Source organism: Eleutherodactylus coqui, chromosome 1 (assembly GCF_035609145.1).
Source record: "Eleutherodactylus coqui strain aEleCoq1 chromosome 1, aEleCoq1.hap1, whole genome shotgun sequence".
In the NCBI taxonomy this organism is placed as follows: domain Eukaryota; kingdom Metazoa; phylum Chordata; class Amphibia; order Anura; family Eleutherodactylidae; genus Eleutherodactylus; species Eleutherodactylus coqui.
In genome coordinates, this window is record NC_089837.1 from 33,944,467 (window position 1) to 34,016,555 (window position 72,089).

The following is a 72,089-nucleotide window of genomic DNA, read 5'->3' on the forward strand; positions in this document are numbered from 1 at the left end:
GAGAGAGAGAGAGAATCGAGGGGGGAGGAGAGAGAGAGAGAGAGAGAATCGAGGGGGGAGGAGAGAGAGAGAGAGAATCGAGGGGGGAGGAGAGAGAGAGAGAGAGAGAGAGAGAATCGAGGGGGGAGGAGAGAGAGAGAGAGAGAATCGAGGGGGGAGGAGAGAGAGAGAGAGAATCGAGGGGGGAGGAGAGAGAGAGAGAGAATCGAGGGGGGAGGAGAGAGAGAGAGAGAATCGAGGGGGGAGGAGAGAGAGAGAGAGAATCGAGGGGGGAGGAGAGAGAGAGAGAGAATCGAGGGGGGAGGAGAGAGAGAGAGAGAATCGAGGGGGGAGGAGAGAGAGAGAGAGAGAATCGAGGGGGGAGGAGAGAGAGAGAGAGAATCGAGGGGGGAGGAGAGAGAGAGAGAGAATCGAGGGGGGAGGAGAGAGAGAGAGAGAATCGAGGGGGGAGGAGAGAGAGAGAGAGAGAGAATCGAGGGGGGAGGAGAGAGAGAGAGAGAGAGAATCGAGGGGGGAGGAGAGAGAGAGAGAGAGAGAATCGAGGGGGGAGGAGAGAGAGAGAGAGAGAGAATCGAGGGGGGAGGAGAGAGAGAGAGAGAGAGAATCGAGGGGGGAGGAGAGAGAGAGAGAGAGAGAATCGAGGGGGGAGGAGAGAGAGAGAGAGAATCGAGGGGGGAGGAGAGAGAGAGAGAGAATCGAGGGGGGAGGAGAGAGAGAGAGAGAATCGAGGGGGGAGGAGAGAGAGAGAGAGAATCGAGGGGGGAGGAGAGAGAGAGAGAGAATCGAGGGGGGAGGAGAGAGAGAGAGAGAATCGAGGGGGGAGGAGAGAGAGAGAGAGAATCGAGGGGGGAGGAGAGAGAGAGAGAGAATCGAGGGGGGAGGAGAGAGAGAGAGAGAATCGAGGGGGGAGGAGAGAGAGAGAGAGAATCGAGGGGGGAGGAGAGAGAGAGAGAGAATCGAGGGGGGAGGAGAGAGAGAGAGAGAATCGAGGGGGGAGGAGAGAGAGAGAGAGAATCGAGGGGGGAGGAGAGAGAGAGAGAGAATCGAGGGGGGAGGAGAGAGAGAGAGAGAATCGAGGGGGGAGGAGAGAGAGAGAGAGAGAATCGAGGGGGGAGGAGAGAGAGAGAGAGAGAATCGAGGGGGGAGGAGAGAGAGAGAGAGAGAATCGAGGGGGGAGGAGAGAGAGAGAGAGAATCGAGGGGGGAGGAGAGAGAGAGAGAGAATCGAGGGGGGAGGAGAGAGAGAGAGAGAGAATCGAGGGGGGAGGAGAGAGAGAGAATGGAGGGGGGAGGAGAGAGAGAGAGAGAATCGAGGGGGGAGGAGAGAGAGAGAGAATCGAGGGGGGAGGAGAGAGAGAGAGAGAATCGAGGGGGGAGGAGAGAGAGAGAGAGAATCGAGGGGGGAGGAGAGAGAGAGAGAGAATCGAGGGGGGAGGAGAGAGAGAGAGAGAATCGAGGGGGGAGGAGAGAGAGAGAGAGAGAATCGAGGGGGGAGGAGAGAGAGAGAGAGAGAATCGAGGGGGGAGGAGAGAGAGAGAGAGAGAATCGAGGGGGGAGGAGAGAGAGAGAGAGAGAATCGAGGGGGGAGGAGAGAGAGAGAGAGAGAATCGAGGGGGGAGGAGAGAGAGAGAGAGAGAATCGAGGGGGGAGGAGAGAGAGAGAGAGAGAATCGAGGGGGGAGGAGAGAGAGAGAGAGAGAATCGAGGGGGGAGGAGAGAGAGAGAGAGAGAATCGAGGGGGGAGGAGAGAGAGAGAGAGAATCGAGGGGGGAGGAGAGAGAGAGAGAGAGAATCGAGGGGGGAGGAGAGAGAGAGAGAGAGAATCGAGGGGGGAGGAGAGAGAGAGAGAGAATCGAGGGGGGAGGAGAGAGAGAGAGAGAATCGAGGGGGGAGGAGAGAGAGAGAGAGAATCGAGGGGGGAGGAGAGAGAGAGAGAGAATCGAGGGGGGAGGAGAGAGAGAGAGAGAATCGAGGGGGGAGGAGAGAGAGAGAGAGAATCGAGGGGGGAGGAGAGAGAGAGAGAGAATCGAGGGGGGAGGAGAGAGAGAGAGAGAATCGAGGGGGGAGGAGAGAGAGAGAGAGAATCGAGGGGGGAGGAGAGAGAGAGAGAGAATCGAGGGGGGAGGAGAGAGAGAGAGAGAGAATCGAGGGGGGAGGAGAGAGAGAGAGAGAGAATCGAGGGGGGAGGAGAGAGAGAGAGAGAATCGAGGGGGGAGGGGAGAGAGAGAGAGAATCGAGGGGGGAGGAGAGAGAGAGAGAATCGAGGGGGGAGGAGAGAGAGAGAGAATCGAGGGGGGAGGAGAGAGAGAGAGAATCGAGGGGGGAGGAGAGAGAGAGAGAATCGAGGGGGGAGGAGAGAGAGAGAGAATCGAGGGGGGAGGAGAGAGAGAGAGAATCGAGGGGGGAGGAGAGAGAGAGAGAATCGAGGGGGGAGGAGAGAGAGAGAGAATCGAGGGGGGAGGAGAGAGAGAGAGAATCGAGGGGGGAGGAGAGAGAGAGAGAATCGAGGGGGGAGGAGAGAGAGAGAGAATCGAGGGGGGAGGAGAGAGAGAGAATCGAGGGGGGAGGAGAGAGAGAGAATCGAGGGGGAGGAGAGAGAGAGAATCGAGGGGGAGGAGAGAGAGAGAATCGAGGGGGGAGGAGAGAGAGAGAGAATCGAGGGGGGAGGAGAGAGAGAGAGAATCGAGGGGGGAGGAGAGAGAGAGAGAGAGAATCGAGGGGGGAGGAGCGAGAGAGAGAGAGAATCGAGGGGGGAGGAGCGAGAGAGAGAGAATCGAGGGGGGAGGAGAGAGAGAGAGAGAATCGAGGGGGGAGGAGAGAGAGAGAGAGAATCGAGGGGGGAGGAGAGAGAGAGAGAATCGAGGGGGGAGGAGAGAGAGAGAGAATCGAGGGGGGAGGAGAGAGAGAGAGAATCGAGGGGGGAGGAGAGAGAGAGAGAATCGAGGGGGGAGGAGAGAGAGAGAGAATCGAGGGGGAGGAGAGAGAGAGAGAATCGAGGGGGGAGGAGAGAGAGAGAGAATCGAGGGGGGAGGAGAGAGAGAGAGAATCGAGGGGGGAGGAGAGAGAGAGAGAATCGAGGGGGGAGGAGAGAGAGAGAGAATCGAGGGGGGAGGAGAGAGAGAGAGAATCGAGGGGGGAGGAGAGAGAGAGAGAATCGAGGGGGGAGGAGAGAGAGAGAGAATCGAGGGGGGAGGAGAGAGAGAGAGAATCGAGGGGGGAGGAGAGAGAGAGAGAATCGAGGGGGGAGGAGAGAGAGAGAGAATCGAGGGGGGAGGAGAGAGAGAGAGAATCGAGGGGGGAGGAGAGAGAGAATCGAGGGGGGAGGAGAGAGAGAGAGAATCGAGGGGGGAGGAGAGAGAGAGAGAATCGAGGGGGGAGGAGAGAGAGAGAGAATCGAGGGGGGAGGAGAGAGAGAGAGAATCGAGGGGGGAGGAGAGAGAGAGAGAATCGAGGGGGGAGGAGAGAGAGAGAGAATCGAGGGGGGAGGAGAGAGAGAGAGAATCGAGGGGGGAGGAGAGAGAGAGAGAATCGAGGGGGGAGGAGAGAGAGAGAGAATCGAGGGGGGAGGAGAGAGAGAGAATCGAGGGGGGAGGAGAGAGAGAGAATCGAGGGGGGAGGAGAGAGAGAGAATCGAGGGGGGAGGAGAGAGAGAGAATCGAGGGGGGAGGAGAGAGAGAGAATCGAGGGGGAGGAGAGAGAGAGAATCGAGGGGGGAGGAGAGAGAGAGAATCGAGGGGGAGGAGACGAAAGGGGGGTGAACGGGAGAAAGTGAGATGGTTAGGGGGTGAGAGAGAAGAGAGGGAGGGGGGAGAGAGGGGAAAAGTTGGGGGGGGAAGAGAGAAAGGGCTAACTCACACCACTGTATGTTTACAGCATATTATGAGAGCTCTGTATGTCTGTGTGATACGCGGTAACTTGCAGGCAATCAATTACATTGCGTTACGCAGTTTCGCTCACATTAGCGTGTCGGAATTGCGTAGTATGCATGTGCAAAAAAGAATGCAGCATGTTGTATTTTGCCACTACATTGTGTATGGGCAGCGGGCATACCTGTCATCACTAAGTGACAGTGCAGGAAATATAAACAAAATCTAAACTAAAAAATCTCCAACAGGTGTACGGCACGTGGCAGCGTGAAAAAACAGAGTAAAACAATACGGGATTCCAGCAGCGTTTTACTCTTACAGCCGTGTGAGCGCGGTCAAAGAGAGAGAGAGAGAAGGGGGAGCGAGAGTATGGGAGGTCGTTAGAGGGGGGGGAGTGAGAGAGAGAGAGAGGAGGTGGGGGGGGACAGGGAGAGAGAGGAGACTAGAAAGAGAGAGAAGGGGGTGTGAGCGAGAGAAAAAGAGAGGAGATTAACCCTTTCCAATCCACTGTCTGACGTCTTAAGACATTATGATTTAAGGCTGTACAACACCGATGTTGGAAGACGTCCATCGAGGTTTTCTTACTGTATATTGCCAGCCTCTCTGCTGTAGGAGCCTATCCAAGGTGTCACCTCATGCAGTACTGGCTTTAGCCAGCAGATAGCGCTGTTGTATAACAGCAGAAAAAGTGTAAGCCCCCTAGGAAAACCAGGATACTAATTGGATTGGAAAGGGTTAAGGGGACAGAGGGGGGTGAGGGATAGAGAGACAGTGAAAGGAGAGAGTTGGTGAAGGGGCCAGAGAGAAAGAGAAGAGAGATGGGGTAAGGGGGACAAAGAGAGAGGGGGTGATGGGAATTGAGAGAGAGCGAGGGAAAGGTGTGCGAGACAGTGAAAGAGGAGAGAAAATGGAGAGAGGAGAAGAGAGAAAAATGAGGGAGAAGGCGAAAGGGGGACAAAAGAGTGAACAGGGGCGAGCAAGCAGGGAGAGTGTGGGGGAGACAGGAAGGAGGGAAAGGAAAGGAAGAGCAACATGAGAGCAGGGAAGAGACATGGGCGAAAGAACAGATAATATTATACTAGACCATCCCCATAAATACAGTATATGGCCCCATATGGAACATACAGCAGCTACAGGGTGACAGAACTGCTGCCGCAACACTACCAGAGACTACTGGGTCCCCACTGACAACAAACACCAAGCGGGCCACATGCTGCAGCAGCAGGAGGGATTCTGTGGACAGTATATTATGGAAGCGCTATTTATGCAATTCCCTAGTAGTTTACATACAGACCACACACTGTAGCAGAGCGGAGTTTGTCATTGAACTCTTTCCATGCCCTGAAATCTATATAACCCCTTAGGATACAACAAAGATCATGTATTCTAATATTGTGATGAGCTGTGCGGCCTGACAAACTCCGCTCTACTTCATCCCTATACTTTGTATTGGGCCCGGGAGAACTGGGGGGATGACAGGGTTCTGCACACTGTAGGGCATCCGGGTGTTTAATAACATTGTCATTAGTCCTATGCTCAGGCGGGGATGTCTCTGCCATGATACACTGCGCCGTCTCCTGAGGGCGTCTATCCTTACGCCTGAATGACCGCGGCAGAACATGTGGATAAATCGCACAGAGGGGCGAGCGGACAGATGAAACACACAGCGGCTCCCCATCTACATCTGGTGCCATCTGTCAGAGGGATGGGGGCCACCGTCACTAGTATCACCGGGGGTCCGATGTGTATTACAGGCCCCCCAAGAGAACAGCGGCACCGGGTACGGAGGACGGTGATCCTTTTACGTTCAATGGAACACCGCGCCATAGCTCATACAGCGTGGATTTAAATCCGGGGGGCAAAAAAATTGCCAGGCGTTCGCACGCGAACCTTCCCCCTTGGAAGAATTTCACCTCTCAAAATGAGAATCCGCTGCAGAAATGTGAAGATCGGCCTCCTAGACTGCAATCCGCCGGGCCACAGGTGGCGACGTCATATGTTTGATTCACAAGGACTTCTATGGGTAACACAAAGCAAGCAGAGCTACTAGCCAGAAACGCGTTGGGCTCTGATGGCGCCGCTCGCGCTTACAACAACCTCACCATGAAATGTCATTTGTTCTCACATGAATATGTTAATCTGCTTTGTTAGTGTGAAATGATTTCCAGCCGCTTCCTCCGGCGACGCGTTTCACAATGCGCATTTCACTGCAGTCCTGGGATCAGAGCTGCAATTACACGCCTGCGTGCCTTTAATTAATATGCATTCATTTACAGGCGGCTCTATCAATTTGCCATTTGTGTGTGACTGTAGACCCTACAAGTGGGCGGTCTGTGGCGGGATAATAGTGAAGGTCTTCGATCTGTGCCGCCAAAACTACGATTGTGTTATTGCGTCTGCGGTGCTGAAGACGAGAGGAAACTGGACCAAGTGCAAGATGTGAGCGAGGCTTCCTATGGAGGTAAGTGGGTCGACACCTTCAAGAACAAGTAACAAGGCTGAAGAAGATCCCTGATGTGGAGGAAACATGTTTTACAAAAGCTCGCCACATACATAGTGCACCAGCCAGAGAGCTCTCCCGAACACATTGCACCAGAGTGCTCCCCTGCACATTGCACTAGTCAGAGTGCCCCCCTACACAGTGCACTAGTCAGAGTGCCCCCCTACACAGTGCACTAGTCAGAGTGCCCCCCTGCACATTGCACTAGTCAGAGTGCCCCCCTGCACATTGCACTAGTCAGAGTGCCCCCCTGCACAGTGCACTAGTCAGAGTGCCCCCTGCACAGTGCACTAGTCAGAGTGCCCCCCTGCACATTGCACTAGTCAGAGTGCCCCCCTGCACATTGCACTAGTCAGAGTGCCCCCCTGCACATTGCACTAGTCAGAGTGCCCCCCTGCACATTGCACTAGTCAGAGTGCCCCCCTGCACATTGCACTAGTCAGAGTGCCCCCCTGCACAGTGGACTAGTCAGAGTGCCCCCCTGCACAGTGGACTAGTCAGAGTGCCCCCCTGCACAGTGGACTAGTCAGAGTGCCTCCATACACGGCGCACAACTCAGAGTGCCTCTCTACACAATGCACTAGTCAGAGTGCTCCCATACACAGTGCAATAGTCAGTGCCCCCCTGCACAGTGCACTAGTCAAAGAGCCCCCCCTACACAGTGCAGTAGTCAGAGTGCTTCCCTACACAGTGCACTAGTCAGAGAGCTCCTCTATACGGTGCACTAGTCAGAGTGCTCCCCTACACAGTGCACTAATCAGAGTGTCCACCCTATACAGTACACTAGGCAGAATGCCCCCCCCCCATACACAGTGCACTAGTCAGAGTGCTCCCCCCCCCCACACAGTGCACTAGTCAGAGTGCTCCCCTACACAGTGCACTAATCAGTGTCCACCCTATACAGTACACTAGGCAGAATGCCCCCCCCCCCCCCCCATACACAGTGCACTAGTTGGAGTGCCTCCATACACTGCGCATTAGTTAGAGTGCCCCCATACACTGTGCACTACTCAGAGTGACTCCATACACAGTGCTAAGGTGACCAGACATCCCGATTTAGGTTGGACAGTCCTGCTTTGGGACCCTGTGTCCAACTTTCCACCAGGACCCCAGGGGGACAGCCATTTGTCCTGCTTTTGGGACGTCGGGTCACCATTGCAGCACTGTGGGCCAGATACACACACTGCCGGCTGTGTGTGCATCCGGGATCTTCAGCCCCTCCTTCCCCCTCTTGGTTCCACAAGAGGAATGGAGAAGAGAGGAGGCGCTGCTGTGGGCACACACACTTCCGCCCGCCGGCAGCACTGCTGAGAAGAGTGTCGGCACTGTGAAGACCAGAAAGAGGTAAGTATATGAGTCTTATGTGGAGCACTAATATTATGGGGCTTCTGTGGGGGGGGGTCACTATTATTACTGGGGCTTCTGTGGGAGTCACTATTACTGGGGCTACAGTTGGGGGGGGTCACTATTATTGCTGGGGCTACAGTTGGGGGGGGGGTCACTATTACTCCTGGGGCTACTGTGGGGGGGCACTATTACTGCTGGGGCCACTATTATTGCTTGGGCTGGTATAGGGGAGCGCTAATACTACTGGGTTACTGTGGGGGTCACTATTATTGCTTGGGCTGGTATAGGAGACACTATTACTACTGAGGCCACTCTGCACATGGCAGCATACATCCCGCTGACTTAGGGTATGTTTACACGTGTTGGAAATGCTGTGAAGTGTCCACAGTGGAAATTTCCGCAGCAAATTCCGCATCTAAAAGAAACTGTCAAAATCTATCATTGCTGCAGACTTTGACAAGAAATCAGCTGCAGATAAGCTGTGGCGCTCCCCCTCACCTCCTCTGAGGGCTCCCCGCTGTCAGCGCTCCCCATCGGCCTGGTCAAGTGCAGCGCCGCTGGTCAGGTGAGGCCTCTACAGGCCGCTGGGAACCAGAAGCTGGAAAAGCGCTGACAGCGGTAAGCCTACGGAGGAGGTGAGGGGGAGCGACGAATAGTATGAGATCAGCTGCAGGTACACAACTGACTTACGGTCAAAATCCACAGCAATGGAACGTATATTGACTATTTTTGCTCCCTGTCTTTTTTTGAAACGCCATGTACTTTTTATAACGACGGAGGTAAAATCATGTGGTGATAAGCCCCGCCCCTGGCCACACCCCTATGTCACGCTTTGATCCTTACAGTGCACTAGTCAGAGTGCCCACATATACAGTGTCCTAGCCACAAAGCAGCCCCATCATCCTCTTCTACCTAGGAACTTATCCCTGGGGAGGGGGGAACAGGTTACACTCTCTTTTCTAGTCTTGGGGGTAATGCATCACTTCACCGGGCACTAGTGACATCACTAAACGTTCACGAAGAACTGATGTCATCACGAGGGTGGTACAGGGGCGACAACTCCGGCTTCTCATGTGTTCATAGGCAACTTTTCTATAATATTGATTGAATAGGCTGTGATATAAGAACCATCAGTGATGGAGCCGCCACCCTTTATCCGGCCATGTAGGCTCCTTACGTTATTCAGGAGCTGCTCACCATTGTAAGGTCACATGACACAATAAGACCCACCCAGGTCCTTATAACAAGCGTCCATCACTGCACTGTCTTTTAGCAGATGGAGTGAAGCACTTATAGCAGTAAAGTACAAGTACAGTGCTGCGAGCGCGGACCGACGGAAATAATGATCCACGCAGAACGCCGGGAGAACAGGTGGCAAAAGAGTGTGGGCAAAGCAGAGCCGCCACTTCCATCTGCTCATCGCAGATCCCTGGCGCATGAGCCGTATACTCACTACTGCTGCAGGAATATCCACCAATTCATATACACTCATCGGCATATAAAATCGCGCCCCCAGAAGAAGCAGTTGATTAGCTGCAAAACTAATGGAACCCTGCAGCGCCATCTCAGGCAGATCTGTAATGATGGGAGTTGTGGTGATTAGATGGATGGTCTTGTCACCGGAGGCCCTAAAAGTGGTTACCCCCTTGGCCTATAAGAGGCTCTCGGAGGCTCCTTGTGTGTAGTGACCTCTTCCTCTGCTTGTAGAGATGAGACGCAGAGATGAGATTTCACCCCGTTACCAGAGGGGGCATATTATTAGGATGTGAGAAGCTGGATGGTCGTATCGATGAATTGTCCCCAACAGGGCCGTTCTGACCACTGTTGGGAGGTGTTGGGGCCAGTGGATGTGTGAGGGCACAAAAGGTGACCGGGCTCAGGACGCCCCCTACAGACCACCAGTAGAGAGGAGTGTCTGACCAGACTGTTAGAGGGTGTTGGGACCAGTGGATGCGTAAGGGCACACAAGGTGACCAGGCTCAGGACCCCCACAGACTGCCAGTAGAGAGAAGCGTCTGACCAGACTGTTAGGAGGTGTTGGAACCAGTGGATGTCTGAGGATACACAAGGTGACTGGGCTCAGGATGCCCCCTACAGACCACCAATACAGAGGAGCGTCTGACCAGACTGTTAGGGGGTGTTTAGATCAGTGGATGTGTGAGGGCACACAAGGTGACCGGGCTTAGAACGCCTCCTACAGACCACCAGTAGAGAGGAGCGTCTGACCAGACTGTTAGGGGGTGTTGGTACCAGTGGATGTCTGAGGATACACAAGGTGACCGGGCTCAAGGCGCCCCCTACAGACCACCAGTAGAGAGGGGTGTCTGACCAGACTGTTAGGAGGTGTTGGGACCAGTGGATGTGTGAGGGCACACAAGGTGACTGGGCTCAGGATGCCCCCTACAGACCACCAATACAGAGGAGCGTCTGACCAGACTGTTAGGGGGTGTTTAGATCAGTGGATGTGTGAGGGCACACAGGGTGACCAGGTGTGGGGCGCCATCGCCTACGACAGTCCGTCAGTCTCCATGTCTGGCCATATCACATCTTGTACCCAAGCTAAAGGTGGTACAACAGGGTACTAGAGCCTCCATGCCCACCCGTATCACATCTTGTTTCAAAGCTAGAAGCGGTTCAACAGGGAACTAGAGCCTGCATACCCTCCATATCACATCTTGTATCCAAGCTAGGCGCATACAACAGGGTACTAGAGCCTCCATGCCCGTCCGTATCACATCTTGTATCCAAGCTAGAGGCAGTACAACAGAGTACTAGAGCCTCCATGCCCGTCCGTATCACATCTTGTATCCAAGTTAGAGGCGGTACAACAGGGTATTACAGCCTCTATGCCCGCCGTATCACATCTTGTATCCAAGGTAGTGGCAGTACAACAGGGTACTAGAGCATCCATGCCCCCCGTATCACATCTTGTATCCAAGCTAGAGGCGTTACAACAGGGTACTAGAGCATCCATGCCCCCCGTATCACATCTTGTATCCAAGCTAGAGGCGGTACAACGGGGTACTAGAGCATCCATGCCTGCCCATATCACATCTTGTATGCAAAAAATCAGATGCCCTAATAAATTCGGGAACATTCTGCGGCTCCTCCATGATGACAGCGGTCTTGGACAGCAATGCCTTCCAAAGTGACCCATTTATTTCCAATTTTTATAGCTATAGATCACCCTGACATGGCTACACAGTGCACCCTTAGTACTTGTCCTAATATACAGGGACCCTGACATGGCTACACAGTGCACCCTTAGTACTTGTCCTAATATACAGGGACCCTGACATGGCTACACAGTGCACCCTTAGTACTTGTCCTAATATACAGGGACCCTGACATGGCTACACAGTGCACCCTTAGTACTTGTCCTAATATACAGGGACCCTGACATGGCTACACAGTGCACCCTTAGTACTTGTCCTAATATATAGGGGACCCAGACATGGCTACACAGTGCACCCTTAGTACTTGTCCTAATATATAGGGGACCCGGACATGGCTACACAGTGCACCCTTAGTACTTGTCCTAATATATGGGTGACCCAGGCAGGGCTACACAGTGCACCCTTAGTACTTGTCCTAATATACAGGGACCCTGACATGGCTACACAGTGCACCCTTAGTACTTGTCCTAATATATAGGGGACCCAGACATGGCTACACAGTGCACCCTTAGTACTTGTCCTAATATATAGGGGACCCAGACATGACTACACAGTGCACCCTTAGTACTTGTCCTAATATACAGGGACCCTGACATGGCTACACAGTGCACCCTTAGTACTTGTCCTAATATACAGGGACACAGACATGGCTACACAGTGCACCCTTAGTACTTGTCCTAATATACAGGGACACAGACATGGCTACACAGTGCACCCTTAGTACTTGTCCTAATATACAGGGACCCTGACATGGCTACACAGTGCACCCTTAGTACTTGTCCTAATATATAGGAGACCCAGACATGGTTACACAGTGCACCCTTAGTACTTGTCCTAATATATAGGGGACCCAGACATGGCTACACAGTGCACCCATAGTACTTGTCCTAATATATAGGGGACCCAGACATGGCTACACAGTGCACCCTTAGTACTTGTCCTAATATACAGGGACCCTGACATGGCTACACAGTGCACCCTTAGTACTTGTCCTAATATATAGGGGACCCAGACATGGCTACACAGTGCACCCTTAGTACTTGTCCTAATATATAGGGGACCCAGACATGGCTACACAGTGCACCCTTAGTACTTGTCCTAATATATAGGGGACCCAGACATGGCTACACAGTGCACCCTTAGTACTTGTCCTAATATATAGGGGACCCAGACATGGCTACACAGTGCACCCTTAGTACTTGTCCTAATATACAGGGACCCTGACATGGCTACACAGTGCACCCTTAGTACTTGTCCTAATATACAGGGACCCAGACATGACTACACAGGGCACCCTTAGTACTTGTCCTAACATATAGGAGACTGACTCGGTATGAAGGAACTTTGATGACATCACCATCATGTGATCAGATATGGAGCATGTAACTTACTCACTCATGGATGGACAAGTGGGCGTTAGTATTTTGATAGCACCTGAGGCCGCAGGGGTTTGTAGGAGATGGAATACTAATGAACACCTACAGCAGCTGTGTGCTTATAGGATCTGTGATGATGTCACCGTCATGTGACCAGTACCTGTGTGGGAGCAGTCTGGGGTCACATGACCAGTGGGTGATCAGTGTGTGCTGTTTTTCATCCCTGTTGTATGAAGAATGCATGTAACAGAGCTGTATGTGATGTACCTGTAGCAGTGCTGTGTGACACGTGCATGTAGAAGAGCTGTGTGGCGCATTGCACCACCAAAAACACTGGTATTGTATAATTTCCTAATAATTACTAGTCCTGACATATAGGGGATCACCCGTCCCCCGGTGACATCATCACAGGTCCTACAACATATATGAAACACAGAGCCTGACCGACAGAAGAACAACACAGTTAGGGCTCTTGGAAGAGGAGGACAAAAATAACACACTAAGAATACAACTAAGCCATTATTATCTCAGACACAACTCAGTGGTCCTGACAGAAGCACCTGTGGTGACATCACTGCTGTGGGAGGAGCCATTGTGCAGTTTGCTAAAAGAGATCCGGTGGGCTGAAGGGCCTGCAGTGAAGTCACTGCTGTGGGAGGAGCCATTCTGCAGTTTGGTAAAAGAGATCCGGTGGGCTGAAGGGCCTGCGGTGATGTCACTGCTGTGGGAGGAGCCATTCTGCAGTTTGGTAGAAAGTACTGTATACTGGATAAGCTGACAGCAGCCACCAGTACCTGTTATGATGTCACTGTAATGTGATCACCTGTGTGGGTGGAGTTAGGGATCACATGACCAGGGGCTGATCATTGTATCCAGGAGTCTGGTGATGTGTGGAAATCAGGATAGATGTTGATGTAGAAAAGCTGTGTGTGTGTGATGTGAGCTGTGTGTGTCATGTGTGATTCAGGATGGATGTAATAGAGCTGTGTGTGTAATGTTTGTGACTCAGAATGTAGCAAAGCTGTGTGGGTCACATGCTGTGTCTGTTATGTGTGTGTTCAGGATGGATGTGGTAGAGTTGTGTATTTAATGTGTGGCATCAGCATGCATGTAGTAGAGCTGTGTGATGTGTGGGGATCATAATGGATGTACCACGTAGCAGAGCTGTGTGGCACCCTTAGTACTCATCCGTTCTTGTTGCCCTGCTATGTGGCTCTCCTCTTTACCCTGACATGGTAGGTACATGTGAGCAGGCAGACATAGATATTTCTGTGTCCAGATGCCTGGGGTATGGTGGGCTGTACGTGGCCACATGTGTTCACCGCCTATGGAACAACAAAAACTTCCCTGCTGGCGTTTATTAGTAATGGCCATCTCTGTACCAGCGAGAATTATCCGCCGCTTGTGAAACAGTCTGACTTCTTCTTACTCCTCCCATGAGCAGCCGGACATTTGTGCTGCTAATTTGCACTTAAACCTATGACTGATTATTGAATCTAAAGCCGAAATTTCTGTTTGTCCACACCCACATTTCTCCAATTAAATTTTTGGGGTCAAAAGTCACATGACAAATTCAGCTCTTCTGCATCTACATCAAATGCCATAAGGGCCCGTCCATACGGCACGACTTGTCGGGCGCAGATGTCTGACGGCTTGTCCCAGCGATTTCGTTTTTGAGCTGTTGCACAGAAGCGAGCGTCGCTCAGTGAATGGTGATGTAGCACGCCGGGGATCTTCCACCCGCTGCCCCCATTCACAGCAAGTGGCGACTGTCTGTTTACACGGGCCGATACGCCATTCAGTTTTCTGCATGCAGAAACTGAACGATAAACGAGAAGCAAATGAATTTTGTTCATCAATTGGTCGGGCGTTCACACTGAGCGATAACCTTCATATTACCTCTGGATGCAAGACTCAAAGATTTATCAGCCCTGTAAAAGGGCCTTGAAATAGCTGGGGAACAGAGCTCTAGCTCCCCCTGGTGCAAAGTACTGGTATGTACAAGAATGCTAGCAGAGATAGAATCTCCAATAATGGCGCTGCATGTGAATCACATTCCGGTCCCGGCGCATTATCTGTGGCGTCACGTTACGGATGTGTTTAGTTTTTGTCAGTTTTCGTCCCCCGGCCATGAGAGCCCACACTCTACGGGGGAGAGAGGTCCCCCGGCCACGAGAGCCCACACTCTCCGGGGGAGAGAGGTCCCCCGGCCACGAGAGCCCACACTCTCCGGGGGAGAGAGGTCCCCCGGCCACGAGAGCCCACACTCTCCGGGGGAGAGAGGTCCCCCGGCCACGAGAGCCCACACTCTCCGGGGGAGAGAGGTCCCCCGGCCACGAGAGCCCACACTCTCCGGGGGAGAGAGGTCCCCCGGCCACGAGAGCCCACACTCTCCGGGGGAGAGAGGTCCCCCGGCCACGAGAGCCCACACTCTCCGGGGGAGAGAGGTCCCCCGGCCACGAGAGCCCACACTCTCCGGGGGAGAGAGGTCCCCCGGCCACGAGAGCCCACACTCTCCGGGGGAGAGAGGTCCCCCGGCCACGAGAGCCCACACTCTACGGGGGAGAGAGGTCCCCCGGCCACGAGAGCCCACACTCTCCGGGGGAGAGAGGTCCCCCGGCCACGAGAGCCCACACTCTCCGGGGGAGAGAGGTCCCCCGGCCACGAGAGCCCACACTCTCCGGGGGAGAGAGGTCCCCCGGCCACGAGAGCCCACACTCTCCGGGGGAGAGAGGTCCCCCGGCCACGAGAGCCCACACTCTCCGGGGGAGAGAGGTCCCCCGGCCACGAGAGCCCACACTCTCCGGGGGAGAGAGGTCCCCCGGCCACGAGAGCCCACACTCTCCGGGGGAGAGAGGTCCCCCGGCCACGAGAGCCCACACTCTACGGGGGAGAGAGGTCCCCCGGCCACGAGAGCCCACACTCTACGGGGGAGAGAGGTCCCCCGGCCACGAGAGCCCACACTCTACGGGGGAGAGAGGTCCCCCGGCCACGAGAGCCCACACTCTCCGCGAGAGAGAGGTCCCCCGGCCACGAGAGACCACACTCTCCGGGAGAGAGAGGTCCCCCGGCCACGAGAGCCCACACTCTCCGGGTGAGAGAGGTCCCCTGGCCATGAGATGTGACACCTGCTGTAATGAATTCTGATGGTGGACATCTTGCTCTCCCACAGATTGCAGCTCCTGCTGCCTAGTGCAGTCGGGGAAACAGCGGATTGTTTTCCATCTTAATGAACTCTGTGGACTTCACTTATCACAGTGATTAAAGCGCGTTGGAGGCAGGAGCGGTGCTGGAGATGTGCCCGCCGAGAGCGCCAATGAATAATACAATAACCAAGCGTGGAACGATGAGCAATACAGTGAATTATTTACAGCCCAGGAATCTGAGGACATGTGAGGCACCCGAGACCTCGCGTCTGCAGGAACGGCTTAATCACAGTTAATGTTTGATTTAAGCGTCTCTTCCAGAAGCCTCGTCTACCGCCGCCCCGTATACCAGCGCCGCCGCAGCACGGCGTACAGATGACAAGGTGACACAACAGTCACTGCATTTGTTTTCTATTGTGTCCTTCCAGAATTGCATACAATCCCCGGCAGAGGTGGCCCTCATGAAGAGAATGCCAAGACAACAGCGACAGCGGCTTCCACAGGCGTATTCGCACGTCTTTTTGTATGCGCAATACACAGAGAATATAACCTATTGATTTCAATGGTTTCATTCACACCTTTTTTTGCGTGCATGGGACAAAAATGCAGCACGCTCTACTTTTGTGCGTATCTGCCTTCCCATAGAAGTCTATAGGGGAGTACGCAAATGCACGCGCAATACACAAGGAGATGCGTGATAAGCTGCGCAATTCTGCTAGAAAAAGAACACATCTGGAACTAATTAGACTAAAATAGCCATTTAAATTGGGGTGTGGTTGTGTCTCTGCGCAAAAAAACATGTCAAGCCCCATTGATACATGTAGTGCACCTTAAAACCTATTGATGGCGCCACATACAATTCAGCCCAGTGGGGCACCCTGCAGCCCAAAGGGACCTTTCACACGGGACAGAATGACAGCGCAGGTCACAACCAAATTTCCAGCTGCATAATTCCACAGCAAAACTACTGATTTTTTTGCTTAATTTACTGCGGCTTGTGGTGCGTTGTGCCTACTCTGTTCCGTGTCCCAAGATGAGCCGCGACAGACCGACACCCTGGGCACCTCCAACATCTAAAGCCAGACTGTTTACTGCAAAAATACAGCAATACTGATAAATATGAGGTATTGGTTAATATTTTGGTCAAAATATATAAGCTCGCAACCCGCGTCAAGGGTCCTCGTTATATTGTTAGTCCTTATGCTAACAGTACAAACACATCACTGCAAAAGGAAGAATCCACACAAATATGCCCGCCAGCAGCACTGCTCCTCCATACAGCAATCTGCCTGCTGCTGGGGAGTGGTGTTTGTACCGGCCCTTGTATAGATTTGTATTAGTAACTAGGTAATATACTCGTGCGTTAAACAGCGGTCCTGGAATAAACAGAGTGGGCCACATAAATGAGTCCAGCACCGCACTCTTATAAAAGCTGTCCAAAAGTAAACCAGTGCTGTGCCTAGCAACCAATCACAGCGCAGCTTCCATTTTACCTCAGAAGTATAACAAATGAAAGCTGAGCTGTGATTGGTTTCGATTGGCTTACAAAAATTAGAGGGGGGGGGGGGGGGGCGGGATGTCACTGCCAACCATGTGGGGTTTTCTCATGTAACTGTGTGGAGAGTATACAGAGAATGGTGCGATCAAGAGGGAACATCCAGGAAAAGGGGATCCTGCGGATGGAAACAACTCATCACCGATAGGGGTCGGAGGAGGATGTCAGGACTTGTTCTGTGAACGCACTGCTCACCGTTCCTTAGCACGGATCTCACCAGTCTCCCCCATTTACCCCACGAGGTGCAGACGTTCCCAGCTTCCCAGAAATAGTCGCACAGTGGCAGTTGGAAAGTGATAGAACAGGAATGCACCCAGGGGTCATCACTAGGATGTGACAAGCCGAGGGAGAGACAAGAATAGAGGGGGCTCGGAGGCAGAAGAAGGCGACAAACACAAAGAGCGAGACAGGAGTGCAGGAACAGGAGGCGAACAAGGGATACACGTCCGAGCAAGAAGACTGCACATAGCTGGCATCGCTGCGCTCGTTACACACATACTACGGAGCGAGGGCATAACTTACCCACATGGGGAGAGCTGGGAACAGGAAGCAGCTAAATATGAGGGTTCTGTATATTAGGTCTCCTAAGAACAGCCCATTAACCCCTTCACGACGGCAATACATAAATATACGTTATGCGGTCAGGGTGTAGGGGATGAGCCCGGAAGCCAAACCCGCTACAAGCCTAGCGGCTATCAGCTGTTTCTGACAACCGCCAGTAACTATAACTACTGGGGGCACCATGGGGGTCACTATTACTACTGAGACCACCCACAGGACATTGTTACTACTGGGGGCACCATGGGGGTCACTATTACTACTGAGACCACCCACAGTACATTGTTACTACTGGGGGCACCATGGGGGTCACTATTACTACTGAGACCACCAATGGGGGCATTGTTACTACTGGGGGCACCATGGGGTCACTATTACTACTGAGACCACCAACGGGGGCATTGTTACTACTGGGGGCACCATGGGGGTCACTATTACTACTGAGACCACCAACGGGGGCATTGTTACTACTGTGGGCACCATGGGGTCACTATTACTACTGAAACCACCAACGGGGGCATTGTTACTACTGTGGGCACCATGGGGGTCACTATTACTGAGACTACCAACGAGGCATTGTTACTACTGGGGGCACCATGGGGGTCACTTACTACTGAGACCACCAACGGGGGCTTGTTACTACTGTGGGCACCATGGGGGTCACTATTACTACTGAGACCACCAACGGGGGCATTGTTACTACTGGGGGCACCATGGGGCTCACTATTACTACTGAGACCACCAACGGGGGCATTGTTACTACTGGGGGCACCATGGGGCTCACTATTACTACTGAGACCACCAACGGGGGCATTGTTACTACTGGGGGCACCATGGGGTCACTATTACTACTGAAACCACCAATGGGGGCATTGTTACTACAGTGGGCACCATGGGGGTCACTTACTACTGAGACTACCAACGAGGCATTGTTACTACTGGGGGCACCATTGGGGTCACTATTACTACTGAGACCACCAACGGGGGCATTGTTACTACTGGGGGAACCATTGGGGTCACTATTACTACTGGAACCACTAACGGGGGCATTGTTACTACTGTGGGCACCATGGGGGTCACTATTACTACTGAGACCACCAACGGGGGCATTGTTACTACTGGGGTCACCATGAGAGTCACTATTACTACTGAGACCACCAACAGGGGCATTGATACTACTGGGAGCACTATATGGGTTACTATTAATACTGAGACCACCAACGGGGGGGACTGTTACTACTGTGGCCACTATGGGGGTCACTATTAGTACTGGGGGCACCATTTCTAATGGAGCCACTGTAGGGGTTACTATTACTACAAGGACCACTAGCGGGGGCACTCTTACTACTGCAGCCACTATGGGGGCCACTTTATTGGTTATTACTACATTTGTGACTACTAACGGGGGTATTGTTCGTACTCAGGCCATTAAGGGGGTCACTGGCGCCCGCTCTACACATTTCTCCCGCCATGCTCAGCACGCCCCAACAGTTCCTCCTTTTGTTCAGAAGTTGATGGGTTTTGCGCCATGCTGCGCCGGGGACTACTTCCTGCAGCCTGGCATCCGGGGACTACATGCAGGCCGCCACCCCGCCCCTCACATCTCCTGAACCCTTCAAATGCAATTGTCACCACAAAATGCATTTTGCAGGTAATACACCCCCCTCACACCATCACTCCCATCATCCTCCATACATCACCCCAAAATCCCCCAGAGGCGTGGCTTATGAATAGTTCATTTCGAAAAACCTACAAACCAGAAGTGCGATAAAGAGCGCCATCCAGCGGGCACAGCGATATTTATAACATCTCCAGCGGGCTCCTCCCACACAATTTGGTCACGTGGACGTGACGTCTTCAATGGTTCTTTACCCAATACGATCTATCCTGACGAAATTTCGGCTCTGTTGCTAGGTTACCATTTCATGCACTGCGCATGACAGCAAAGCATCCCGGGTAATGTAGTTCCGATCATGTATGGGGCGTGTACGTCTGAACTACTAACAGGCGGAGAAAACCACAGGAACGCCTCCCAATCGTTACCAGTTTGTTTGCTGCTAGGGATGACGTCATGTTTCCCCGCCCAGTGCCCCGGTCGGTGCTGCTGTAGCAGTGGTCACATGACAAAGATCAGGGGGCGACTGGGGGCTGAGCGACCCCCAACGGGGAAGCCTACGCTGGAAGGTAAGAGCCCCCTTTGCCCCTATAGTCCAGCATGTATGGGGGATGCATGTCGTGTAGAATATGTAAGATACGGGGTATGGGGTGCTCAGAGCTGTACATATAATTGGTCTATGATACCCTGGATATGACTATAGACCTGTGTGCAGTATATAGCAGGTGTCTAGATACAGGATATACAGCGCTCAGCTCTATAGATACAGCGTAATATACAGCACTCAGCTCTACAGATACAGCGTAATATACAGCGCTCAGCTCTATAGATACAGCGTAATATACAGCGCTCAGCTCTATAGATACAGCGTAATATACAGCGCTCAGCTCTATAGATACAGCGTAATATACAGCGCTCAGCTCTATAGATACAGCGTAATATACAGCACTCAGCTCTATAGATACAGTACGATATACAGCACTCAGCTCTATAGATACAGCGTAATATACAGCGCTCAGCTCTATAGATACAGCGTAATGTACAGCGCTCAGCTCTATAGATACAGCGTAATGTACAGCGCTCAGCTCTATAGATGCAGCGTAATATACAGCGCTCAGCTCTATAGATACAGCGTAATATACAGCACTCAGCTCTATAGATACAGTACGATATACAGCACTCAGCTCTATAGATACAGCGTAATATACAGCGCTCAGCTCTATAGATACAGCGTAATGTACAGCGCTCAGCTCTATAGATACAGCGTAATATACAGGGCTCAGCTCTATAGATGCAGCGTAATATACAGCGCTCAGCTCTATAGATACAGCGTAATATACAGCGCTCAGCTCTATAGATACAGCGTAATATACAGCGCTCAGCTCTATAGATACAGCGTAATATACAGCACTCAGCTCTATAGATACAGTACGATATACAGCACTCAGCTCTATAGATACAGCGTAATATACAGCGCTCAGCTCTATAGATACAGCGTAATATACAGCACTCAGCTCTATAGATACAGCGTAATATGCAGCACTCAGCTCTATAGATACAGCATAATATACAGCGCTCAGCTCTATAGATGCAGCGTAATATACAGCGCTCAGCTCTATAGATACAGCATAATATACAGCGCTCAGCTCTATAGATGCAGCGTAATATACAGCGCTCAGCTCTATAGATGCAGCGTAATATACAGCGCTCAGCTCTATAGATGCAGCGTAATATACAGCACTCAGCTCTACAGATACAGCGTAATATACAGCGCTCAGCTCTATAGATACAGTACGATATACAGCACTCAGCTCTATAGATACAGCGTAATATACAGCGCTCAGCTCTATAGATACAGCGTAATGTACAGCGCTCAGCTCTATAGATACAGCGTAATATACAGGGCTCAGCTCTATAGATGCAGCGTAATATACAGCGCTCAGCTCTATAGATACAGCGTAATATACAGCACTCAGCTCTATAGATACAGCGTAATATGCAGCACTCAGCTCTATAGATACAGCATAATATACAGCGCTCAGCTCTATAGATGCAGCGTAATATACAGCGCTCAGCTCTATAGATACAGCATAATATACAGCGCTCAGCTCTATAGATGCAGCGTAATATACAGCGCTCAGCTCTATAGATGCAGCGTAATATACAGCGCTCAGCTCTATAGATGCAGCGTAATATACAGCACTCAGCTCTACAGATACAGCGTAATATACAGCACTCAGCTCTATAGATACAGTACGATATACAGCGCTCAACTCTATAGATACAGCGTAATATACAGCGCTCAGCTCTATAGATACAGCACTCAGCTCTACAGATACAGTGTAATATACAGCACTCAGCTCTATAGATACAGCGTAATATACAGCACTCAGCTCTAAAGATACAGCGTAATATACAGTGCTCAGCTCTACAGATACAGCGTAATATACAGCGCTCAGCTCTATAGATACAGTACGATATACAGCGCTCAACTCTATAGATACAGCGTAATATACAGCGCTCAGCTCTATAGATACAGCGTAATGTACAGCGCTCAGCTCTATAGATACAGCGTAATATAGAGCGCTCAGCTCTATAGATACAGTACGATATACAGCACTCAGCTCTATAGATACAGCGTAATGTACAGCGCTCAGCTCTATAGATACAGCGTAATATACAGGGCTCAGCTCTATAGATGCAGCGTAATATACAGCGCTCAGCTCTATAGATACAGCGTAATATACAGCACTCAGCTCTATAGATACAGCGTAATATGCAGCACTCAGCTCTATAGATACAGCGTAATATACAGTGCTCAGCTCTACAGATACAGCGTAATATACAGTGCTCAGCTCTACAGATACAGCGTAATATACAGCGCTCAGCTCTATAGATACAGTACGATATACAGCGCTCAACTCTATAGATACAGCGTAATATACAGCGCTCAGCTCTATAGATACAGCGTAATGTACAGCGCTCAGCTCTATAGATACAGCGTAATATACAGCGCTCAGCTCTATAGATACAGTACGATATACAGCACTCAGCTCTATAGATACAGCGTAATGTACAGCGCTCAGCTCTATAGATACAGCGTAATATACAGGGCTCAGCTCTATAGATGCAGCGTAATATACAGCGCTCAGCTCTATAGATACAGCGTAATATACAGCACTCAGCTCTATAGATACAGCGTAATATGCAGCACTCAGCTCTATAGATACAGCATAATATACAGCGCTCAGCTCTATAGATGCAGCGTAATATACAGCGCTCAGCTCTATAGATACAGCATAATATACAGCGCTCAGCTCTATAGATGCAGCGTAATATACAGCGCTCAACTCTATAGATGCAGCGTAATATACAGCGCTCAGCTCTATAGATGCAGCGTAATATACAGCACTCAGCTCTACAGATACAGCGTAATATACAGCACTCAGCTCTATAGATACAGTACGATATACAGCGCTCAACTCTATAGATACAGCGTAATATACAGCGCTCAGCTCTATAGATACAGCACTCAGCTCTACAGATACAGTGTAATATACAGCACTCAGCTCTATAGATACAGCGTAATATACAGCACTCAGCTCTACAGATACAGCGTAATATACAGTGCTCAGCTCTACAGATACAGCGTAATATACAGCGCTCAGCTCTATAGATACAGTACGATATACAGCGCTCAACTCTATAGATACAGCGTAATATACAACGCTCAGCTCTATAGATACAGCGTAATGTACAGCACTCAGCTCTATAGATACAGCGTAATATACAGGGCTCAGCTCTATAGATGCAGCGTAATATACAGCGCTCAGCTCTATAGATACAGCATAATATACAGCGCTCAGCTCTATAGATACAGCATAATATACAGCGCTCAGCTCTATAGATGCAGCGTAATATACAGCGCTCAGCTCTATAGATGCAGCGTAATATACAGCACTCAGCTCTACAGATACAGCGTAATATACAGCGCTCAGCTCTGTAGATACAGTACGATATACAGCGCTCAACTCTATAGATACAGCGTAATATACAGCGCTCAGCTCTATAGATACAGCACTCAGCTCTACAGATACAGTGTAATATACAGCACTCAGCTCTATAGATACAGCGTAATATACAGCACTCAGCTCTACAGATACAGCGTAATATACAGTGCTCAGCTCTACAGATACAGCGTAATATACAGCGCTCAGCTCTATAGATACAGTACGATATACAGCGCTCAACTCTATAGATACAGCGTAATATACAGCGCTCAGCTCTATAGATGCAGCGTAATATACAGCGCTCAGCTCTACAGATACAGCGTAATATACAGCGCTCAGCTCTATAGATACAGTACGATATACAGCGCTCAGCTCTATGGAGTGTAATATACACCGCTCAGCTCTATAGATACAGCGTAATATACAGAGCTCAGCTCTATAGATACAGTACGATATACAATACTCAGCTCTATAGATACCGCGTAATATACAGCGCTCAGCTCTATAGATACAGCATAATATACAGCACTCAGCTCTATAGATACAGCGTAATATACAGCGCTCAGCTCTATAGATACAGCATAATATACAGCGCTCAGCTCTATAGATACAGCGTAATATACAGCGCTCAGCTCTATAGATACAGCGTAATATACAGCGCTCAGCTCTATAGATACAGCGTAATATACAGCGCTCAGCTCTACAGATACAGCGTAATAAACAACACTCAGCTCTATAGATAGAGCGTAATATACAGCGCTCAGCTCTATGGAGCGTAATATACAGCGCTCAGCTCTATGGAGCGTAATATACAGCGCTCAGCTCTATAGATACAGTACGATATACAGCGCTCACCTCTATGGATACAGCGTAACATGCAGCACTCAGCTCTATAGATACAGCGTAATATAGAGCACTCAGCTCTATAGATACAGCGTAATATGCAGCGATCAGCTCTATAGATACAGCATAATATACAGCGCTCAGCTCTATAGATACAGCATAATATACAGCGCTCAGCTCTATAGATACAGCGTAATATACAGCGCTCAGCTCTATAGATACAGTACGATATACAGCGCTCAGCTCTATAGATGCAGCGTAATATACAGTGCTCACCTCTAGGGATAAAGCGTAATATGCAGCACTTAGCTCTATAGATACAGCGTAATATACAGCACTCAGCTCTACAGATACAGCATAATATACAGCGCTCAGCTCTATAGATACAGCGTAATACACAGCGCTCAGCTCTATAGATACAGTACGATATACAGCGCTCAGCTCTAGAGATGCAGCGTAATATACAGCACTCAGCTCTATAGATGCAGCGTAATATACAGCGCTCACCTCTATGGATAAAGCGTAATATGCAGCACTCAGCTCTATAGATACAGCGTAATATACAGCGCTCAGCTCTACAGATACAGCATAATATACAGCGCTCAGCTCTATAGATACACTACGATATACAGTGCTCATCTCTATAGATGCAGCGTAATATATAGCGCTCACCTCTATGGATACAGCGTAATATGCAGCACTCAGCTCTATAGATACAGCGTAATATACAGCGCGCAGCTCTATAGATACAGCATAATATACAGCACTTAGCTCTATAGATACAGCATAATATACAGCACTCAGCTCTACAGATACAGCGTAATATACAGCGCTCAGCTCTATAGATACAGCGTAATAAACAACGCTCAGCTCTATAGATACAGCGTAATATACAGCGCTCAGCTCTATAGATACAGCGTAATATACAGCGCTCAGCTCTATGGAGCGTAATATACAGCGCTCAGCTCTATGGAGCGTAATATACAGCGCTCAGCTCTATAGATACAGCGTAATATACAGCGCTCAGCTCTATAGATACAGCGTAATATACAGCGCTCAGCTCTATAGATACAGCGTAATACACAGCGCTCAGCTCTATAGATACAGCGTAATATACAGCGCTCAGCTCTACAGATACAGCGCTCAGCTCTACAGATACAGCGCTCAGCTCTATAGATACAGCGCGATATACAGCATTCAGCTCTATAGATACAGCGGGATATACAGCGCTCAGCTCTATAGATACAGCGCGATATACAGCGCTCAGCTCTATAGATACAGCGCGATATACAGCGCTCAGCTCTATAGATACAGCGCGATATACAGCGCTCAGCTCTATAGATACAGCGCGATATACAGCGCTCAGCTCTATAGATACAGCGCGATATACAGCGCTCAGCTCTATAGATACAGCGCGATATACAGCGCTCAGCTCTATAGATACAGCGCGATATACAGCGCTCAGGTCTATAGATACAGCGTGATATACAGCGTTCAGGTCTATAGATACAGCGCGATATACAGCGCTCAGCTCTATAGATACAGCGCGATATACAGCGCTCAGCTCTATAGATACAGCGCGATATACAGCGCTCAGCTCTATAGATACAGCGCGATATACAGCGCTCAGCTCTACAGATATAGCGCGATATACAGCGCTCAGCTCTACAGATACAGCGCGACATACAGCGCTCAGCTCTATAGATACAGCGTAATAAACAACACTCAGCTCTATAGATACAGCGTAATATACAGCGCTCAGCTCTATAGATACAGTACGATATACAGCGCTCAGCTCTATAGATGCAGCGTAATATACAGCGCTAACCTCTATGGATACAGCGTAATATGCAGCACTCAGCTCTATAGATACAGCGTAATATGCAGCGCTCAGCTCTATAGATACAGCATAATATGCAGCGCTCAGCTCTATAGATACAGCGTAATATACAGCACTCAGCTCTACAGATACAGCGTAATATACAGCACTCAGCTCTACAAATACAGCGTAATATACAGCGCTCAGCTCTATAGGAACAGCGTAATAAACAACGCTCAGCTCTATAGATACAGCGTAATATACAGCGCTCAGCTCTATAGATACAGTACGATATACAGCGCTCATCTCTATAGATGCAGCATAATATACAGCGCTCACCTCTATGGATACAGCGTAATATGCAGCACTCAGCTCTAAAGATACAGCGCGCAGCTTTATAGATACAGCGTAATATACAGCACTTAGCTCTATAGATACAGCGTAATATGCAGTGCTCAGCTCTATAGATACAGCATAATATACAGCACTCAGCTCTATAGATACAGCATAATATACAGCACTCAGCTCTATAGATACAGCTTAATATACAGCACTCAGCTCTATAGATACAGCGTAATATACAGCACTCAGCTCTATAGATACAGCATAATATACAGGGCTCAGCTCTATAGATACAGCGTAATATACAGCGCTCAGCTCTATGGAGCGTAATATACAGTGCTCAGCTCTATAGATACAGCGTAATATACAGCGCTCAGCTCTATAGATACAGCGTAATGTACAGCGCTCAGCTCTATAGATACAGCGTAATGTACAGCACTCAGCTCTATAGATACAGCTTAATATACAGCACTCAGCTCTATAGATACCGCGTAATATACAGCGCTCAGCTCTATAGATACAGCATAATATACAGCACTCAGCTCTATAGATACAGCGTAATATACAGCGCTCAGCTCTATAGATACAGCATAATATACAGCGCTCAGCTCTATAGATACAGCGTAATATACAGCGCTCAGCTCTATAGATACAGCGTAATATACAGCGCTCAGCTCTATAGATACAGCGTAATATACAGCGCTCAGCTCTACAGATACAGCGTAATAAACAACACTCAGCTCTATAGATAGAGCGTAATATACAGCGCTCAGCTCTATGGAGCGTAATATACAGCGCTCAGCTCTATGGAGCGTAATATACAGCGCTCAGCTCTATGGAGCGTAATATACAGCGCTCAGCTCTATAGATACAGTACGATATACAGCGCTCACCTCTATGGATACAGCGTAACATGCAGCACTCAGCTCTATAGATACAGCGTAATATAGAGCACTCAGCTCTATAGATACAGCGTAATATGCAGCGATCAGCTCTATAGATACAGCATAATATACAGCGCTCAGCTCTATAGATACAGCATAATATACAGCGCTCAGCTCTATAGATACAGCGTAATATACAGCGCTCAGCTCTATAGATACAGTACGATATACAGCGCTCAGCTCTATAGATGCAGCGTAATATGCAGTGCTCACCTCTAGGGATAAAGCGTAATATGCAGCACTTAGCTCTATAGATACAGCGTAATATACAGCACTCAGCTCTACAGATACAGCATAATATACAGCGCTCAGCTCTATAGATACAGCGTAATACACAGCGCTCAGCTCTATAGATACAGTACGATATACAGCGCTCAGCTCTAGAGATGCAGCGTAATATACAGCACTCAGCTCTATAGATGCAGCGTAATATACAGCGCTCACCTCTATGGATAAAGCGTAATATGCAGCACTCAGCTCTATAGATACAGCGTAATATACAGCGCTCAGCTCTACAGATACAGCATAATATACAGCGCTCAGCTCTATAGATACACTACGATATACAGTGCTCATCTCTATAGATGCAGCGTAATATATAGCGCTCACCTCTATGGATACAGCGTAATATGCAGCACTCAGCTCTATAGATACAGCGTAATATGCAGCGCGCAGCTCTATAGATACAGCATAATATACAGCACTTAGCTCTATAGATACAGCATAATATACAGCACTCAGCTCTACAGATACAGCGTAATATACAGCGCTCAGCTCTATAGATACAGCGTAATAAACAACGCTCAGCTCTATAGATACAGCGTAATATACAGCGCTCAGCTCTATAGATACAGCGTAATATACAGCGCTCAGCTCTATGGAGCGTAATATACAGCGCTCAGCTCTATGGAGCGTAATATACAGCGCTCAGCTCTATAGATACAGCGTAATATACAGCGCTCAGCTCTATAGATACAGCGTAATATACAGCGCTCAGCTCTATAGATACAGCGTAATACACAGCGCTCAGCTCTATAGATACAGCGTAATATACAGCGCTCAGCTCTACAGATACAGCGCTCAGCTCTACAGATACAGCGCTCAGCTCTATAGATACAGCGCGATATACAGCATTCAGCTCTATAGATACAGCGGGATATACAGCGCTCAGCTCTATAGATACAGCGCGATATACAGCGCTCAGCTCTATAGATACAGCGCGATATACAGCGCTCAGCTCTATAGATACAGCGCGATATACAGCGCTCAGCTCTATAGATACAGCGCGATATACAGCGCTCAGCTCTATAGATACAGCGCGATATACAGCGCTCAGCTCTATAGATACAGCGCGATATACAGCGCTCAGCTCTATAGATACAGCGCGATATACAGCGCTCAGCTCTATAGATACAGCGCGATATACAGCGCTCAGCTCTATAGATACAGCGCGATATACAGCGCTCAGCTCTATAGATACAGCGCGATATACAGCGCTCAGCTCTACAGATATAGCGCGATATACAGCGCTCAGCTCTACAGATACAGCGCGACATACAGCGCTCAGCTCTATAGATACAGCGTAATAAACAACACTCAGCTCTATAGATACAGCGTAATATACAGCGCTCAGCTCTATAGATACAGTACGATATACAGCGCTCAGCTCTATAGATGCAGCGTAATATACAGCGCTAACCTCTATGGATACAGCGTAATATGCAGCACTCAGCTCTATAGATACAGCGTAATATGCAGCGCTCAGCTCTATAGATACAGCATAATATGCAGCGCTCAGCTCTATAGATACAGCGTAATATACAGCACTCAGCTCTACAGATACAGCGTAATATACAGCACTCAGCTCTACAGATACAGCGTAATATACAGCGCTCAGCTCTATAGGAACAGCGTAATAAACAACGCTCAGCTCTATAGATACAGCGTAATATACAGCGCTCAGCTCTATAGATACAGTACGATATACAGCGCTCATCTCTATAGATGCAGCATAATATACAGCGCTCACCTCTATGGATACAGCGTAATATGCAGCACTCAGCTCTATAGATACAGCGCGCAGCTTTATAGATACAGCGTAATATACAGCACTTAGCTCTATAGATACAGCGTAATATGCAGTGCTCAGCTCTATAGATACAGCATAATATACAGCACTCAGCTCTATAGATACAGCATAATATACAGCACTCAGCTCTATAGATACAGCTTAATATACAGCACTCAGCTCTATAGATACAGCGTAATATACAGCACTCAGCTCTATAGATACAGCATAATATACAGGGCTCAGCTCTATAGATACAGCGTAATATACAGCGCTCAGCTCTATGGAGCGTAATATACAGTGCTCAGCTCTATAGATACAGCGTAATATACAGCGCTCAGCTCTATAGATACAGTGTAATGTACAGCGGTTAGCTCTATAGATACAGCGTCATATACAGCGCTCAGCTCTATAGATACAGCGTAATGTACAGCGCTCAGCTCTATAGATACAGCGTAATGTACAGCGCTCAGCTCTATAGATACAGCGTCATATACAGCGCTCAGCTCTATAGATACAGCGTAATATACAGCGCTCAGCTCTATAGATACAGCGCGAATAACAGCGCTCAGCTCTATAGATACAGGATATACAGCACTCAGCTCTATAGATACAGCATCATATACAGCGCTCAGCTCTATAGATACAGTGTAATGTACAGCGCTCAGCTCTATAGATACAGCGTCATATACGGCGCTCAGCTTTATAGATACAGCGTCATATACGGCACTTAGCTCTATAGATACAGTGTAATATACAGCTCTCAGTTGTATAGATACAGCGTAATATACAATGCTCAGCTCTATGGAACGTAAAATACAACGTTCAGCTCTATGGATACAGCATAATATACAGCGCTCAGCTCTACAGATACAGCGTAATATACAGCGCTCAGCTCTACAGATACAGCGTAATATACAGCGCTCAGCTCTACAGATACAGCGTAATATACAGCGCTCAGCTCTATAGATACAGCGTAATATACAGCGCTCAGCTCTATAGATACAGCGTAATATTCAGCGCTCAGCTCTATAGATACAGCGTAATATACAGCGCTCAGCTCTATAGATACAGCGTAATATGCAGCACAGCTCTATAGATACAGGATATACAGCACTCAGCTCTACAGATACAGCGTAATATACAGCGCTCAGCTCTATGGATACAACGTAATATACAGCGCTCAGTTCTATAGATACAGCGTAATATACAGCGCTCACTTCTATAGCTACAGCATAATATACATCACTGAGCTCTATAGATACAGCATAACATACAGCACTCAGCTCTATAGATACAGCATAATATACAGCACTCAGCTCTATAGATACAGCATAATATACAGCACTCAGCTCTATAGATACAGCATAATATACAGCGCTCAGCTCTATAGATACAGCATAATATACAGCGCTCAGCTCTATAGATACAGCATAATATACAGCGCTCAGCTCTACAGATAGAGCGTAATATACAATGCTCAGCTCTATGGAGCGTAATATACAGCGCTCAGCTCTATAGATACAGCGTAATATACAGCGCTCAGCTCTATAGATACAGCGTAATATTCAGCGCTCAGCTCTATAGATACAGCATAATATACAGCGCTCAGCTCTACAGATACAGCGCTCAGCTCTATAGATACAGCGCGATATACAGCGTTCAGCTCTATAGATACAGCACGATATACAGCGTTCAGCTGTATAGATACAGCGCGATATACAGCGTTCAGCTCTATAGATACAGCGCGATATACAGCGCTCAGCTCTATAGATACAGCGCGATATACAGCGCTTAGCTCTATAGATACAGCGCGATATACAGTGCTCAGCTCTATAGATAAAGCGCGATATACAGCGCTAGGCTCTATAGATACAGCGCAATAAACAGTGCTCAGCTCTAGATACAGCGTGATGTACAGCGCTCAGCTCTATAGATACAGCGTGATATACAGCGCTCAGCTCTGTAGATACAGCGCGATATACAGCGCTCAGCTCTATAGATACAGCGCGATATACAGCGCTCAGCTCTATAGATACAGCGCGATATACAGCGCTCAGCTCTATAGATACAGCGCGATATACAGCGCTCAGCTCTATAGATACAGCGCGATATACAGCGCTCAGCTCTATAGATACAGCGCGATATACAGCGCTCAGCTCTATAGATACAGCGCGATATACAGCGCTCAGCTCTATAGATACAGCGCGATATACAGCGCTCAGCTCTACAGATACAGCGCGATATACAGCCCTCAGCTCTACGGATACAGCGCGATATACAGCACTCAGCTCTATAGATACAGCGCGATATACAGCCCTCAGCTCTACGGATACAGCGCGATATACAGCACTCAGCTCTATAGATACAGCGCGATATACAGCCCTCAGCTCTACGGATACAGCGTAATGTACAGCGCTCAGCTCTATAGATACAGCGTAATGTACAGTGCTCAGCTCTATAGATACAGGATATACAGCGCTCAGCTCTATAGATACAGTGTAATGTACAGCGCTCAACTCTATAGATACAGTATAATGTACAGCGCTCAGCTCTATAGATACAGCGCGATATACAGCGCTCAGCTCTATAGATACAGCGCGATTTACAGCGTTCAGCTCTATAGATACAGCGCGATATACAGCGCTCAGCTCTATAGATACAGTGTAATGTACAGCGCTCAGCTCTATAGATACAGTGTAATGTACAGCGCTCAGCTCTATAGATACAGTGTCATATACGGCGCTCAGCTCTATAGATATAGCGTCATTTACGGCGCTCTGTTTTATAGATACAGCATCATATACGGCGCTCAGCTTTATAGATACAGCGTCATATATGGCACTTAGCTCCTTAGATACAGCGTAATATACAGCACTCAGTTGTATAGATACAGCGTAATATACAATGCTCAGCTCTATGGAACGTAATATACAGCGCTCAGCTCTATGGATACAGCATAATATACAGCGCTCAGCTCTATAGATACAGCATAATATGCAGCGCTCAGCTCTATAGATACCGCGTAATATACAGCGCTCAGCTCTATAGATACCGCGTAATATACAGCGCTCAGCTCTATAGATACCGCGTAATATACAGCGCTCAGCTCTATAGATACCGCGTAATATACAGCGCTCAGCTCTATAGATACCGCGTAATATACAGCGCTCAGCTCTATAGATACCGCGTAATATACAGCGCTCAGCTCTAAGGGTTCTTTACTGTAAAAGCAGTTAGACTGTGGATGTGGTGTGCCTGAGGATGTGGTGATGGCAAAATATATAGAGGAGTTTAAAAGGGGACTTGATGTCTTTCTAGAGGGGAAGGATATGACAGGATATAAATCTAAGGTTAATTGTTAATCCGGGTATACAGGCAGGTAGGAAATATTAGGGGTTGATCCAGGGAACAGTCTGATTGCCATTAGGGAGTCGGGAAGGAATTTTCCCCCCAAAAGGGCTAATTGGCTCCTGCCTCTTGGGGTTTTTTGCCTTCCTCTGGATCAACACAGGAGGATAGACAGGCTGGACTAGATGGACATTGTCTTCATTCAGCCTTACAAACTATGTTACTATGTTATAGATACAGCGTAATATACAGTATATACAGGGTTCAGCTCTTAAAGTACACTATAATATGCAGGATACACAGCGCTCAGGTCTATAGATACAGCATATTATACAGGATATACAGTGCTCAGGTCTATAGATACAGTGTAATATACAGTGTATGCAGCGCTCAGCTCTATACAGTGCAATATACAGGATATACAGCATTCAGTCCTATAGATACAGTGTATTATATAAGATATACCGTGCTCAGGTCTATAGATACAACATATGATACAGGATATACAGTGCTCAGTTCTGTAGATACCATGCAATATACAGGATATCCAGCATTGAACCCTATAGATACAGTGTATAGTGTGACATATGTCTTTTTGTCCTGTACAGGTTAGTATACATGTGACACGCGTGTAGCACACCACACACCGCTGAGCCCCCGATCTCACTGCACCCAGCCATGGAGACCAACTTACAGAAGAGGAAGGAGAACCGCAAGGCGCTGCGCATCAAGGTCATCAGTATGGGCAACGCCGAGGTGGGCAAGGTAAGAGGCGGCCGCCGAGAGATGTATCGTTATCAGCGGTATAATGTGTATAGTATGGTCATACAGGGGCTTGCTGGGGGTTGTAGTGCACACGGTGTGGTTATGTGTTGTGCCTGGGACAACGGTAGCAGGAAAGATGTGGGGATCAAGTGTCCGTGGTGCATGCAGAGCTCTGACAGAGTCACCCCAAGGTCTTATAACAGGGTGTAGTCTGTATTGTTCTTGTCCGTATCATTGGGGGACACAGTTAAGACCGTGGGTATAGCTCCTGCCACTAGGAGGCGACAATAAGCAGAAAATGTTAACTCCTCCTACCAGCTATACCCTCCTGCAAGCACCAAGCGAATCAGGCTTTAGCTTAGTGCCTGCAGACATGTTAGTGTGCGGTTCGTCCGGAATCTTATGGATTTGTGGGAATGTAGGAGACAGGTCTCTCCCTGTCCTCCCACGGGGAGGGCGAACACTACGGGGACTCTGCCATGCTGTTGCACCCGACCCACTGAAGTAAAGGTGGCACGATCATGTCTAGCACAATAGGGCATAGCTCGCCAGCCATAGGGTTCCCCATTCTGGAGCAACGCCCATCCTCCATGACAGCAAGTGCGGTGGGGAACACCGCAGGTGGAGGGAGGCCATGCCGACAGTGGGACACGGCTGAGGATGGATTATGGACCGGATCTCCAGGGAAGAGGTGGATATAATGTAAGTGAGTGTAATCCTTCTCTGCCCTTGGGGTCCCTGTGGGAGCGGGGCACCCACTGCATACTGCGGCGCTGTTGGCGACAGGATGGCTGCGGCGCTACGCCCATTAATTTAGACACCGGCTTTTAAGGCCTTCCAGGCCCCGCTCTCTTTCTGTGCTGAAAGGCACAGAGGAGGCCTTATGGCGGACGGCCGAGGTGTTGCCGCATGTCTGCGGCTGCCGCAGGTCAGGTGGACTTTGTGGATGATGGCGGTGTCCCCCTTGGCAGCTTTCCACCTGAAGGTGCCAGACGATGGAGGTACAAAATTCAGGTCCTGGCTTGGGCCTAGTTTAGGCCATGCCCATGTAATGTGAGTGCGGGAACCCTGGTGCTGACAGTGCGCGCTCATTCGGGTCAAACCTAAATGGGCATGCTCTCTTGCCGCGACATGTCTGGCCTGGCTAGCACATCGGCAGCCATTTTACATAGGCTGGATAGGGATAAAAAAAAAATTCCCCTTCTCGGGAGTCCTCTCGTAGCGGGCCACGTATGAGAGCTCGATCCTCTCAGTCCCGGCGTTCGTCCGCATCTCAGTCCTCTACCTCCCGAGCTTATAGGCCTTCAGCGTCGTCCAGGGACAGCAGCTGGTCGGAAAGGGAACTATCGGGCTCCACGTCCCCCTCAGGTATTGATGACCCTCCACGTGCCGGAACAACCGCTGCAGCCGTATCGTTTAGACGGCATAGGCGTTCTCCTCAGTTATTACCTCCACATGAGAAATTTGCGGGAATCCTGGCTAAGAAGTGGGAGATTCCCGACAAACGTTACAAGGGGCCCGGCAAGTCCTCGGACATTTTGTGCCCTTTTGCAGAAGACCTGGTGAAAAAAGTGGTCTTCCTCGCCTATAATAGATCCTCCGGTGTTTTGCTTGGCCAAGCACACCACCCTACCAATGGCCGACGTGGCATCGCTCTCCGATCCGCGAGACAGGAAGATAGACACCCTATCTAGAACTACCTCTGGGGCAGCAGGCGCCGTGTTCCCTCTTTGCCTCTACGTGGGTCAGTAAGGCCTTCGTGGCGTGGGCCAAACAATTACACCAAGGTATACTCTCGGACACCCTGCCAGACGTGGCAGACAACATCATTCAGGCCGGGAAGTTTTTATGTGCAGCTTCTTTGGATTCCATGAAATTCCTGGCCCGGGCGTCAGCAGCGTCTGTGGATTCTTGTCCTATGCTCTGGCTTAATCTTCGGAGTCAGACTGGACAAGATATTTAAGGAAGCTACATGAGGAAAGAGCACGCTCCTTCCCCAGAAGAGGGCTAAAAGAGGAAAGGATCAAATGAGGAAGAAATCTTCTTTCCGATTCTTTTGCCGCTCCAGCCCACGAGGCGTGTACGGGCAATGGACACAAGACAAGATGACTACACAGGAGCACAAAAGGGGACCCTCTTTCAAGACTAGGGCAGCCTGGTGGCCCTACCCCCAATCGTCCAAGTCTGCAGGTGCAAAGTCTTCCGCATGAAGATCAGCCCTCACCCGATAATGGAAGGGGGGGGGGGGCGGCTCTCCCTGTTCAGGGACACGTGGCTAGGTCATGTGTTTCTGCCGACTACGCCATAGAGTTTACGACGCTTCCGCCGTATCACTTTTGCAGATCAAGGCTCCCGAGGCTGCCAGAGAGGGCATCACAACGCACGTATGAAATTCCGATGTGGAAACTGAAAAGAAGTGCGCGGATTTCGCACACCGCCAGGGGAAAATCTGTGTGCGGATCCGCGCCAAAAACCACAACAAGAAGATGCGGATTTTGACACGGATTATTAAAGCAGACAAGTCTCACCCTGAGAAGTCTGTGGCGAATTTTGCAGTGTAGTCACACCCACGGGGTTAAATCTGCATGCGGGTCCACATCAAAATTCACAGGTTAGCTGTGGATTTTTGCCGCAGTTTAGAAGCGAAATCCACGTGAAAAATTCGGCAGATGATTTCGCCATGTGAACATCCCCTTACTGTACAAGTCACGGTAATGGAAGTCTGCGCGTTAGTTTATACAAAGCCACATGGGGACTTGCTCTATCGAATGGGATCCACCTGCGGATTGCATGTAAATTTTTATGTGGATTTTAGGTGTACCGGCCCTTTAACGTGTCATTGGTTGTATTCATCATGCAGCAGAATCTAAGAGCGCAGCTCCGGGGACACAGGACTAATGCGTATTTATTTCCTCCCCCTAGAGCTGCATCATAAAGCGTTACTGCGAAAAGAGATTCGTCCCCAAGTATCAGACGACCATCGGGATCGATTACGGGGTCACTAAGTAAGTATCAAATCCTCCATAACCTGTCTGTAAAGCCGGGGAATACGGCGACCATTTAAAGGAGTGGTCTATACTTCATACAGCGGCACACGGTGTGAGGCCGCCATCTGCTGGCCAAATTACATATCCTCCTTTGAAAGCAGAGGTGTAAAGGGGGCGGGTCCCATACAACGGGGACATGATGACATCATCAGATCCAATTATATGGGTATATTTTACATGATTGTCCGAGCGGCGGCCATATTCTATGGTGACTGATCGGCCCGAAGCATGAAAGCCTCACCATCGCCTCTGAATCTGATCGCTCTCTCTTTCCTTTCGTTTTTCAGAGTGCTAATCAGAGAACGAGAAATCAAAGTTAATATATTCGACATGGCCGGCCACCCGTTCTTCTACGAGGTACAGTATAAGGATACGGGGGTCAATACATTATAATTTTACCCCCTTAAAAGGGTTGTCTAGAATTCGAAAAACGCAGCTGCTTTCTTCCAGGAACAGCGCCGCATCTGTCTATAGGTTGTGTCTGGTATTGCAGCTCTGCTCCATTAAAGTGAATGGGACTAAGCTGCAATACCAGATGCAACCACAGACAGTTGTGGCGCTGTTTTGAGTAGAAAGCTGACACGTTTCATGATCACATCATTGTCGTGGGCGGACGTAAAAAGGGGCGGAGTTTAGGCCAACTTGTCAGTTTAACAGGCTGTAACACTTTGTTGTACTCCATATTCCAAAGCATTATGTAGGCGATCCAACGATTGCTGCTTTTACATCCTAAGTGGTAAAATTAGTAATATTTTAAAAGTTTTTAATGAAGTTTAGTAAAAAGTATTGGTGTTTTTGTTTACCTTCATCCATTCCCCTCTCCCAAAAGATATTATGAGGTGCTGTTCGGTTGCCATAGCCGCCGGGCGCCTCCTAAAAAGCCTTCATGGCTGCTATGAATGCTGCTATTAACAGTCATCACTCCAACTACTAACCCCTTAACGACCGCCCATACATCATTTGACAGCTTAAGGGGCTTTTTTTCTGCAGTGTCTTTTTTTTGACGGCGGATGCATCAGAAGACTGGCGCGGGTGTCCTATGCCAGGAAGAGCAGGTGCACAGCTGTTGGATAACAGCCTGGCACCTGCTCAAACAGTGGTCACACTGATCGCTTACATGCCCACGGTCAGTGCGACCACACCATGTAAAAGGCTGACAGGCGGAGAAGACTCCCACTGTCACCCATCAGACTCCCGCAATGTGATCACGGGGTCCCACTGGTTATCTATGATACCCGGCGGCTTAAATATAGCCTCTGGGTCTGCCAGCTACTGTGGCCTTTTGAGGCTTGGCCTCTGACTGAGCTTCATAGGTTTTGTAATACACTGCTATACTTAAAGGGGTTGTCCCGAGAAAGCAAGTGGGGGTATACACTTCTGTATGGCCATATTAATGCACTTTGTAATGTACATTGTGCATTAATTATGAGCCATACAGAAGTTATTCACTTACCTGCTCCGTTGCTAGCGTCCTCGTCTCCATGGTGCCGTCTAATTTCAGCGTCTAATCTCCCGATTAGACGCGCTTGCACAGAAGGGTCTTCTCCCTTCTCTTGGGTCTCGGCACGAGCGGAGTTCTGGCTCCGCCCCCTTCTATGCGTCATCGCGTAGCTCCGCCCCGTCACGTGTGCCGATTCCAGCCAATCAGAAGGCTGGAATCGGCAATGGACCGCACAGAGCCCACGGTGCACCATGGGAGAAGACCCGCGGTGCATCGTGGGTGAAGATCCTGGTGGCCATCTTGCTAAGGTAAGGAAGAAGTCGCCGCAGCGCGGGGATTCGGGTAAGTACTAAACGTTTTTTTTTTTAACCCATGCATTGGGTTTGTCTCGCGCCGAACAGGGGGGCTATTGAATAAAAAAAAACCTGTTTCGGCGCGGGACAACCCCTTTAAGTATAGCAGTGTATTAGAAGAATGATAAAATATGGTGATATTCCAGTCCCCTAGTGGGACAAAAATAAATATATAATAGTAAAAAAGTAATAAAAATAAAAAATGTCAAAACCACAACTTTCCACCTTTACTATGTTTTAAAAATGTATTTTTTTTACAATCTCATGTGGTATCGCTGCGTTCGTAATGACCCAGAGAAAAACGTTAGTACATTATTTAATCCGTCCAACGCACGTCCTGAAAAAAATACAAAGACATGGTGAAAATAGCTCATTTCACAGCACCGTTAGCAAAAAAGAGAAATGTCCGGGGGCTTTGAATGCAGCGATAAAGAAAAAATACATTTAAAGAAAAAGTTAAAAAAACCAAACACCCATGTAAACTTGGTATTGCCATAATGACACTGGCCTGCAGAATCAGTGTAACATAATAATCGTACCGCACGGAGAGTGCCATTAAAAAACTAACTATAAATCGGGCCAGAATTGCAGATTTTGTAAATCTTGCCTTTAGAAAAATAATGGAATAAAAAGTAATCAAAATATTATATATATTCTCAAAAATTGGATAAATGAAAACTAGAGTTCATCCTGCAAAAAACAAGCAGCCCCCATAGAGCAATGATGGAACAATAGGAGTAGTAACCGCGGGGGCGGGTCTTGTGGGAATGTGCGGGGGCGGAGCAGCTTGACACCAATGTAACTAGTACAAACTCCTTATTTGCTGTTTTGCGCCTTCACCCCTCCTCCTGCGTTTCGCCTCGCCCTCCAAGGTCCGAAACGAGTTCTACAAGGACACGCAGGGGGTGATCCTGGTGTACGACGTCTGCCTGAAGGACTCCTTCGACAGTCTGGACCCCTGGTTGTCCGAGATGAAGCAGGAACTGGGCCCGCAGGGGAACATCGAGAACATCGTGTTTGCAGTCTGCGCCAACAAGGTACATGCCGAGCGATCCCATGTCTTGGGTGCATCGGGAGATGAATACTAGTTTACCTCTGTGTACACAGAGCGCCCCCTTAAGGTCACTATGTATCCCATTACAGATCGACTGCACTAAGCATCGGTGCGTAGACGAGAGTGAGGGGCGGCTCTGGGCCGAGAGCAGGGGCTTCCTCTACTTTGAAACTTCGGCACAAAGCGGAGAAGGAATCAACGAGATGTTCCAGGTACCCTCATAGTCTGATCACAGGTAGCAGTGTTACATAGGACTGCATGTAGCATCTACTGCACTGTCTGTACTCAAAGAGTTATCACCATGTTATCTGTACTGTTACATAGGACTGCAAGTCACATCTACCACATTCTCTGTCCTCAGGTAGTTACCACTCTGTTATCTGTGGGGTTACATAGGACTGCAGGGAACATCTACTACATTATCTGTCCTCAGAGAATTATCACTGTGTTATCTGTGGTGTTACATAAGACTGCAGGTCACATCTACCACATTCTCTGTCCTCAGGTAGTTACCACTGTGTTATCTGTGGGGTTACATAGGACTGCAGGGAACATCTACTACATTATCTGTCCTCAGAGAGTTATCACTGGGTTATCTGTGAGGTTACATAGGGCTGCAGATCACATCTACTACATTATCTGTCCTCAGAGTATCCTTACAGTGTCTTATCCGTAGGGTTACGTAGGACTGCTGGACAACCATTTGCATTGTCTTGGCTTAAATGAAGCATACAAAAGAAATAGTCCAAAAACAAACCCAGCTCTGCTGCACCTGCATGTGATGTGTTCTCAGTAGGGTCTGTGTCTTCTTTTCTCAGGCCTTTTACTCAGCCATTGTGGACTTATGTGACAACGGTGGCAAGAAACCCGTGTCCTCCATTAATATCGGGTTCACCAAAGAGCAAGCAGATTCTATTCGCCGGATTCGCAACAGCAAGGACAGCTGGGACATGCTGGGGGTGAAGCCGGGGGCCACCAGGTAAAGAGCGGCTGAAATGCCTATCATCCTGAATATATTTTATATATATATGTGTGTGTGATAGATAGATAGATAGATAGGATTTCTCTATGAACCCTCCTCACTGCCCTAGATCACCAGGGATTTCGCTATGAACCTTATCGCTGCCCTGGACCACCTGGGATTTAGTTGTGAACTTTCTCACTGTGCACACCACAAGGGATTCATCTGTGAACCTCCTTACTGCTCAATAGCTCAAGTGATTTATGTATGAACATCCTCACTGCCCTAAACCATCTGTGATTTAGCTATGAACCTCTCCACTGCTCTAGATCACCAGGAAGTTAACTATGAACCTTCTCACTACCCTAGACCACCAGAGTTCTATCTGTAAACCACTACAAATTCATGGTTAGAACATACAATTTTGCCTTTCACTACACTGATGCCCCCACCCTGTACCAGTCACTACACTGATAACTTCACCCTGTGCCAGTCACTATACTGGTTGCCCATCAAATACAGAATACAATTTATACCCCTCACTCTCATCCATAAAGCTCTCCACAGTGCTGTGCCACCCTGTATCTCCTCCCTCATCTACCTACAACCGTACCCATGCTTTCCGCTCTGCTAATGACCTTAGACTAAATTCCTCTTTAATCCAGACCTCCCACTCCCACTTGCACGACTTTTCCAGAGCGGCACCGGTACTCTGGAATGAGCTACCCCTGTCAGTCAGGTGAATTCTGAAAGTCCACAGCTTTAAGCAAGCCCTAAAAGCAAGTTTTTATCATATTCCCTAATCTAAACTCTTCTTCATCCACCCTGCTTCTACACTCCCCCTTAGAATACTGACCCCCTTACATTACCAAAGACCACCAGATGTTTACTACACCACCTGGACCACCACGAATTAAGCCATAAATTGCAGTCTGTGCCCTAGACCTGTGTTTCTCCACTGTAGTCCTCAGGTACCCCTAACAGGTTACAACTTTAGAATACCCCATAGAAGCCCAGTGGCAATTTACAATGTAGTGGCACTAATTATTTTATTTCTACAATATTAAAGAAATCCTAAAAAATTATGCTTTGGGAGGACTGGAGCTCAGAAACATTCCAAACCACCAGACATTCAACTATTGAGCCATTCACTGCCCTAGACCACCGGGAATTTCACCATTAACCCCTAACGTTGCCCTAGACCACCATAGATTTCACCATTACCTCCTAACACAGCCCTAGACCACCAGGAATCTCACCATTAACCCCTAACGTTGCCCTAGACCACCATAGACTTCACCATTACCTCCTAACACAGCCCTAGACCACCAGGAATCTCACCATTAACCCCTAACGTTGCCCTATACCACCAGTAATTTCATAATTAAACCCTAATGTTGCCCTGGACCACCAGGAATTTCACTATTACCTCCTAACACTGCCCTAGACCACCAGGAATCTAACCCCTAAAGTTGCCCTATACCACCAGTAATTTCATCATTAACCCCTAATGTTGCCCTGGACCACCAGGAATTTCACTATTACCTCCTAACACTGCCCTAGACCACCAGTAGTTTCACCATTACACCCTGACTTTGCCCTAGACCACCAGGGATTTATCTATGAGCCTCCTCACTATCCTAGATCACCTATAATTTAGCCATTAGCCTCTTGTACTGTAATTGACTACCAGGTAAGATAACATTAGTTATAATAACATGTTATTTAGGCACTACAGTATATGGTGAATTCTGTTAGTACTGTATGAACTATGTGGCAGTGTAATGTGGTAACTAGTGTCAAGTATTAAAACTTTACGTGGGCTGCCTATGTCGGTGTTATATAGACACTGTATGGGAGTACTATTTTGGCATTACATTGCACTATTATTTGGATGCTGAAAGTCATCATTGTGCGGGACTACATGATGGCAGTATGTGGGCACTGTATGGTGGTGTTAGTATTTATCTATTGTATGACATCAGTATTTGGGGCACTGACTGGCAGTACTATTTGCCATTCCATGGCGGTATTTTGTTATACATATTATGGAAAATGTGTGTATGTGACATTTTTTGCGTTCTCTAAAACTTATTCAGCCCTCATAATTCACATTCCAGAAAAGCTATTAAGCCACTTTCACTCAACCTTATGTATTACGGTATTACGGACGGGTCTACGAACCCAACATGTCGTTCAAAAAATGTAACGCTTCCTAGTTTTTGGATGGAATGCTAGAAACGCAGTGAAAACTGACACAGAGAGGACTGTAGTGGTATCCATCAGGGTATGACTGTAATGAATATCCACTCCTCCACATCAATAGGTGGCGCTACAGTTTGTTTTGTCTGCCTTCTGGCGCAGTCTTTTGTATCAACCGCTTTATTATTACATTTCTCTCTTTTTCACCTTGTAGGGAAGAAGTAAACAAAGCCTATCGGAAGCTCGCCGTGCTCCTTCACCCGGACAAATGCGTCGCTCCAGGTAGCGAAGACGCCTTTAAGGCGGTTGTGAACGCCCGGACGGCGTTACTGAAGAACATAAAATAAAGTGTGCGGATACGGCTTACAGTCATTCCGAGGTTCCGAGACCCCCTGACACGCCCAGCACTGAAAGATTGTACCGGGGGCCCCGTCGCCCCCTTGTGGACACCGCCATATTTATGTTACAGTATCGGCTGCATGCAGACAGTGTGGACGCTTCCATCACCGCTCACAGCGGTGGCATCTATGCACAGGCGGAGCCCGGCTGTCCCAGCTTGGGTGCTTCTAGCCGTATAAGCACAAGCCGGTCATGTAGCGCCAGGTTCCCTATGTTATTTTGCTGTTGTGTTCGTTGTTTTATTAAGTCTTCCGTTGGTCCTACTGGAAGGGGTGGAGCCAAAAGAGTAATGTGGGGGCCATAGGAGAGTAAAGGGGTGGAGCCAAAAGAGTAATGTGGGGGCCATAGGAGAGTAAAGGGGTGGAGCCAGGAGAGTAACGGGATGGAGCCAGGAGAGTAACGGGGTGGCACTAGGAGAGTAACGGGGTGGAGCCAGGAGAGTAACAGAGTGGCACTAGGAGAGTAACGGGGTGGAGCCAGGAGAGTAACGAGGTGGCACCAGGGGAGTAACGGGGTGGCGCTAGCAGAGTAACGGGCACTTTTCTGGTTAATGCAGATAAAAGGAAGATGGTTTTTAAAGTAACCATTATGTATTATGTTCTTCCCCTTCTTAAGGGGCCCTCAGTGTGGGTGGGTATTATATATATATAACAGCGGGCACCTATAGATCCCGTAGGGGTATTTATGAGTATCTGTGGGTTTGGAATAGATGCAATGGAAAAAATTGTAAATAAAGTGGATACATATAAATTTCCACTAGGTGGCGATGCTGAGGCCTCACAGTTAAAGGGACAGTATCACTAAACACATAGAAAACGCCGTCATATTTAACAGTTATGCAGCAAAATGCCAATAACACTAGGATTAGGAAAACATAATGGCTTTCTCCCAGAAACAGCGCCACATCTGGCCACAGGTTGTGTCTGATATAGCAGCCCAGTCCCATTCATTTTAATGGAATTGAGCTGCAATACCAGACACAACCCATGGACAGGTGTGGCGCTGTTTGCATCCTTTGCAACCCCTTTGAGATGCAAATAGGTTAATGAAAAAGCCATGCATTTTGCTCCCTCTAGGGGGCACTAAACGACTCACTTGGCTTAGGCTGTATTTACACCTGTGATCTAATCTGTGGGTCTATATACTCGGGCACTTTTGCTGTTGCAGCATGTTATTATTTTCTGTGATTTTGCAGTAAAATTCGCCCCTTATTTCCTGTGGGCGAGTTAAAAAAACGTATCGCACTCGCAGACAACATTGCGTGTTTACGAGCGTGATATTGGTCGGAGCGTCTCGGATTAATATCGCGCTCAGCTGTGTGATTATAAGGTTCATAATGATGGGCTATGGGGACATTTCTGGCCTTCTGCTGTCTCATTGGGGTTGTGTAGGGTGTTTATTGGAAACAGTCAGTAAGCTTGTAGTCAGACACCCCTAAGCATCCACAATGCAGGGAGCGGTCAGGTTGGCTCACATCAGACGGCCGCGCAGCGTTCTGTTGTAAGGATGGCACGTCTCAGAACATGATCTGTGCAGACAGTGAACAAGCAGGGCATGCTGGGAGATTTCAGCTCTGAAGTCTGCAGAATTGTGAATTCAGATTAGGATTCTAATACAAATCCATCAACTATCTATGATTATTGGGGTCCTCAGAGGGGCTGACTGGGAGGGTCTCATTTCCGCAGCAGTTGGAGTATGGAATGAGGCCAGATCACCCGCTTTTCATCACTATATAAGGGAATGCCAATCATTAGCGCCCCCATGTGGCCATATTGTGTATTTTGTATTATGTATTATTTATGATGAAGCTATAATGTAATATTTATTACACACACTCCCCTGATTCTGCTATAATCACTGTTCATCTTTTTTGGTTTGCTGCTAGGTGGAAACCATCAACAAGCAGGATATCTGCTGCTGATGGATCTTATAACTGTATTTGTATTCTATTTATGGCTTGCATGCAGGGAAACAGAGATAATGAGGAATTGTATAGCCAACATGTCCGACTGGCATAATAAACTCCTCCTTGCCATGGGGTTCCCCACTTTAGGGATCAGTAGGATCCCCACTGCTGAAAGCCATTGGATAGGGAATGTATGCTTTTTGCTGAGCCGATTAGGCCATTACCCCATTCGCAGCAGGACACCATGATACACTCAAAACCGTACATAGTGGCGCATTGACTAAATAAGTCAGCAGTGGTTGTACCTGCTTGTTGATGGTTTCCAGGTACCAACAGAATAGTTCTTTAAAAATTATGAACTGGAAAAAATGGATAATGAAGACGGAAGATCTGACATTTAAGAAGTTGTCCGGTGTTAAACTAGGAAAGGGGTTGCACTAAGATGACAAGTTCTCCCCTATCCACAGGACCTTGAGAACGGAGGTCCCGTGCCCCCCTGTTACTGCACCACTCCACATCACCAGCAGTGAGGGGGAGAATGAATTGAGCTGGTGATGATCTAGTCACTTTCAGTGGGACTACAGAGATACACGAACGGCAAGCATTTGGGTGTTTCCGTCAGCCCTATTAAAATGATTGGAGTGCTGACCACACATATGCGGACAGTGCTCCATTGATTCTGATGTCACTATGGGGGGAGAAGAGACCCCTGTGGATAGGGAATAACTTGTGATTTTGGTACATCCCCTTTAATGGTCTACAGGGTAGACCATCAATAGTACATTGGTGAGGGTTCACTGCCTGGGATATCGCCAATCAGCTGTTTGCTGTGATGGTGCACTCATGCACTGAGCTGCTTTCTGCATTAAGCAGGCAGCTCTGTTCCCACTGCAGAGACTACACTTGATATTACACCATGTTCTAATTCACCTCAGTGTCAACTTGGCCTGCAATACCAAGTATGGCCACTGCAGTGGAAATGGAGCTGTCCGCTTCCTGCAGAAATCAGGTCAGTGGATTAGTGCACCATCCCAGCAAACAGATGATCAGTGGGGGTCCTGGATGGCAAACTCTACCCATCTACTATTGGCAACCCCTTTCAGTCTGGAGCCAGTGTTAATGCCAGGTTTGCTGGCAGAATAGATGTAGTCACTTTCACTGCTTGGTTTTCTTTTCCCTCTAGGCGGTTCTTTTTATTTGTTTTGTATTATTACATTCGTATATTTTGTGTTGTGTTTTCACCGCCTCCCATAAAACACGCGGGTTTTACATGTAAACGTCTCGCGTCTTTCATCAGCGTCGCATGACGAATCTCGGACTGAACGGGATGCGTTTCAGGTTGGCCCATCTGTGGTGAGCTCGCTGCGTCAGTCCTCTTAGCCAATGGGGGTAAGCTAGGCATTGACCATGATCCCCTGTGTGCCAACGTCGCATCCTGCTGCACCTCACATCTGGGTCACCAAAGTTAGGTTTTGTGGGGGGGGGTCTGGAATTTGGCAGCCACTGTGGAATTTGATGGTAGGGTTGTATGTGCTGCTCAGGGATTGGGGGGGGGGGGGACTATGTCTGTATACAGTTTTGTCCTTCTATTATTTTTGCCCGGGTGTTGAATTGACGGGGGGTACTTTGCTGATCAGTGCGGGTACGACCATTAGGGCACCACACCGATCCCGGGAACGATCGTCTGAAACATCCCTACATGAATGGAGTTTCAAGTGCACTTTCTTGCTACACAAAGGGGCACTATTACTTTGGTGGGAACACAGAGGGGCATTATTGCTTTGAGGGGGCATAGAGGGGGTTCTGTTGCTCTGTGACGCATTGTTGGGGGATACTATTACTTTGATGGGGCTCTCTTACTTTATGGGAACACTATTAAGGGGGGCATTAGGTGGGGAGTACAGAGTGTGTACTATTACTTTATAGGGTTTGAGAAGGAGTACTATTACTTTGTGGCGGCACAGAGGGGGAACAATTGCTTTGAGAGCTCAGGGGTATTATTTTTCAGGGGCATCAAGTAGGCGTTATTACCTTGTGGGGGCACAAAGGGGGAATTATTACTGTGTGGAGGCACAAAGGAGGGCACTATTACTGAGAGGCAGAAATGAGGCATTATTTCTTGTGGTTGCCACAATGTTGGAGTTATTATTGTGTGCGGGCACTACACCTGTGTATAAGCCATTAGGGGTAATGTTAAAGTTAGGCCGCCTGCAGACGAGCGGAAATCCCGCCGCGGGATTTCCCGCGGGATTTCCGCCGCTGAAAGTCTGCATAGGAGTGCATTACAATACGCACTCCTATGCAGACGGCCGCGGTTTGGCCGCGCGAAATCTCGCGCGGCAAACAAACCGCGGCATGTTCTAATTTTGTGCGGAGCACGCACTCACCTGGCCGCCGGCTCCGGTCTGCGCATGCGCCGGCTGCGCGGCAGCCGGCACATCAAAGAGCCGGGGCCGCCAGGCGCGGGTGAGTACGCGCTCGCCCCTGCAGGCTCTGGGGTCGGATCGCGCGGCGAGATTTCTCGCTGCCGGATCCGACCCGCTCGTCTGCAGGCGGCCTTAGGGCTAGAAGAGGTTTTCATGGTGGTCTGGGCCCAGAGAGAAGAAAAAAAACACATCGTCAATCAGATGTGACGTCTGATCACTGGAGGTAACTGCACTGTAGTAACTATAACTGTGTAGAGCTGGTATCAGCCTTTCCCCTTGATGCCTGTTACTGTCCTTTTAAGCTCTATCCCGGACAGCCACTCTCCTGCATGTCCCTGCATTAGCAGAAGTTCCATTATGGCACTAGCGGCTCCTGATGTGCAGCATAAGTATGAATGCAATCAGCAGCCTTCATAGAAGGGGATTCTTTACTGTAAGAGCAGTCCACCTTACCACCTATATAATATACTACACCTCTCCTGTTCCTATGGGTGCAGCCGCTAATAATGTCACCACCGCTTCTGTGTACACTGGAAAACGAACAGATCGTAAAGCGCGCAGGCTCTACTATTCCCCTGGAAACTCATTACTAATTAGCTGGGGTTAGTTTTCTGCGTCATTAACCCTCAGCAGTGTCATGTGATTTCAGGAAATTTACAACATTAACGGATGTCATAGAGCGGAGGGACGTATCTAACCGGTGACTGCAGCTGATGAGGAACTACAACTCCCAGCATGATCTGACGGCCGCACACACTGACCTGCCAGTACTGCACTACGGCATGACAGGACTTTGGGGCAGAGCTGTCAATAATGACACTGTTGCCTCGTCGGGGTGGGGGGGGCATGTAGATTTGCCCCACTGAATAGGGTCGTGTTGATCCGCATGCAAATCCGCAGCACGATTCCAGGGTCTGAATATGTGGCAGAAAAGTGTCAAAAAAATGTAATACGGATTTGCCGCATTACCCAAACGTGCCTAAGGGGGTGTTCACACGACCGCGTCTTCCATTTTTTGCGCTGACTAAACTTGGACAAAAAAGTGTCAAAGGACACCAGGACAAACGCTGCGTGTGAGACCACCCTAAAATGTTTTTTTGAGTCCCAAAGGCTCTGTTTACATGGGGCTGTCAATTTGTGATTTACTGCTGTGATCATCAAATTGAGTTAAAATGCTGCCATGATTTTGTGGTAAATGGCGCAATAAATTTGTGATCCGACTGCATCATGGAACTAGAGGGGTCCTCCAAGATTAAAAAAACTGTGCAGAGAGCGGTGTGTAACAAAGAGTCATTGCTAACCTTTAGGGTTTATTCAGACGACCGTATATTGGCCGGGTTTTCACGCCCAGCCGATATACGGCGTCTCTCTCTGCAGGGGGAGGAGGCTGGAAGAGCCGGGAGCAGTGCACTGAGCTCCAGCCCCCTCTCCGCCTCTCTGCACTATTTGCAATGAGAGGAGGTGGAACGAGGGTGGAGCTAAGTTCCGGGAATTAGCTCCGCCCTCGTCCCGCCTCTCCTCATTGAAAATAGTGCAGAGGGGGCGGGAGCTCAGAGCACTGCTCCCGACTCTTCCAGCCTCCTCCCCCTGCAGAGAGAGACGCCGTATATCGGCTGGGTTTTCACGGTCGTCTGAATGCACCCTAAGGCCGCCTGCACACGAGCGTTCCGGATTCCGCTAGCGGATTTTCACGCGCGTATAGTACCTAAATATGCTTGCGGATAGGTGCGGATGCGTGAAAAATCACGCGCGGATATACGCGGATATGTTGCGGAAAAAAATGCGCAGAAAAACCAGCAGCCGCCCCTTATTGTAAACCCAACCCCTAGAGAACTGCCCATTCCTTGGAAAACAGCTTAAAAACCAACACCCAGACTCCGTTTTGTCCCTCTTGCTTGTGCGAGCACCGTTACATTATTGATGTCTTTGTGGGCATGGTTGATCCATGTAACTTTTTTCGGGCGCTTCTCCAGCGTGACTTTATTTCAGTCACTGCAAAAAAATTCACAAGAGGAATTCATTACTACAGATTTTGCATTCTTACATCCTGCGTTGGCAAGAAATCCTACCTATCTCCCTCTACACATTGCGGGTGTCTGCTGAACAAGGCTATTAACCCAATAAATGCCGCTTCAGTGGCACCAGTGGAAAATACAACTGTTCCCGCAAAAAACAAACAGGGAGGGCTTAGTAACTTGGGCGCATCCTGGCGGCTGACGCACCCGTCTTCCTGCACAAGACGGCCGCAATGCAGGATGGACGTCTTTCCACAGAGCTGGAGGAAAGAACACAAGTCTGGCAATGGAGCCGGTCATGTGCTCTTTTCTGCCAGCGTTGTGGAGAGTCGCCCGTCCTGCAGTGTGACTGTTTTGGTATCGCTGCATCCGTAAAAGTCTGATCTATCAAAGTAATGTATGATTTACCCTGCAAGGTATATTTTAAGCCCTTCCCCGAAAATTACTACAGCGCTTGCCAGCAGTAGTTAGCCTTAGCAAGTATACTCTCTCAGCTCTATTTAATTTCTGTCCATCCATTTTTTTTTTTATATGGGAAACCCCCTAAAGCCCTAATGGAACTAAAAGGGAAAAAAAGCTTAAAAAAGCATTAAATAAAATTAACATGAAAGAAAAAATAATTTAAAAAAAATCCTTTTTATTGAATAAAAGTTACTCCAATGGCCGCCATCTGCTCATCCAACTCATCAGTCGTGTATCGTACTCGCCTCAAGGGCTCAAACAGACGAACCTGGTTTAGTCCTGCATACAATCTCCTGCACCATGGCGCAGAGTTTGAACGGTCGTAGGAGAAAAAAGCCGTTCATGCGCAACTATGCTCAGTAGCAGCAAGCGCAGTCACGCATACGGCCGTGTGTAAGGGCCCTAAGGGGCCACTCCAGTCATTCATTTATTATGCAGCTATCCCCCCAGCATATATCACACGACCCTGTGCCCAGCCGGTGCCCCCTGCGTACCTCTCCAGATCTGTATCGCGGATGTGCGGCCAGCGTGTCGGCGCACATGTGCAGTACAGATTATGCCGCGCCGTCGCTAGGCGATTACATGGATTCATCATTGCAGAAGGGACGCAGATTGGACAGCTTCCTTTGACTTCAATGGAAGCCGTCCGTGTGTAGGGGTTTAATCCATGTGGGGGGGTTTAACCCCTTGAGTGGCACGCCCGGAAATTTTCCGGGACGAGCTCCACTGCTCATAGCGACATAACCCGGAAGATTTCCGGGCTATGTATCACTATGGCAGCTGCAGAGCACAATGCCACAAGCTGTGGAGTGTGCTCTGCCTGCACAGTCCCACAGAGAACAAAGCAAGGGCTTCCAAAAACCAGCAGAAGATATTGCCGATATGCCAGCAATCTCCTGCTTTGTTTACAGGTTGCCATAGAGACCATTGGCTTGTCAGAAGCAAGCTGATGGTCTCTGTGGCAGGGAGAGCTGGTGCTTGGCTGTCAGAGGACAGCTAGGTACCTGCTCTTACAGCAGAGATCAGAGAAAACCTCCGATCTCTGCTGTGTTAACCCTTTACATGCGGCAGTCTATGTGACTGCAGCATGTAAAGGGCTGTCACCATCGGACCCCCGGAATGTGATCAGGGGTCCTGATGGGTCCCTGTGGAAGTCCCCTAAAGGGACAAAAAAAATTAAAATTAAAAAAAAAAAAAAAAAGTTTAAAAATTATAAAAAAAATTATAAAAACACTTGTCTCCCTTTACTTTGTAAAAAAATCAAAAATACAATCACACATGTGGTATCCGTGCGTTGTAATGACCCAGAGAAGGAAGTTAATACATTATTTAACCCCTTAATGACATGGCACCTTTTTTTCTTTTTTCCCCATTTCTTTTTTTTCCTCCCCCCTGTTTAAAAAAATCACAACTTGTCCCGCAAAAAGCAAGCCCTTATATGGCCATGTCAATGGAAAAATGAAAAAGTCATGGCTCTTGAGACGCAACTGCAAAACTAGTTGAAATTCAATGATTAGACCATTTTAAAAAACCTGCACTGGTGGGCACGACAGGGTGGTAGGAAACCCGCCACTCAAGGGGTTAATCCTTTAGATTTTTTGGGAAAAAAAATCTTAAAGGGAGTCCGTCCGCTGTCAAATAGTGTCCAGACTGCAGGCATCACAATACAGATCAGGAGGAGCGGAGCGGGCTGATATATCGTTTTATGGGGAAAGATTCCGTTTTTTATTCATTTAAACTTCTGCACATTCTGAGCTGAACAGTCATGTGGGCGGAGCTATGAGTGATTGAACCAGTCAAGAAGGGGAGAGGAATTGTCCCCCTTTTTGGGGGTGTCTCGCTGTCGCCTTTCCGGCGCTCTTGTTGTCACTTTCATTTGTACCAAAGCAGGTGAAATGGATTCACAATCACTTCTGACACCAATGGCGCTAGTTGTAATAGCGCCACTTACCGGGCAGCATCGGCACAGGTGCGCTCCGGCAATTGTCGGGAAAACGCTAGTGCGAGTGACTGCGGGCAGCGCTCATATAATGGCGCCCATAACCGAATATTGCGCTCTCAAATACCCCTGTGTGAAGCCGGCCTTAGGCTAGGGGCGCACTTACTTTAAAAAAAAATAATTCGTGCTGAGGCCTCTTTCACACGGCTGTATGCGTTGTTACATTCGCTGAATCGCGGGCAAAAATCGCATGGATGAAGAATAGCCGCGAGCTTTAGCTGCACTTTCTCATCCATTCACACGGGCGCCTGCGGTGTATCGGTGAAAGAATACACTGCTACACGCAAATCCCTCGGGCGGCAGAAATCCTTGTGATTACTATTACCGCTTTTACAGAGCCGGCTGTAATCTTTACCGCAGCTAAGCTCCTCCCACTCCCTTTTTTTCCCAGTTCCCATATGAGTCTATGGGAGCCGCCAGCGTATTTCGGTAAAAGATACGGCAAGACCTATCTTTTCACGCGCCGTATAAAATCGGTTGCCGTTTTCAGTCGCTGATATCCAATTATTCGTGGGGTGCCATTTTTTCTTTTTACGTGGACTCATCTGGATGAACACATTGGAGCCCCCCGCTGCAGGGTGGGCTCACCCGGGCGAGAAGATTGCACGATTTTCATGTGATTTTCGCCTGCTGCGATAGTGAAAAAGACGATTACGAAACCAATGATTTACAGCGGTTTCCTTCCCATCTGCGATGTTTTCACCGATGCGACGTTGAGAGATAAAAAAGTCGAGGCGTGCTCAATCTTTCTGCGATGTGCGATATTTCATCTCCCATGTATTCCTATGGGACCTTTTTTTTTTCGCATCACGACGCAACTAATATGCGTCGTAATGCGATTTTAACATTAGAAAGGCCCATTGACTTATGCGATAATAAATCGTATTCCTGCGGGCGGCAGCGATGCCAGATTATTCACCAAAAAGAATGGCCGACGCTCAAAAATCGCAGGAAACAAACATGCAATTTAGCTGCGATTTTCCTACGGCAAAATCGCGAACTCCCATGTGAAATTAGCCTCAGATGGTCACGATTTTTTAACGCAGCTAAACTAGCCGCGCCTTAAGATTTTCACATCCACAAGTGAAGTAAGCCCGATTCATGTTATGAATCTTAAAAAAAAATGTAAAAACGGACTACACGCGGACTACACACGGACTACACACGGACTACACGCGGATTGCACGCGGACAGCAGACAGACTTGAATGGGCGGGTCTCATCCATGAGAAGGATCAGGATACTGCATCCATGCGTTTTTCATGCATTCCATGTCTACAGTAGGGTGTATTGCACCACAGAATATTAATGCTTTCCAATCCACTGTCTGACGTCTAAAGACATTCTGACTGAAGGCTATACAGCTCCGTTGTCGGAAGACGTCCGGCAGGGTATTCTTACTGTGGATTACTGGCCGTTCTGTTATCAGGGGAGGCCTCTCCAGCATGTCCCATACCGCAGTACTGTCTCTTGCCAGCAGATGGCGCCATTGTATAATGGCAGAAAGAGAAAGCCCCCTAGGAAACCCTGAATCCAAAATTGGATTGCAAAGGGTTAATGCTCCGTGCAGTCTGTTTTATATCGGACTACACCTGGATGAAAAAAACACTAGTTTGCCAGAGGCCCAAGTGTTTTTTTTTTTGAGCAATATATACTCTTTGTCAATCAATCGCGCCCCCAGAAGAAGTCTTTGTTTTGTTGCAGACTCAGCAGACTCGGGCAGATCTGTAATGATGGGAGTTGTGGTGATTAGATAGACGATCTTGTCACCGGAGGCCCTAAAAGTGGTTCCCCCCTTGGCCTATAAGAGGCTCTTGGAGGCTCCTTGTGTGTAGTGACCTCTTCCGCTTGTGTAGAGCTTGTTGACCACTAGATGCCTCTACGACGCAGAGAAGAGATTTCACCGCGTTACCAGAGGGTGGCGCATTATTGGGATGGGAGAAGCTGGATGGTCGTATCGGTGAATTGTCCCCCACCGGCCATTCTGACCAGGCTGTTAGGGGGTGATGGGACCAGTGGATGTGTGAGGACACACAAGGTGACCGGGCTCAGGGCGCCCCCTACAGACCACCAGTAGAGAGGAGAGTCTGACCAGACTGTTAGGGGGTGTTGGGTCCAGTGGATGTGTGGGGGCACACGAGGTGACCGGGCTCAGGACGCCCCCTACAGACCACCAGTAGAGAGGAGCGTCTGATTGTCCGACAAGGACCAGCAGCTCCAGCTGTTCCATTGTCCGCTATCCAGAGACAGGGGGCGCCATTGTTACACCACTGTGTCTGTCTGAACCATTTCCAGACGCTTGGCTGATTGACATTTGGTCTCGTGGCCCCCATTACATGTACGGCCTCTGACACCCACCTTCGTCTCCGTTTGCAGTGATGTTGTGAGCAATGAAACTCGGCGCCACAGAGGGGAACTGGGTTGTCTTCAGCCATGAATCTAGGTTTAGTTTGGGCGCTGATGACGGCCATGTTCATGTCTGGAGACCTCGGGGTGTGGAGCAGCACACTGCCCCCTGCTGGTGTGATGGTCTGGGGGGCCATCGCATATGATAGTCGGTCACCCCTAGTAGGGGTACGAAGGACAATGACAGCTCAGCGATAAGTTCAGGACATCCTGCAGCCACACGTGTTCCTCTCATGGCGGCTTCCAGCAGGATAATGCTCGGCCGCACACACAAGGGGGTCACAGGAGCCCCCACAACATTGTCACACTAACGTGGCTGCCCGGTTGTCTGATTTATTTATACGATCTAGAGCAGGGGTGGGCAATTAATTTTCCCATGGGGCCACATGAGAAATTGGAATGATTTTAGAGGGCCAGACCAACATACGAAGGCTCCATGCACATTGCCTTAATGGGGCCGTATTCCAGCCGCCCGATTTGCGGCCAGAATACGGCCACCATTGAAAATGAATGGCGCTGTAATACGGCGCGGTGAACACCCGGTGTTTCACCCCGTTTTACGGCGCGGCCCCCGTGTCTGCCAATGGAGAGGGGAGCGGTAAGGAGCACTCCCATCTCCACTCAGAAGTTACAGTGGCATCACTTAGGGCTCATGTCCACGGGGAAAAGAAGAATTAAAATCCGCAGCGGATTCTAACTCTTCTCCCGCGCGCGGATCCGCACCCCATAGGGATGCATTGACCACCCGCGGGTAGATAAATACCCGCGGATCGTCAATAAAAGTGATTTTAAAAAAAATGGAGCATGAAAAAATCTGGACCATGCTCCATTTTCATGCGGGTCTCCCACGGGGACGGCTCCCGCGGGCTTCTATTGAAGCCTATGGAAGCCGTCCGGATCCGCGGGACACAAAAATCACATTTTACTTACCCGCTCCGGTTCTTCTCTTCGGCGCCGCGCCATCCTCTCTCAGCCGTGGCCGGATCATTTTGCTTCGGCCCGGCGCATGCGCGGGGCACGTCACCGACGTCATCGTGCACATCCGCCGAGCCGAAGAATGAAGATCCGGCCGCGACGAGAGAAGATGACGCCGCCGCGAAGAGAAGAAACGGAGCGGATGGGAGGTAAGTTTATTGTCATTTATTCTTATTTTCAGCGCTCATGTCCGCGGGGCAGGAGGGACCCGCTGCAGATTCTACATGTAGAATCCGTAGCGGGCCCGATTTTCCCCGTGGACATGAGCACCGGACTCATTGGTGAGTCACCAGGACACTCTTTGCGGGCCGGTCCGAGCTATTCAGCGGGCCGGATGTGGCCCGTGGGCCGTGCTTTGCCCAGGTCTGATCTAGAGGCTACTTTACAGCAAATATGCTGCAGGATACCATACGGAACCTGTATGCCTGCATGCCTCTCCGTATCACATCCTATATCCAAGTTAGAGGCGGTACAAAAGGATACTAGAGCCTCCATGCCTGCGTGTATCACATCTTGTATCCAAGGTAGAGGTGGTACAACAGGGTACTAGAACCTCCAAGCCCACCTGTATCACATCTTGTATCCAAGCTAGAGGTGGTACAACAGGGTACTAGAACCTCCATGCCCACCTGTATCACATCTTGTATCCAAGCTAGAGGCGGTACAACAGGGTACTAGAGCCTCCATGCCCACCCATATCACATCTTGTATCCAAGCTAGAGGCAGTACAACAGGGTACTAGAGCCTCCATGCCCACCCATATCACATCTTGTATACAAGCTAGAGGTGGTACAACAGGGTACTAGAGCCTCTATGCCCGCCTGTATCACATATTGTATCCAAGCTAGAGTTGGTACAACAGGGTACTAGAACTTCGATGCCCCCCACATCACATCTTGTATCCAAGCTAGAGCCGGTACAACAGGGTACTAAAGCCTCCATGCCCGCCTGTATCACATCTTGTATCCAAGCTAGAGATGGTACAACAGGGTACTAGAGCCTCTATGCCCACCCATATCACATCTTGTATATAAGCTAGAGGCGGTACAACAGGGTACTAGAGCCTCTATGCCCACCCATATCACATCTTGTATATAAGCTAGAGGCGGTACAACAGGGTACTAAAGCCTCCATGTCCCCCATATCACATCTTGTATCCCAGCTAGCGGCGGTACAACAGGGTACTAAAGCCTCCATGTCCCCCATATCACATCTTGTATCCCAGCTAGCGGCGGTACAACCGGGTACTAGAGCCTCCCTACGAGGGGTCGGTTCGCCATAATAAATGCCCCCTTTGCTCTGATATTGGAATCACTTATAACGTTACAATCACATAAGTTTCATCCTATTCTGACAACTCTTTCTAGCTGCTTGATTATTTTTTTTTGACAAAGAGGGCATTTCTCTTCTTCTCCTTCTTGTTATTCCGGTAATTTCCAGAAGATGGCGCGCCGTAACCAAGTCTCTCCTCCTAATTCCAGCAGAGTCCAGCAGGTGGTGCGTTAATTGCTAGGAACCGAGTATTCCACATCACAAGACATGAGGCTGGAGGAACAAGCAGCAAGAAGGGGGGGAGGTTGTTGCAGGATGCAGCAATAGCAACAGCAGCAGGAAAGATGGATGGGATGTAAATGCCAAACCTAGAGCAGGAATCCCTGCAAGGATCTGCGTCCAGAAGCCTCCCCTCGAGCTGCCCCTGTCTCCAGGCTGAATTGCAGGAATCCTGGGCTTCAAGAAAATATAGCAGCATTTGCAAAAAAAAAAAAAAAAAAGGAGGTTTGCTTAGGAGACAGCTGGATGTAAGGCTGTGACATCTGCCTGTTCCCCTCCTTTGTGCGATTCCCAGGAGAGGAGAGATCACAGAGACTGCTCTACTGCCTTATATCTCCTACTATGGATAAGAATGATCCCAGTGTCCGAATCTAAATGGAAATCTTCCCGGGATCGAGAGATGTAGCGATCCAGGATCTTGCCCTGTGCCGTGCATCCATGTAATTCATCGCCACCTCCTTGCCTTGTTTTCCTATATTCTTGCCTTCCGTCCACTGTTGTATTTTTTATTCTAATTCCCTATTAAGCTGCGGAGGGATGTTTGTCCATACGTGGTGGGATCTGAACACGCTGATTATTTTCCTTGGGCTTCTGTCACGAGTCGTGCCTGATTGAGGACACAAGATCCAGGCTTTGGGAGGAATTACATCCTGTTCTTTGATTAAAAAAAAAAATAACAACAACAGATTGCACAAGGGGGGAACCAAGCAAGACGAGAGGAGAACATATGATCACGAGGAGAACCGCATCTTCAGCCTGCTGAGGGACCAGGGATGCACCTGTCCTGGAGGATCTCATAGGGCTTTTGGATTTGGGGTTGGTGGCTGTGTCTGCTGATGCTGCAGTTGGCCTTCGGGCCTCCTGTTCAATGTTCTTCTTCTAGGTCTTGTGGACCTCGGACCTATTGAAGAAACATCTGGTGCGGCGTTGAGGAGAACCTTCTTAGGATGTTTTCCTAGATGTCTACAGAGGTGTTCCAACTAATCTGGTTTTGGGGCCTGGAAATTTGAAGACGTGGCCATGAACTCGAAGGAAAGGGGAGCATAACCCAAAGAAGATGAGTGTCGGCCATGGTTGATGGTCTTGAATAAGCCATGGACCTAGAATCTTGGGTCTGAGAGGTTCTGAGATCTTTTTGTAGGCACCTAGAAGATCTACCAGCAATAGAATCTATGGCCAAGATGCCCCGGAACCGGGCCTTTTCGGAGCCCGAATACTCAGCCGAGTATTCGGCGGACTATTCGGTCAGCTTACCCTCAGACCCGGAGCATGGCGTGGGGCGGACACATGAAGTGACGGTCCGAAGCTCGGGCTGTTGCCTCTGCTTGCCGAAGTTTATGCGTCTGACGTTTGCTCCAGAGTCATTGGAAAACCTCTATCAGACCTATTTTCGCCGACAGCGCCATGAGACGCTGCTGGTTCTGGTGGTCTTCGCTGCTCTTTTTGACTGCTATGTCATCGTCATGTGCGCTGTGGTGTACACCCAAGACAAGTTGCCTTCGACCTTGGTGGCCGTGGTTGGGTTGTTGGCGCACCTTCTTCTGTTTGTCCTATGCAAGTTTGGGTTGCTGCCGGACCGCATCTCCCGCAAGTTTGTCCCTTACATTCTTTGGATATTGATTGCCGCACAGATTTTCTCCTACCTTGGCCTTAACTTTGCTCATTTCCACGAGGCCAGTGACACGGTCGGCTGGCAGGCCTTTTTCGTGTTCTCGTTCTTCATTACGTTGCCCCTGCGTCTCACCCCCATTGTCCTGATCACCACCGTATCCTGCGGAATACACACGTTAGTGCTGGGAGTCACCATCGCCCAACAACAACAGGGTTCTATGAATACCAACGCGCTGTTACGCCAGGTAAGTGCACGATTAATGCTTGCTGGGAGTCCTGATGGACTTACCTGTTGGTGGTAAGTCAGACCAGCAGAAATTATGCAAAATGGATAAATTATAGAGGCATTTACAGGTCAATCAAGTGTGTTTTTGCGTTCTACCACATGTCACGGTTTGTGTCCAAGCTCTGATCTTGGGGGCCATGCTTATTTGTAGCATGTATATGGGCTAGGATATGTAGGTGGGTTATTCATCATCCTTGGATGTCCTCCATGAAGACTAACTCTACCAATAGTGTAACACAAACTTTGTGTCTGTCCTGTTCTCTCCTAAATTAACTTTATTATCATAATTCACGAGGGTCCCTTTAACGTAACCCTCCAGTTTGGGGGAAAAAATTCTGTCTGGGACAGAAGGAGGAAGGCGGTATATTACCTGCAGTAGTTCTTCCCTGCCGCCCCTCTGACCCGCCAGTTCTGGGCCCCGTTTTCAGCCATCTGAGGTGGCCGCAGCAATTTCCTAACTATCTAATGCACAATGTGAACTGCTTTCTGATTGGCCATAGCTGATCATGTGATCAGCTCTGGCCAATCAGAGAGCAGGTATAGTGCATTGATAGTCTAAAACTACCAATGCACTTTGGGGGTTAGGTAGTCTGAAGATTACATCGGCTATCATGAAAAGTCGAAAATGGGACCCAGATCTAGTGGATCGGAGGGACAGCAGAGAAAAACTGCAGGTAATATCCGGACAGGATTCTGTTTTAGAAGTGGGCTGTCCCTTTAATATATAGTCATATTACAATTACATAAAGGACATGTTATAAATTACACTCATATAAAGGGGTCCCCTGGAACAGGTTACGGTTCCAACTACAATTCAGTCCCCATGGGCTGTTCTAGGAGGGGCACTGCTTGTTCATTCAAGCCCTGCCCACGAGGATGCTCTGTATATAGAAATCTATGAATCAGATGTATGTATACGGCCAATCGTATCTCCTGTGCTCGTTCAGATGGTCGTATTTGCGCCGCGTATTGTGTGTGGAACACCCACTGAATAGTTTTTTTTTTCATATGATGTTTAATTGTGTGAAAAAATACACAGTATATCCTAATTTGGTGCTTATTACGCAGGCATTGAAGTGAATTGGTCAGTGCAAATTTAGCCCATAGCAGCCAATCCGAACGCAGATTTCATTTCTGAAACTGCTGTGGTAAAATACAAGCTGTGTTGTGATTGGTTGCTATGGAGAACAAAGGCAGTTTTGATAAATAAGGCCTACAGTGTATAGGAATTATGAGTACGACTGCTACTCCGTTATTTTATCCGCTCCCCAGAGAGCCCCTTAAAGTTCTGCAACTTTTTGTATTTGGGGGTTACAAGACTGTAATAAGTAGAGCATGGATGAAATAAGATGATTACAGGCTGAGCGCCTCCTTATCTTCTAGTATGTTGGGGTCTCCCATGTGGAGGAAAAAAAGAAAATCTTGTATTGACTTTTAGTCATTTTTGGTAATTTTATCATGCGAGGCTCAAACAACAAACCTCCATGTGAAAAAAGGACGGGCCGGATGTGAGATCTGTTGCAATATAAGTGGGAATCTCTGGAATTTGCTTTTGGAACTGTTAATGTTTACATTTTTTTTTGCAGAAAACATTTTTTTAAATTTTCTTTTTGATTTGTTTTTTGTCCTATTTTTTTTGTTTTAATTTTAAATTTCAATTTTTTTTAAAATGTGATTTAACCTCTTCCTGAAATCCACATGGCTGTAGATGTACTAACTGCACATTCCCACATATAGTATATGGCCTCCACAACATATGTGGGTTCAGGAGATAACGCTGATCTCAACTGTTAACCCTTTAAAAATTCCGCTGTCCCTTCTGACAGTGGCATTTGAATGTCCCCATAGTTTGGGATTTAAATGTCCTGAACAAGCCCCACCGTGATAAGATTGAGGGGATGCCATCCCGGGGTCATAGCAGCCTGGGGGCTTCTGAAGCACCCCAGGGCTGCCGCGTAAGTCTGCCTAATAATATGTGCCTGTAGCAAGTCTTTAATAGGAAGCCTGTTAAAACGCAGTATAATGCAATACTGTAGTATTGCATTATACTGTATGAGTGATCCAATGCTTGCAAGTTCAAATCCCCTATGGGACCTTTCACAATTAGTCCACGTGGACATTTCTGCGTCGCAGCGTTATCCCTATAGGTTAAAATCTGCGTGTTTTTACATCAAAGCAGCAAGATTACATTTCGCAGAGGAAAGGTTTTCTGCTGCGGAATTACGGCCGTCTTGTGGAATCGTGGTTGCGGATTTGTAACATATGGGACGTGTGATTCTGCAATTGAAGTAAAAAAATATATGTATTTGCATTTGGCATGCCGTTGCTAGGCGATGACGCGGGTACCTGCGGCCTATCTGCAATGTCAATTTCGGGTGGCCCGCAGGTGTGGCAGCAGCCTTATAGCTGAACTCTACGCATGCTCCTACATGGCATAGATTTCAGACTGGCACACAGAAGCGCCAACAGATGCATCTCTTAGGGCTCGGTCACATCAGCGTTCGGAGATTCCATTATTCTGTTCCGCTCGGGGACATTGGGCCTTAGCCAAACGGATCTGTCTTATGAAGAGAACTGAACGGCACTGAATGGACCCCATTGACCATAATGGGGTCCGGTCAATTTCTGACCAGCAGTCCAGCATTTTGCCAGAATTCGCAGGACGACATGGCGCTGCTTGCTGCGCTATTTTTTCCTGTTTTTTTTTAGCGGGAATCAGCAATGGATGCTCCAAACTTCCGATAGCGATGTGAACGAGCCCTTAAAGGGGTTTTCTGGGCAAAAAGTATTGATGATCATCATTAGTTAGTCTCTAGAGACCCACCCCTGGCGATGAGCTGATTGCCCGACCTGTGGTCCATGCAGTAAGCTGCACATGCCTCATACAGGACGGCAGTGGGAGCTGAAGCGGCTATTATACTTCCCCGGTGCTGGAGGTGGGAGTGTCGGAAGTGTTATAGCCGAGCGGCTGGCAATCCTTAGGGCAGTAAATCAATGGTTTTTGCCATTCCTTTAATACACCCGTCACACTTACATTGGCGCAAGCTTTACTTAGATCAGCAAATGAGATGCCATGTTACGAAAATATGCCCTATGCTGCCCGTAGACGTCAATCATTGGTACGTAGAAGCGAGGGGGCCCCCTGTTATAGTGCCAGGATGGTCATCCTGATCTGAGGGTCTTCACCCCTTTCCATGACCCTTGGGCAGGTTCCTCACACCCTTGTTTGTAGTTCCTCTGCTGGCCCCCAGTTTCCAAGGGCCCCATAGCAGCCATGTTGAGCTCTCATGTCCCCTATGTAGCGCCCTCTATATTCCAGTCAACAACATTGATTTCAATAGATTTGTTCACACGAGCTTATTTTGCCCATTTTACTCCACATGTTCTGTTTTCATGTGTATTATGCAGGAAAATAGCGCATATTAATTAAACTAATTAAACTTAATTGCCCACTGAAATCAATGGGAGCATGCTGGTGTTACACAGGGCATGTGGGTGAAAAGCACGATGCCCATTGTGCGAATACGCAGCGTCCGTGCAGCGGTCTGTATAAAGCCTGACGCGAGCCTCCACAGGTTCAGCATGCATCTCCCAGACATCCTGCGCTCCTTCCACTGTAGGCCTATGAGATCAGCACTCTCTTTCTGCATCTCCCAAACCAAGCGGACGTATGACGGGTCTGTGATACGGGACGTAACATACGGATGAGATCGACGGGTGAGAGTTACCCGTATATTTGTAGTCCCCGGCGTCATGGGGGGTTCACCGGCAGATAATCTAGAATAAACTAGGTTTTCATGAAGTTTAGGGTGTGTGCGTTCAGTTTGGCGTGGTCATCGGAGTCTCCACCAGTATGATGGCTCTTGTGTACCGACTATCCTGTTGTCACTGATCTTCTCAGTAGTCTCGGCCATTGTTCCCAGCAGCCTTTGCAGTATATATCCCGCAGACAAATTACGCCGACCGTAACGGCTCAGTTGGAAACATTCGACATTGCATTCGGGAAACTCTTGGCGAAGCGGTGGAATCCCTTTGCCGGTGGCCGCTTTACATCCTTCTCCAACTGCAGTCGGTGACAAACGTCGCACGGATATCCAAATTCACTATTGTACGACATTGCGGTAAAATGTGTCGGCGCCGATCGCCAAATGCTTCTGCAGGCGCCGCTTGTCTTGTATGTTAGTGATAACTACAGCAGAGGTGATCAGCAGCCACATCCATGAGTTCCAAAGCATTCTCCATCTGCGGCACGGAGGGGGCCCGAAGCGTCTCGACATCCTCTGTAATAGAGTAAAAAATATAAAAAAGAATCTTTTTCCTGGCTGCGCTCCGTCCAGAGACCTCCGAGTAAATAGGGAATCAGCTTCCAAAACCAATAATGTTGGTAAGCCAAGTTTTTTAATCCCATACAAATTAAAACATACAATAATAAAAAACAGGTTTAAAGTACCTCTACTAATGGGTTATGATATCCTCTGTGCTGCTCTGGACCTCCTGTAAGCCCTGCATTTCCTGACATCCTCTGTGCTGCTGCCCCCCGGCGCGGGTCATGGAGGGGACATGGAAACATCTCCTGATATCCTCTGCACTCCTGCCCCCCGGCGCGGGTCACGAATGTCTCCTGACATCCTCTGTGCTGCTGTCCCTCGGCACGGGTCACGGAGGGGACATGGAACGTCTCCTAACATCCTCTGTGCTGCTCTGGACCTCCTGTAAGCCCGCCATCTCCTGAATCCTCTGTGCTGCCACCCCCCGGCGCGGGTCATGGAGGGGACATGGAACGTCTCCTGACATCCTTTGCACTACTGCCCCCTGATGCAGGTCACGAAACGTCTCCTGACATCCTCTGTGCTGCTGCCCCCCGACGCAAGTGATGGAGGGGACATGGAATGTCTCCTGAGATCCTCTGTGCTGCTGTCCCTTGGCGCGGGTCATGGGGGGGTCACAAAACGTCTCCTGACATCCTCTGTTGTGCTGCCCCCCGCCTCAGGTCACGGAGGGGACATGGAACGTCTCCTGATATCCTTTGTGCTGCTGCCCTCTGGCGCAGATCACGGAGGGGACATGGAAAGTCTTCTGACATCCTCTGTGCTGCTGCCCCCCGGCGCGGGTCACAGAGGGGACATGAAATGTCTCCTGACATCCTTGGTACTGCTGTCCCCCTGCTCGGGTCACAGAAGGGACATGGAACGTCTCCTGACATCCTCTGTGCTGCTCTGGACCTTCTGTAAGCCCGGTATCTCCTGACATCCTCTGTGCTGCCGCCCCCCAGCGCGGATCACGGAGGGGACATGGAATGTTTACTGACATCTTCTGTGCTGCTGCCCCCTGATGCGGGTCACGGAGGGGACATGGAACGTCTCCTGACATCCTCTGTGCTGCACCGGACCTCCTGTAAGACCGGCATCTCCTGACATCCTCTGTGCTGCCGCCCCCAGGCATGGTACATGAAGGGGACATGAAACGTCTCTTGACATCCTCTGTGCTGCTGCTCCCCGCTGTGGGTCACGGAGGGGACATGGAATGTTTCCTGACATCCTCTGTGCTGCTGCTCTCAGCTTGGGTCAAGGAGGGTACATGGAACATCTCCTGACATCCTCTGTGCTGCTGCCTCCCGGCACGGATCATGGAGGGGACATGGAGCATCTCCAGACATCCTCTGTGCTGCTGCCCCCCAGTGCGGATCATGGAGGGTACATGGAACATCTCCTGACATCCTCTGTGCTACTGCCCCGCAGTGAGGGTCATAGAGGGAACTGGAGCATCTCCTGACATCCTCTGTGCAGCTTCCCACAGCGTGGGTCATGGAGGGGACATGGAGCATCTCCGGACATTCTCTGTGCTGCTGCAGCCCGGCACGGGTCATGGAATGTACATGGAACATCTCCTGACGTCCTCTGTGCTACTTCCCCCCAGTGCGGGTCATGCAGGGAACATGGAGCATCTCCTGACATCCTCTGTGCTGCTGCCCACAGCGTGGGTCATGGATGGGACATGGAGTATCTCCTGACATCCTCTGTGCTGCTGCCCTCCTGGGCGGGTCATGGAGGGGACATGGAGTATCTCCTGACTTCCTCTGTGCTGCTGCCCCTGGCGCGGGTCATGGAGCATCTCCTGACATCCTCCGTGCTGCTGCCCCCTGGCGCGGGTCATGGAGGGGACATGGAACATCTCCTGTCTTGTTGCTGCTTATTGGATGAATATTAATCTATAAGTTTTCAATCGTTAAACTTTCTAGAAAGAGACAGAAAAGAATCTAAAAACAAGATGTTTCCCCGGCAGAGCCGACGGCATGAAGGAGAGAAGGAGCCAGCTAGCGCCCCCTGTAGTCCAAGATATCCCCGCAGGGAGGTGCTGAGTAGTGTGTTGTAAAGGACAGTGGTGCAGGAAAACTGACAACCAGCAGCCTGAAGCAAAGATGTGCTGTATAGGTTGTCGGTTCCCCTACCAGACAGCTCTAAGGAGTTTTACTCAGCAGGGGGCGACAGAGAGCATGGGGTAAAAGAGAGATCAGTACCACACATGATACAAAAAATACAGTACAATGCGCATATGTGTGCCAAAGCGCAATGCCCACTGCATAAATATAGATGCACGTGTGTAAATATGCTTATGCCCGTGTGAAGCTGGAATTAGATAAACCGCTCAGCTGACTGTGCCACACAGCTCAGCAGACACACATGATCAGCTTAGATACACTGGCTTAGACTGCATGCACACGTGCGGGTCGGATTCCACATGCGGGAGTCCGCAGCAAAATCCAACCCTGTGCCCGGCCGGCATCCATGCGTACCTGTATTTTCTTCTTCTTTTCTGTACTGCGGATGGTCCGCACGGCTCACTGTGCCTGACCGATGGTGACCGTCTGTGGTCATCCGCAATACAGAAGAAATCAGGTACGCAGGGTCGCCGGCCGCGGTCAGAGACAAATCCCGCTGTGAGCTCCCATATGCAGAATCTGACGCGGTCGTGTGCGGTCGGCCTTAGAGCTCCCTCACACGGGCGTATGCGCCCAATGTCTTTTACGCACCGCTAATGATGTCTGCCATAATAATAGTGTAAGTGAAGGTGTATGAGAGCGTCGAGCCACTAATTACCCCCAGAGGGCGGGTATAGCACCTCCCAGGAGGGGCACCAGGACTCGTCTCCTCTACCAAGGGATGGAGATGTACAGTATAGAATGGGTTACCCTGGTGACAGAAGAGGGGGATCCACTGTGACATCATTAGAAGAGTTTCTCCGGGTCCCTGTACTGGTGCCGTCATTCACACGAGCGTGTTCGCGCAGCTAAAAAAAATTGTGACTATCAGAATCAATGGATTCCTATAGAAACGTTCAGATGAAAGAATTTTAGGCGCGAAAAAAAAAAATCGCACCTAAAATAATAGGACCTGCGCAGCTGAAATGCCCTGCTCCGTGCAAACATAGGACCTGACTAGAGATGAGCGAGTATACTCGCTAAGGCACATTCCTCCAGTGAGTAGTGCCTTAGCCGAGTATCTCCCCGCTCGTCGCTAAAGATTCGGGGGCCAACGGGGGGCGGGGAGGAACGGAGGGGAGATCTCTCTCTCCCGCTCTCCCCCCCGCCACAACTCACCTGTCACCCGTGCCGGCCCCTGAATCTTTAGAGACGAGCGGGGAGATACTCGGCTAAGGCACTACTCGCTCGAGGAATGTGCCTTAGCGAGTATACTCGCTCATCTCTAGACCTGATCTATCGTTGGTGCGCGAGGCGCAGGAGTCGCCATAGACTCCTATGGGAGCTGGAAAAAAGGGAGGGGGAGGGAGTGTCGCTGTGTCCAACGCTCGGACAAGACGGGGGTCTGTAGTTTAGACATTAGAAGTCATCGGGAGGATTTGTACCGACCGAGGGAATTCCGAACAGCAGTGCTTTGTTTCCTGCAATGCTTCGCTCCCGATTGTGTGAATGGGCAGTTTCACCGCTAATTAAGCTTTGGACTTGATTACAGGAAATCATCCATTCACACTATTAACTGCAATTTTTATTGCACAGGTAACTTCAGCGTGATTTTCATACTCATGTGAATGAGGCCTAACACGTGTAGCCTCTTTCTCCTCAGATGGTCATGTGATCTCGGTTCCGACCAGCTCAGATCTACTTGGGTTTGTGTGTTCAGTTTCTAGTCACTTTCTCAGTCCTTGTGATGCTATTACAAGGAACCTAACAGAGAAACTGCCTAGTAACTCCTGTCACCGATGATGATCACACAGCTTCTGTCACAGCTATAATAGAGGAGATCACAGCTCATCCTCCTGACTGTATACTTATGGTCTCTAGCTTATTTAGGTGAATATAGAAGCTAATGATAATTAAACTGTCCCCTCAGCAGGTAGAAATGGTATAGCCTAAACTAATGCTGTGCTGAAAATAAAGCCAAAATAAATCTCACTATCAAGGTGGTGCCTGGTAAGCATCTGACAGGGGGCTGCACTGCATGGAAGTGGCTACCATGAACAGAGGAGACCTCCAAAGTTTGACAGCCAATCAGGTAAAGGGGGCAAGGATAGAAAAATGTGTTTTTACCGGAGTGGCCCTTTAATCCTTACAAATTGTACAATTAGTGTAAAACAATAATCTAAGACATTTGGAGAGCCATGAAAAAAAATCGACTCCGTTGCTGAAGTTTTTGTACACTTGTGTGCATTGAAAAAGTCTACAAAAAAAAAGGCAATGCGAAAAAAACAGGACAGAACAGCAGAAAAAAATGTTCCGACTCCTGACATGTAGTGGAAAAATTGCGTACTGAAGCCCAAAACGAGCTGCGCTTAAGGGGTTAACTATTTTCCAGGCCATAGTATATATATATATTATCCTCCCTCATATTGGTTTGTTACTCAGGGGATCAGGACTAGTAAATATATGACTCAGTGCCTCCCGCTGTGTGAGGCCGTCCAACACTTCTAGGAAAGGTGATGCTGTCATTACCATGAAGCATTCGTGTCCCGAGCGGACGCGCGCCATTCATAGTCGTTAGTATAGAAATCCACATTCCTGCCAGGAAAACATCATCTCACATGTAACTCCGATCATCTGAGAGCGTATCGCACATAATGGGCTTAGATACAGCAGCTGAGCAGACGGCATCACACACAGCTTAGATACAATGGTTCTAAAGTATCACGTACAGCTTAGATACAATGGTTCTAAAGTATCACACACAGCTTAGATACAATGGTTCTGAAGTATCACACGCAGATTAGATACAATGGTTCTGAAGTATCACGTACAGCTGAGATACAATGGTTCTGAGGTATCACACGCAGCTTAGATACAATGGTTCTGAAGTATCACACACGATGGGCTGAGCGCTCGTTCACATCAGTGATTGGATCCTCCGTTGCCGATTTCCGCTGAAAACTAGGACAAATACTGTAGCAAGCTGCGCTATTTTGTCCTGTCAATTCCGGCATAATGCGTTTTGCAATACGCCCGTGTGAAGCCACCCTAATCAAGAGGAAAAAAACTGGTCACATGACCATCCATACACATCCCATTTATACCAAATACATTAATAAATAAAGCAAAACATATTTAATAATGTTGTGTTAGACGCTAGTGACGGATACTGCCGCATACCCCAGCCTACTGAGGGAGGAAACAAAAAACACACATTAGTAACATAACACATTTATACACATATGTATACCCTTACCCACACCCCGCACCCAGACACTACAACCCGACCCTTTACCCAGTCCCTATACCCCAGTCCCTACACCCAGACCCTATACCCCAGTCCCTAAACCCCAGACCCCGCACCCAGCTTCTACAATCAGTCCCTACACCCGAGACCCTATACCCCAGACCCGCACCCAGCTCCTACCAGTCTCTCTACCCCAGTCCACACACCCAGCTCCTACAAAAGTCCCTATACCCCAGATCCGCACCCAGCTCCTACAACCAGTCCCTAAACCCCAGACCCCGCACCCAGCTTCTACAATCAGTCCCTACACCCGAGACCCTATACCCCAGACCTGCAGCCAGCTCCTACAACCAGTCCCTCTACCCCAGTCCATACACCCAGCTCCTACAAAAGTCCCTATACCCCAGACCCGCACCCAGCTCCTACCAGTCCCTCTACCCCAGTCCACACATCCAGCTCCTTCAAAAGTCCCTATATCCCAGATCCGCACCCAGCTCCTACAACCAGTCCCTAAACCCCAGACCCCGCAACCAGCTTCTACAATCAGTCCCTACACCCGAGACCCTATACCCCAGACCCGCAGCCAGCTCCTACAACCAGTCCCTCTACCCCAGTCCATACACCCAGCTCCTACAAAAGTCCCTATAGCCCAGAGCCGCACCCAGCTCCTACAACCAGTCCCTAAACCCCAGACCCCGCATCCAGCTTCTACAATCAGTCCCTACACCCGAGACCCTATACCCCAGACCCGCAGCCAGCTCCTACAACCAGTCCCTCTACCCCAGTCCATACACCCAGCTCCTACAAAAGTCCCTATAGCCCAGAGCCGCACCCAGCTACTACAACCAGTCCCTATACCCCAGACCCGCACCCAGCTCCTACAACCAGTCCCTAAACCCCAGACCCCGCACCCAGCTCCTACAATCAGTCCCTACACCCCAGACCCTATACCCCAGACCCGCACCCAGCTCCTACAACCAGTCCCTACATCCAAGACCCTATACCCCAGCTCCTACAACCAGTCCCTATACCCCAGACCCGCAGCCAGCTCCTACAATCAGTCCCTGTACCCCAGACCCCGCACCTAGCTCCTACAACCAGTCCCTATACCCCAGTCCCCACACCCAGCTCCTACAAAAGTCCTTATATCCCAGACCCCACACCCAACTCCTACAACCAGTCCCTATACCCCAGACCCCGCACGCAATTCCTACAACCAGTCCCTAAACCCCAGACCCCGCACCCAGCTCCTACAATCAGTCCCTACACCCCAGACCCTATACCCCAGACCCGCACCCAGCTCCTACAACCAGTCCCTACATCCAAGACCCTATACCCCAGCTCCTACAACCAGTCCCTATACCCCAGACCCGCAGCCAGCTCCTACAATCAGTCCCTGTACCCCAGACCCCGCACCTAGCTCCTACAACCAGTCCCTATACCCCAGTCCCCACACCCAGCTCCTACAAAAGTCCTTATATCCCAGACCCCACACCCAACTCCTACAACCAGTCCCTATACCCCAGACCCCGCACGCAATTCCTACAACCAGTCCCTATACCCCAGACCCTATACCCCAGACCCGCAGCCAGCTCCTACAACCAGTCTCTCTACCCCAGTCCATACACCCAGCTCCTACAAAAGTCCCTATACCCCAGACCCGCACCCAGCTACTACAACCAGTCCATAAACCACAGACCCCACACCCAGCTTCTACAATCAGTCCCTACAACCGAGACCCTATAACCCAGACCCGCACCCAGCTCCTACAACTAGTCCCTCTACCCCAGTCCATACACCCAGCTCCTACAAAAGTCCTTATAGCCCAGAGCCGCACCCAGCTACTACAACCAGTCCCTAAGCCCCAGACCCCGCACCCAGCTCCTACAATCAGTCCCTACACCCGAGACCCTATACCCCAGACCCGCACCCAGCTCCTACAACCAGTCCCTACATCCAAGACCCTATACCCCAGCTCCTACAACCAGTCCCTATACCCCAGACCCACCCCCAGCTACTACAGTCAGTCCCTATACCCCAGACCCCGCACCTAGCTCCTACAACTAGTCCCTATACCCCAGTCCCCACACCCAGCTCCTACAAAAGTCCTTATATCCCAGACCCCGCACCCAGCTCCTACAACCAGTCCCTACACCCAGCTCCTACAATCAGTCCCAACACCCGAGACCCTATACCCCAGACCCGCACCCAGCTCCTACAACCAGTCCCTACATCCAAGACCCTATACCCCAGACCCAGCACCCAGCTACTACAACCAGTCGCTATACCCCAGACCCGCACCCAGCTCCTACAACCAGTCCCTATACCCCAGACCCCGCACGCAATTCCTACAACCAGTCCCTATACCCCAGACCCCGCACCCAGCTCCTACAACCAGTCCCTACACCCAGCTCCGACAATCAGTCCCTACACCCGAGACCCTATACCCCAGACCCGCACCCAGACACTACAACCCGACCCTTTACCCAGTCCCTATACCCCAGTCCCTACACCCAGACCCTATATCCCAGTCCCTAAACCCCAGACCCCGCACCCAGCTTCTACAATCAGTCCCTACACCCTAGACCCTATACCCCAGACCCGCACCCAGCTCCTACCAGTCTCTCTACCCCAGTCCACACACCCAGCTCCTACAAAAGTCCCTATACCCCAGATCTGCACCCAGCTCCTACAACCAGTCCCTAAACCCCAGACCCCGCACCCAGCTTCTACAATCAGTCCCTACACCCGAGACCCTATACCCCAGACCTGCAGCCAGCTCCTACAACCAGTCCCTCTACCCCAGTCCATACACCCAGCTCCTACAAAAGTCCCTATACCCCAGACCCGCACCCAGCTCCTACCAGTCCCTCTACCCCAGTCCACACACCCAGCTCCTACAAAAGTCCCTATATCCCAGATCCGCACCCAGCTCCTACAACCAGTCCCTAAACCCCAGACCCCGCAACCAGCTTCTACAATCAGTCCCTACACCCCAGACCCTATACCCCAGACCCGCAGCCAGCTCCTACAACCAGTCCCTCTACCCCAGTCCATACACCCAGCTCCTACAACCAGTCCCTAAACCCCAGACCCCGCATCCAGCTTGTACAATCAGTCCCTACATCCAAGACCCTATACCCCAGCTCCTACAACCAGTCCCTATACCCCAGACCCGCAGCCAGCTCCTACAATCAGTCCCTGTACCCCAGACCCCGCACCTAGCTCCTACAACCAGTCCCTATACCCCAGTCCCCACTCCCAGCTCCTACAAAAGTCCTTATATCCCAGACCCCACACCCAACTCCTACAACCAGTCCCTATACCCCAGACCCCGCACGCAATTCCTACAACCAGTCCCTATACCCCAGACCCTATACCCCAGACCCGCAGCCAGCTCCTACAACCAGTCCCTCTACCCCAGTCCATACACCCAGCTCCTACAAAAGTCCCTATACCCCAGACCCGCACCCAGCTACTACAACCAGTCCATAAACCACAGACCCCACACCCAGCTTCTATAATCAGTCCCTACACCCGAGACCCTATAACCCAGGCCCGCACCCAGCTCCTACAACTAGTCCCTCTACCCCAGTCCATACACCCAGCTCCTACAAAAGTCCTTATAGCCCAGAGCCGCACCCAGCTACTACAACCAGTCCCTATACCCCAGACCCGCACCCAGCTCCTACAACCAGTCCCTAAACCCCAGACCCCGCACCCAGCTCCTACAATCAGTCCCTACACCCGAGACCCTATACCCCAGACCCGCACCCAGCTCCTACAACCAGTCCCTACATCCAAGACCCTATACCCCAGCTCCTACAACCAGTCCCAATACCCCAGACCCACCCCCAGCTACTACAGTCAGTCCCTATACCCCAGACCCCGCACCTAGCTCCTACAACTAGTCCCTATACCCCAGTCCCCACACCCAGCTCCTACAAAAGTCCTTATATCCCAGACCCCGCACCCAGCTCCTACAACCAGTCCCTACACCCAGCTCCTACAATCAGTCCCAACACCCGAGACCCTATACCCCAGACCCGCAC

The 72,089-nt window shown here is 49.3% G+C and overlaps 2 protein-coding genes across 2 annotated transcripts in view; both read left to right on the top strand.

Annotated features, from left to right (window-relative positions):
- The first annotated feature begins 19,578 nt into the window (after positions 1–19,578).
- DNAJC27 (DnaJ heat shock protein family (Hsp40) member C27) lies at positions 19,579–45,919 on the top strand. Its single transcript, XM_066594758.1, has 8 exons — positions 19,579–19,706; positions 33,123–33,279; positions 36,202–36,284; positions 36,614–36,683; positions 38,993–39,157; positions 39,264–39,386; positions 39,993–40,153; positions 42,552–45,919. Exons 2-8 carry the CDS (start codon positions 33,193–33,195, stop codon positions 42,682–42,684), a joined length of 822 nt encoding a protein of 273 aa, XP_066450855.1. The 5' UTR covers positions 19,579–19,706; positions 33,123–33,192; the 3' UTR covers positions 42,685–45,919.
- Positions 45,920–56,734: 10,815 nt separating this feature from the next.
- ADCY3 (adenylate cyclase 3) overlaps positions 56,735–72,089 on the top strand; it is a 145,460-nt gene continuing 130,105 nt past the window's right edge. Inside the window, exon 1 of the mRNA XM_066594769.1 lies at positions 56,735–58,331. Coding sequence (XP_066450866.1) covers positions 57,648–58,331 — 684 coding nt within the window. The 5' untranslated portion in view covers positions 56,735–57,647. The remainder of the gene's footprint in view (positions 58,332–72,089) is intronic.

Excerpts from the sequence above, each read along its gene's own strand:
- DNAJC27 (XM_066594758.1), top strand. The coding sequence starts at position 33,193 with ATGGAGACCAACTTACAGAAGAGGAAGGAGAACCGCAAGGCGCTGCGC. Across the intron at positions 39,158-39,263 it reads TTGCAGTCTGCGCCAACAAG|ATCGACTGCACTAAGCATCG; the intron begins GTACATGCCGAG and ends ATCCCATTACAG. Across the intron at positions 40,154-42,551 it reads GTGAAGCCGGGGGCCACCAG|GGAAGAAGTAAACAAAGCCT; the intron begins GTAAAGAGCGGC and ends TTCACCTTGTAG.